This window comes from Zingiber officinale, chromosome 2A (genome assembly GCF_018446385.1).
Source record: "Zingiber officinale cultivar Zhangliang chromosome 2A, Zo_v1.1, whole genome shotgun sequence".
Classification (NCBI taxonomy): Eukaryota; Viridiplantae; Streptophyta; class Magnoliopsida; order Zingiberales; family Zingiberaceae; genus Zingiber; species Zingiber officinale.
The window spans coordinates 48,260,139-48,332,227 of record NC_055988.1 but is presented as its reverse complement, the minus strand read 5'-3'; the positions used below and the strand labels follow the sequence as shown (position 1 = coordinate 48,332,227).

The 72,089-nt window shown below is 38.8% G+C and overlaps 1 protein-coding gene, 1 long non-coding RNA gene and 1 other non-coding gene across 4 annotated transcripts; all 3 read left to right on the top strand.

Annotated features, from left to right (window-relative positions):
• Window positions 1-29,575: 29,575 nt before the first annotated feature.
• On the top strand, window positions 29,576-29,681 carry LOC122044693. Its single transcript, XR_006129713.1, has one exon. It is a non-coding gene; the product is annotated as a small nucleolar RNA R71 (small nucleolar RNA).
• A 7,684-nt stretch (window positions 29,682-37,365) lies between these two features.
• LOC122041096 (sex determination protein tasselseed-2-like) lies at window positions 37,366-39,186 on the top strand. 2 transcript variants are annotated; one of them, XM_042600674.1, is made up of 3 exons: window positions 37,366-37,686; window positions 37,783-37,875; window positions 38,258-39,186. In XM_042600674.1, the coding sequence occupies exons 1-3, from the start codon at window positions 37,667-37,669 to the stop codon at window positions 39,066-39,068; spliced, it is 924 nt and encodes a 307-aa protein (XP_042456608.1). In that variant the 5' UTR covers window positions 37,366-37,666; the 3' UTR covers window positions 39,069-39,186. The 2 variants fall into 2 exon arrangements, with proteins under 2 accessions (XP_042456608.1, XP_042456609.1); XM_042600675.1 differs by having other exon boundaries at window positions 37,473-37,686; window positions 37,783-38,015; window positions 38,113-39,186.
• A 21,305-nt stretch (window positions 39,187-60,491) lies between these two features.
• LOC122039626 lies at window positions 60,492-61,899 on the top strand. Its single transcript, XR_006128279.1, has 2 exons — window positions 60,492-60,641; window positions 61,687-61,899. It is a non-coding gene; the product is annotated as an uncharacterized LOC122039626 (long non-coding RNA).
• Window positions 61,900-72,089: the final 10,190 nt, after the last annotated feature.

The window sequence follows — 72,089 nt, the reverse complement described above, 5'->3', positions numbered from 1 at the left end:
GCATTGGTCAAGTCAAAGTCAAGTCAAAACTTGACTCTTCATCTTCCTACTTAAGTCAAGTTAAACTTGACCACTTCTCTCCCTTGGTTGATCTAATCTAACCATTGGTTCAAGTCAATTTTAATTTAATGAATCTCTATTCATTGAATTAAGTTAATTAAATGAGTCTAAGTCCAAATTAGACTCACTTAACACATGAACCAAATTGAGTCCAACTCAATTAGCCTACTTTGGATTACTCTTAATACAATTTGGTTCATCATATGAACGTAATCATATAGGTTCATCTAATGAACCTAATCTCCATCTAATTGCCCTTAGTGTGTGACCCTATAGGTTCTTGTAACGTTGGTAATGCCCCTAAACCCATTTAGGAGCATAAGTAATGAGTGGTATCTAGCAACACATCATTACTACCCAAGTTACAAGAATGTTGAGATCCAACATCACCTTGTGACTACTAATTGTGACTCCTCACAAAATATGACAAGTGTCCTTCTATCCTAGACATCTAGATTGATCAATGTGAGGCATAGACCGTGTCATCCTCTAATCAATCTAAATCTTGAACTCCAAGTAGACTCACTCAATCAAATGAGCTCAATATCCTATATTGACTCATTTGGGCATGGCCATGCACTTCGTGGTCTCACTCTATCAAGAATATCGATGTCGCTCCCGTCATATAGGAGGGATAGATCCCATCTACATCACTCACATCTCTCTGCATAATTCGTTACATACCCAGTAATCGCCTTTATAGTCCACCCAGTTACGGGTGACGTTTGACGAAATCAAAGTACATAACTCCTTATATAGGGATCCATGGTGACTTCAGGTCTAAGGACTAGTAGTCATACTAATAGCCACATGAGAAAGTATATGACACTCATATAACGATCCATGATACTTTCTCATGGCGGGTCATTCAGTATACATTCTCCAATGCATACCCATGTGTCAACTTGATATCTCTATATCCATGACTTGTGAGATCAAGTCATCGAGTTGACCTACATGTTAGTCTTATTACATTAACATTGTCCCTGAATGTTAATACTCGACTAGGAATAATTAAGAGTAGTGTTCCCTATATCATCTCACTATCGGTTCAACTAACCGATTGTTATAGGTGAGAACCGTCTACTCAAGAACGTAATTATACTTAGTTTATTTGGCACCAATACAAGTAAGTATAATAACCAAAAATCAAATTCCTTTATTTATATAGAATATGATACAACAAGTCCAAAATACAATCATCAAATGATTGGCTCTAGGGCTCTAGCTAACAATCTCCCACTAGCACTAGTGCCAATCAGTGTAGGCTCTAAGCCACAATGACCTAGTGTGACCATCATGCTTCCTCTGTGCCAAAGTCTTGGTCAAGGGATCTGCGATATTAGCCTCTGTAGGTACTCTGCAAATCTTCACATCTCCTCTCTCGATGATCTCTCGAATGAGATGGAAGCGCCGTAGTATGTGTTTGGTCCGCTGGTGTGAGCGAGGTTCCTTCGCCTGTGCTATAGCTCCATTGTTGTCACAATAGAGCTTAATGAGGTCAGCAATGCTAGGAACCACCCAAAGTTCAGTGATGAACTTGCGGATCCAAACTGCCTCCTTTGCTGCCTCTGATGCAGCAATGTAGAATCAGCTACTGTATCCTGCTTCGAACTCTTCCAGCTGACAGCACCACCATTAATGCAAAATACGAACCCCAACTGCGATCTATAGTCATCCTGATCGGTCTGGAAGCTAGCATCACTGTAACCCTTTACAGATAGCTCATCATCGCCTCCATATATCAATAAATATTCTTGAGTCCTTCTTAAGTACTTATGAATATTCTTGACCGCTATCCAGTGACTTTCACCTGGATCTGACTGGTATCTGCTCGTCATGCTCAAAGCATACGAGACATTTGGTCGAGTACATAGCATGGCGTACATGATCGATCCTATGGCTGAGGCATAAGGGATCTGATCCATGCAGTCTCTCTCCTCTCTAGAAGAGGGACCTTGAGTCTTCGAAAGACTCACGCCATGTGACATCGGTAGAAATCCCTTTTTGGAGTTCTGCATGGCAAACCGTAGGAGTACCTTGTCAATGTATGTACTCTGACTTAGGCCAAGCAATCTCTTAGATCTATCTCTATAGATCTGTATCCCTAGAATGCGGGATGCCTCACCTAAGTCCTTCATTGAGAAGCAACTCCCTAGTCAGGTCTTGACAGACTGAAGCATAGGGATGTCCTTCCCAATGAGTAGTATGTCATCCACATACAATATGAGGAAGACAACTATATCCCCTACAACCTTCTTGTAGACACAAGGCTCATCTTCATTCTTGATGAAACCAAACTATTTGATTGCATCATCGAATCGAAGATTCCAGCTCCGAGAAGCTTGCCTTAGTCCATAAACGGACCTATGCAGCTTGCATACTCTGCTAGTATGCTGTGGATCTACAAAACCCTCAGGTTGTGTCATGTACACATCCTCGAGCAGGTTTCCATTCAGAAATGTAGTTTTGACATCCATTTGTCATATCTCATAGTCATGGTAGGCTGCAATAGCAAGCATGATCCGAATGGACTTAAACATTGCTACTGGAGAAAAGGTTTCATCATAGTCAATACCATGAATCTGCTTGAAACATTTAGCTACCAAGCGACCCTTATAGATAAGTCCATTCATGTCAGTCTTTCTCTTAAAGACCCACTTACACCCAATGGGTTTTACCCCTTCAGGTGGATCAACCAAAGTACATACTTGGTTGGTGTACATGGATTCCATTTCAGATCTCATGGCTTCTAGCCATTTCTCAGAATCTGGTCTCATCACAGCTTCCTGGTAGGTGGTAGGCTCATCCTCTATGAGTATAACGTCATCATGGTCAGACAAGAGAAATGAGTATCTCTCAGGCTGACGACGTACCCTATCAGACCTGCGAAGAGGTATATCTACTTGAACTAGTTGTTGTTCCTCAACTCCTTGTGGAACAACATCATCCACAACACTTTGTGGTTCCAGTTCAATTTCCATCAAGGCATCAGTGCTATTGTTCACATCTTGAACTTCTTCAAGATCGAACGCGCTCCCACTAGTCTTTCTAGAAACAAAGCCCCTTGCTAGAACGACCCCAGTCTTTACCACAACTACCTTGTGCTGACTGGGAATGTAGAAGTAATATCCCTTAGTTTCCTTCGGATATCCAATGAAAAAGCACTTGTCGGATTTGGGTCCTAATTTGTCTGAGACTTGACGTCGAACGTAAGCCTCACAACCCCAAATCCTCATGAAAGACACCTGGGCATCTCTCCCAGTCCATATCCTATATTGTGTCTTTATCATGGCCTTGGATGGAACTCGGTTGAGTATAAAAGCTGCCGTGTCTAAAGCATAGCCCCAAAGGTATGTCGGAAGATCTGCGTGACTCATCATAGATCGTACCATATCTAATAAGGTACGATTCCTCCTTTCGGATACACCATTCCACTGTGGTGTTCCAGGAGGAGTGAGTTGGGATAGAATCCCACACTCAGCTAGATAGTCACAGAACTCATGGCTAAGGTATTCTCCGCCTCGATCGGATCGAAGTATCTTAATACTCTTGCCAAGTTGGTTCTGTACTTCATTCTTGAATTCTTTGAACTTTTCAAAGGATTCAAACTTATGTGTCATCAAGTACACATAACTGTTAGGACCTTCGGATGGCTAGAGAGGGGGGTGTGAATAGCCTCCTTTAAAACTTAAAGAATTTTCTTGCAAGAGTTTGTTAGCACAGCGGAAATAAGTAAAATGAAAACTGATGCAAGGAAAAGAAACAAACCACCACTAACAAAACGATGTACGAGGTTCGGGGATAACTTGCCCCTACTCCTCGGCATGTCCGTAAGGTGGACGATCCCTTGATCTTTTGGTAGATCACACCCCGGACAAAATCCGGCTAAGTATCTCTCCTTCTCGGTGGAGTAACCTCTCCACAAAGTCACAGAAATGATTTGAAACGAAGCACAAGACTTACAGAGTTTTTGTGCCTAAAAGAATGAACAAATGAAACTTACAGCCACGAAGCAAAATGCAAAGACAGAAGGATTCCACAGCCAAGAGCTCAGCAACACAGCACACTTGCTTTGGTCGACAGAGAGTTTTTCCAGAACCTTTCGTTACCAAAACCTCTCTTCTTCCTTCTTCTTATCCCTCTGCTTTCTCACTGTCTTCAGCCAGAGCCGAATCGCTGTCACCTGTATCGTTTCACTGCAACCAACTCAGGCGTCGCCAATCACTCTTCCTCCTCATCTGGTTCTCTGAACTCACACCAATACCATCCATGGTCTTCTCTGGTGTCTCTGAGCTCGAACCAATAAGCAAGAGTCAAGCTGTAGCCACTGATCGCAGCTAGTGAATGTTGATGCTCCAAATGCACCATTTGCAGCGAAACACAGTGGAAAGATCACTTGGTCTTATTCTTCTGATGGAGCTTAATTTGAAATTAACCATTGGCACGACACCTGCAACCTGTAACTAAAAAAGATCTCACAGCAGATGATTTGATCAGTGAATCAGAAATCGCAGAGAAACAACAGAAGACAAACGACATCGTTGTGGATCGGTCATTAGTCCGATCCATAGCCTTCCGGACCGATCAGGACACATCCTGATCGGTCTGGGATTATTCTGATCGGTCTGTGGACCGATCAGCCTATAGGTGGATCGGTCCACAGACCGATCCCCTATAGTTTTCCAGAAATCATCGCTTCCTTCTGATCGGTCTGTAGACCGATCAGATAACCCACAGAATGCTTCTGTGTGGTTACTGATCGGTCACGAGACCGATCAGATCACTCGAGTACCACTGGATCGGTTTGTCGACCGATCCAGTCAACCAAAGTATCACTGGATCGGTCAACAGACCGATCCAATGTCTCTGTGTTAGTTTTAGAGCTTCCCAGCCCTAAACCCTAACGTCTTCCTGGTCCAGAGAACGAGCTACCGAGCTCTCTCTGACCTAGTCTGGAGAACGAGCTGCCGAGCCCTCTCCTACTTCCACGTTCGGTCCAGAGACCGAGCTACTGAGCCCTCTCTGACCTAGTCCGGAGAATGAGCTGCCGAGCCCTCTCCGACTTCCACGTCTGGTCCAGAGACCGAGCTACCGAGCCCTCTCTGACCTAGTCCAGAGAACGAGCTGTCGAGCCCTCTCCGACTTCGTCCGGTCCAGAGAACGAGCTACCGAGCCCTCTCCTACTTTGCGTGCCAAGTATCCGTACTTGGACTTTTCCTCTCCACATGATCAACCTTGATCATTAATCAGTCTGAGTTTAATTAACATCTGATACAAACTTAAATCAGTGTCAACATCAAAACAACAGTCAGGTCAGACTGTACTAACAATCTCCCCCTTTTTGTTGTTTGACAACACGATTTAAGTTTAGATCAGAAATGTTCATATTTTCCTAATTTTAGGGGAATCAAGATCCTCCCCCTACGACAGATACAACACCATGTAAGGATAGGGGAATCATGATCCTCCCCCTAAAGCCAAACTTTCATTTATCTCAAACTTTCATTTATCTCTAAACTTAGTTATCTTCTCCCCCTTTGTCAAACACCGAAAAGGTGCAAATTAGGTAAGAACATGTTAAAGGACTCCCCCTGAACCCATACTGTCTTTTTCCCAATCTCCTAGAATGCCCTCTAAGTGTATTATAAGACAGTAATAAAGAAATAAGAAACATACAAGACATGGCATATGAACAGCAAATTAATAGCAAATAAGAAGTGAAACGTAAAGAAAAACAAGAAAATGAGCAGCATAAATATCAGCAAGTATCCAGGTCAGACATACGTACCCAACAAACAACATCCAAAACACAGATAATCAAAATGACATCATAGAACAATGTGTATCAATCAGCCTCCTCATCATGAGGAGGATCAGCATCGTCAACGGGAGGAGTGGGTCCCTGAGGTAGCATGCCGCTGCTCGATGGATAGCCCGGGAAGTACTGCGGAGGTGGGTATCTGGTCATCCAATCCATAATCGCCTGATGTGTCGCCAGCTGCTGACTGCATAAATCATCGTAGCGCTGGTCAATCCGGACGTGCAGCCCGTGGAGCTCAACAACCAGCAGCTCATCGTGTCGATCAAAGCGACTCTCCAGCTCGGCGATCAGCCAGCACAGATCAGGATCTGCCTCTCCATCGTCAGCAGCAGCAGCAGGAGGAGCAGCAACAGGAGCAGCCGCAACCTGTCGTGGAGGTCCCCATGGTAACTCACCTAGAGCTCTCCCATCCTTCCACCAAACATCCCCATTTTGTCCTATGATGCCAGACTTGAAAAATACCCGCTTCCCAAGTCTGCAGTCCTGCCTGACCATCTTGACTATTCTACCCTTGGAGACATCAATCTGAAGGGTTTCGAGCAAATCTATAATTATATTCCCATAAGGCATATAAACAGTGAAGCTATTTGGCTCGCTATAGGAGATGATCAAAGAATAGATGCTAGACATGATGTCAAAGTCGAGACGCCGACGCAGTCCATAAAGCATCAGGCAATGATATGGTCGGATTTCAGACAAGGGTTTAGATGTGATAGGTAGAAGGCAGTTTGTAACAATCTTAAAGAGGATGTAATCTTGGGCAGATAATCTCAAAGCTGCAAAAGTAGGAAAAGCAACATCTAATTCATCTAGCCCACCTGGTCTCGGATGTCTGAAGAAGTACTCATAAATAGAGTCAGATGTGACATCAAAAGGTGAAGGTAAGGGGTCTGGTAAGTCAGGATATATCGAAAAGACATTTCCGGAACATCTCTGGCAACCTAGATAGTCAAAGAAGGCTGAGAAACTGAAATCAAGAGTCCGCTTAGCAACTTTTGTTTTATAACTTACATCATTAGTTTGATGAAGATTGTTATAAAACTCATATACTAAGTCATAATTGATATCTCGTTCTAAATAGACAAGTGTATCAAGTTTGTAGTAGGCAATGATTTCTGACACAGTTGGACAAAATTCGTCCATGAATTTTCGATCCACAGACCTACAAGGGAGTAATTTAAAGGTTCTTTGTCTAAAGGCTTCCTCAAATTGGTGGTTTGGAAATCTCCCGGAGACAGATGGTTGAGGTCAGGAGGGAGCCTTAGACTTCGACTTCTCAGGTGACTTAGACTTAGAGGTTCCTTCACCCACTAGTTTCTTCCTAAGGGTTAACAATGTGATACAATGGGGCAAGTAAGTGAGCACCGGAGCCACCAACACAAAAAGCACAGATACGGTGAGAAATGAAACCGAAATGCCAAGGTGAGTAGTTCTAGGGAAGTATGGAGTTACCTTGGTGCCATTGAAGTGTCTTTTGGCTAGGGCTTTGGCTAGGGCTTCGGCGGGCAAAGAGAAGAGAAGAGTGGAGGTGTAGGAAAGAGTCGGCTAGGGCTTTCGCGTAAAAAGGGGAAAAGAAAGGATCGGGAAGATTTAAGGGAGATGGGTGTACAGGTGTTGAAATGATCGGACGGCTGTCCGATCAGGAGACATCAGGAGCCTCCTGATCGGTCCCTGGACCGATCCAGGAACCTCCTGATCGGTCTGTAGACCGATCAGGAGACGATCAGTAGCCGCTGATCGGTCCCTGGACCAATCAGAGAACCTTCTGATCGGTCTGTAGACCGATCAGAAGGCAATCAGTAGCCCTCTGCGTACCAGACTGACCTGATCGGTCCCTGGCCCGATCAAGGAACTCCTGATCGGTCTGTAGACCGATCAGAAGACGATCAGTAGGATTCCTGCATCCAAAATGAACCTGATCAGTCCCTGGACCGATCCAGGAACCTCCTGATCGATCTGTAGACCGATCAGTGTCTGATACTGAAATTTCTCCAGTAATTTCAGTAACTGAGGTGTTCGATAGTTCGTATAAGTTACTCCAGTGAAACTTCCAAATCCAATACCTAGACTCTGAAGAATCTACAAGCATAACTATTCCCTAAAGATTATGGTCTGAAATTGTTCATAGCCCGAAAGTTTCAGACATTTAGAAAAACAGACAACTCAAGGCTTGAAAATCGAAATTTTCGACCTTGTTATGTTCAGTTTCAAGTTTGTCAAAATATAACCAAATTGCTTTCATTCTTTCAAGGACTTGTCCTAGTTTCAGTCAAAATTATGAAAAGTATCGTTCAAAGGTATCAAACAGTCCATCAACCAAAGTTACATAATTTCTAGGTAAAAGTCCAACAAAGTTTCCTTGGTTGGAATATATGAGTAAGATCTAGGAACCAAATACACATGAATTATGTAATGGTCTTCCCCATACTCAATTTATGTCTCTTCAACCTAATTATTCAAGGGATGCATGATACATTTTGAATAATTCGGCTGATCCTAGGATCTCACCCCATTTCTAGCAAACAAAAATAATTTGTTAAACCTTATAGTTTGTGTGAGATGTTCCCAAGTTGCCCAAATTAATTACCCAATTTCTCTTGTTGTTTTAATTGTCCTAATTGATCATAATGGGGTCCTAATGGCCTATTGAGCCAAACACATTCCCAATTCTCTCCTCAAATGACTAAATTCATTTTCCGGAAGAGGTTTGGTAAAAATATCGGCTAGGTTTGACTTTGACTCAACATATGTGAGTGCAATGTCTCCCCTAGCTACGTGGTCTCTAATGAAGTGATGACGCACTTCAATATGTTTGGTCCTTGAATGATGGACTAGATTTTTCGTTAGGTTTATTGTGCTGATGTTGTCACACAACACTTGCACTCCATTATACGAAAGTCCATAATCTTCTAGAGTGTGGATCATCCACAACAATTGTGATACACTCTCTCCCATGGCAATGTATTCAGCCTCGGTTGTGGAGAGAGCAACGCAATGTTGCTTCCGACTTGACCAACTAACTAATGATGAACCTAAAAATTGGCAACCCCCACTAGTGCTTTTCCGATCCAATTTGCACCCAGCATAATCGGAGTCAGTATAACCAATCAAATCAAAAGACTCAGTACGAGCGTACCAGAGACCTACACTAATTGTGCCCTTAAGATATATCAGAATCCTCTTAACTGCAATTAAATGAGATTCCTTGGCATATACTTGATATCTAGTGCACATGCCCACAGCAAAAAGTATGTCCGGTCGACTAGCTGTGAGATATAGAAGGCTACCAATCATGCTTCTATATTGCGTTAGATCAACTGGTTTTCGATTCTCATCATTATCAAGGCGAGTGTTCATCGCTATTGGAGTGGATACTTCCTTAGAGTCACTCATTTTGAATTTCTTGAGCATCTCTTGAGTGTACTTCGTTTGATGGACATAAATGCCATCTCGAGTTTGTTTAATTTCAAGTCCAAGGAAGAATGTCAATTCTCCCACCAGACTTTTCTCAAACTCACTTTCCATGTGAGTGATAAATTCATTCAAATAGCCCTTATTATTTGAGTCACAAATTATGTCATCGACATACACCTGGGCTACAAATATGTTTTCACCATCTCTACGCAGAAATAGTGTTGGGTCTATTTGACCTCTTACAAAACCCTTTTCTAGTAAGTAAGTTGACAACCTTTTGTACCAAGCTCTAGGTGCTTGTTTAAGCCCATAAAGAGCTTTCTTGAGCTTGTACACGTGGTTTGGAGCTTCGGTATTCACAAACCCCGGTGGTTGTTTAACATAGACCTCTTCTTTAATGGAACCATTTAAGAAGGCCGATTTAACGTCCATTTGATAGAGCTTGAAGCCTCTATGTGCAGCAAAAGCTAGCATTAAATGAATGGACTCTAATCGGGCCACGGGAGCATAGGTCTTATCATAATCGAGGCCTTCGACTTGACTATAGCCCTTGGCTACAAGTCTTGCCTTGTTTCTTACCACTTCTCCCTTTTGGTTTAACTTATTTTTGAAGACCCATTTGGTTCCAATAATGGTGGTCTTCTTAGGTCTAGGAACTAAGTCCCACACTTGGCTCCTTTCAAATTGACCTAACTCATCTTGCATAGCTATGATCCAATCAGGATCGTGCAATGCCTCATCAACTAATTTTGGTTCGATTTCTGAGATCAAAGCGACCTCATTAGACTCATTCCTAAAGAATGATCTAGTCCTAACCCCTTGTTGAATGTCTCCCACAATCTGGTCATGGGGATGACTAGAGGCTATCCTAGATTGCCTTGGTGTTGGCAGTGCCTCATGAGTGGTCTCACTAGACACAGGCAAGGGCTCAGTATCAGGTAAAGGATCAGACTAAGCCCTCTCTTGCCTTTGCTCATCATCATCGGAGTCAATTTCGACTCTTTCTATGTTTTGATCATTTAAACTTAGATTTCTAAGTTCAAATTGAATTTCTCCTACATCCATTGATTGATCATTTGATTTAGGAATTTCTTCAAATGCTACATCCGAGGACTCTTCAATCAATTTAGTCCTATTGTTGTAGACTCGATAGGCTTTGCTGGTGAGAGAGTACCCGACTAGTATCCCTTCGTCAGCCTTAGCCGTGAACTTTCCAAGATGATCCTTGGTGTTCAAGATAAACACCTTACAACCAAACACCCTAAGATGTTTAATTGTAGGGGGTTTCCCAAACCAGAGTTCATGGGGAGTCTTTCCTAAAAACCTATGTATCAAGACTCGGTTTTGCACATAGCAAGCGGTATTTACAGCTTCAGCCCATAAGTAGCTCAGTAGTGAGTACTCATTGAGCATGCTTCGTGCAGCCTCTTGCAAGACTCAGTTCTTTCTCTCCACAACCCCATTTTGTTGTGGGGTCCTTGGAGTAGAGAACTCATTCCTATATCCTTTTTCTTGACAAAATTCTAAAAATCTATGGTTTTGAAATTCTCCACCATGATCACTCCTAATTGTTTTAATTGTTGTTGATTTTTCATTTTCTGTTCTTCTACAAAAAGAAACAAAAACATCTATGGTTTGATCCTTATTTTTTAAAAAGAAAGTTCATGTATATCTAGTAAAATCATCAATGATCACTAAGCAGTATCTACTTCCATTCAATGAAATAACATTACTGCAATCAAACAAATCCATATGCAATAAATCTAAAGCAGTAGATGTACTTACAGCGCTTTTACCTTTATGAGACGCTTTTATTTGCTTATCCTTTTGACATGCATCACATAATTTTGTCTTTTGGTACTTGATGCTTGGTAGGTCTCTCACTAATCCTTTGTTGGCCAGCTTTCGAATATTCTTCATGTTCACATGGGCCAACTTCCTATGCCACAGCCATGATTCTTCTTCTTTTGACATGAAACACTTAGCAGAGGCATTAGTAGCACTTTTAAAAGATACTTGATAAATATTGTCTACCCTTGTGCCTACTAGTACCGTGTCAAGTGTGTCAATGTGTTTGACCAGACATTGACTTGAATGAAACTCAATTGTGTAACCCGTATCACACAATTGGCTGACACTTAGGAGATTAAAGGTCATCCCCTTGACTAGAAGGACAGTTTTGATTTGGAGACATTCGGATATATGAATATCTCCAACTCCTATCACCTTAAGACTACCATTATTACCAAAGGACACATTACCTCTATTTTTGTTTTGAAGGGTAGTAAAGAGTGACTTGTCCCCGGTCATGTGCTTGGAGCATCCACTATCAACAAACCAAGTTGATAGATGCTCCCCCTTGACAAATGCCTACAAGACACGAAAGATAGATGTTTTAGGTACCCAAATCTTGGGACCTAATGTATCTACAATGAAAGACCTAGGAACCCATGCCTTGGTCACACCCTTCTTAGTCTCATGAACCCTAGAAGCATGTGATCTATGAAATTGGGTTCTAGACACTAAGGAAATGAAACTAGACTCCTTAGGTTGATATCCTAACCCGGCCTTGTTGTAGACCGCCCTTTGGGCATTTAGAATCATATCTAAGGTCTTAGAGCTAGTTGAGAATTTCTCAAGCATTTTCTTGAGTTTCTCAACTTCACTCTTTAGGGCTTTGTTTTCATCCTCAAGAAGCTCTTGATGTAGGTCATCAACCTCATCTTCCCTAAGAGTCTTCTAGTGTTCTACTTCATCTTTTAATGATTTAATTTCAGTTTTTGATTTCTTAAGCAAAGTAGATAAATGTGCAATAGTTTTATAGCATTTTTCTAAGTGAGGAGAAGTTACCTCTTCATCATCCGAAGATGATGAAGCCGTGGTTGATGTATCACTTCCGGAGTCCGATTCCTCCCTTGCCATGAGCGCTAATTGGCGAGTGCTTTTCTCCTTCTTTTCTTCCTCCGATGAGCTTGAGGAGGATTCATCCCAAGTAGCTTTGAGAGCTTTCTTCTTCTTGGCCCTTTCCTCCTTCTTTTTTAGTTTTGGACACTCGCTCCGATAGTGTCCTTTCTTGCTACACTCATAACATGTAACATTAGTCTTATCAACATTTTGATCAATAGACTTACCTTTCCCTTTGTATCTCTGGCTCCTTCTCATGATTCTTCTCACAAAGTTTGTCATCTCACTTGATGATGATCCACCTTCATCATCGGACTCGGAGGAGGATGAGGATGTAAGAATTTCTTTCTCCTTCTTCTTTTCTTTCTTCCTTCTTCCATCCTTGCTCTTTTCTCCTACAGCTAATGCAATACCTTTCTCTTCTTGACCCTTGTTAGCAAGTTCATGAAGTTCCATTTCACAAAAGAATTCATCTAATTTAACAATTGAAAGGTCCTTGGAGACCTTGTAGGCATCTACCATAGATGACCACAAGGCATTCCTCGGAAAGGCTTTGAGAGCGTACCTTACGAGATCGCGATTCTCTATGCGTTCATCTACGGAATGAAGACCATTGATGATCTCTTTGAACCTTCCATGTAGTTCACTTACCGTTTCGTTCTCCTTCATGGTGAGTTTTGCAGTTGGTTTAGGAACAAGTCTCTCTTGGCGATCCGAGAGTCTCGGGTTCCTTCTTGGAGCTCGATGAGCTTGTTCCACAAATCTTTTGCACTCACAAAAGGACCTACCTTGACAAGTTGATCTTTAGCTATCCCGCATTGTAGAGTGACCACCGCCTTGGCATCGGCTTGTCCTTTGCGAGTTTGCTCGGCGGACCACCTTGACGATTCTAGTTCCTTACCTTCTTCGTCCTTCGGAGGTGTGAACCCTTCCTTGACTGAGAACCACATGGAGATGTCGATCTTGAGGTAGTACTCCATACGGCTCTTCCAATATTGGAAGTTCGCTCCGTCGAAGTAGGGTGGACGATTGGTGCTAAAACCTTCCTTCATAGCCATCTTCTTGCTCTTTAGGGTGTTAATCCGGATGAAGAGTGCCTTGCTCTGATACCACTTGTTAGGACCTTCGGATGGCTAGAGAGGGGGGTGTGAATAGCCTCCTTTAAAACTTAAAGAATTTTCTTGCAAGAGTTTGTTAGCACAGCGGAAATAAGTAAAATGAAAACTGATGCAAGGAAAAGAAACAAACCGCCATTAACAAAACGATGTACGAGGTTCGGGGATAACTTGCCCCTACTCCTCGGCATGTCCGTAAGGTGGACGATCCCTTGATCTTTCGGTAGATCACACCCCGGACAAAATCCGGCTAAGTATCTCTCCTTCTCGGTGGAGTAACCTCTCCACAAAGTCACAGAAATGATTTGAAACGAAGCACAAGACTTACAGAGTTTTTGTGGCTAAAAGAATGAACAAATGAAACTTATAGCCATGAAGCAAAATGCAAAGACAGAAGGATTCCACAACCAAGAGATCAGCAACACAGCACACTTGCTTTGGTCGACAGAGAGTTTTTCCAGAACCTTTCGTTACCAAAACCTCTCTTCTTCCTTCTTCTTATCCCTCTGCTTTCTCACTGTCTTCAGCCAGAGCCGAATCGCTGTCACCTGTATCGTATCACTGCAACCAACTCAGGCGTCGCTAATCACTCTTCCTCCTCATCTGGTTCTCTGAACTCACACCAATACCATCCATGGTCTTCTTTGGTGTCTCTGAGCTCGAACCAATAAGCAAGAGTCAAGCTGTAGCCACTGATCGCAGCCAGTGAACGTTGAGGCTCCAAATGCACCATTTGCAGCGAAACACAGTGGAAAGATCACTTGGTCTTATTCTTCTGATGGAGCTTAATTTGAAATTAACCATTGGCACGACACCTGCAACCTGTAACTAAAAAAGATCTCATAGCAGATGATTTGTGTTGGGGTTGCAAGGTTGCAAACATAGTCCCATATTGGAAACACATGGGAAAGATCATGGGTTTATAAGAGAAAGATATCTCCATTGGCATGAGGCCTTTTGGGGAGAGCCCAAGAGCAAAACAATGAGGGCTTAGGCCCAAAGTGGACAATATCATGTCATTGTGGAGATATCTAAATTCTTTTCGATCCTACAATTGGTATCAGAGCCCGGACTGCCAGAAGGTTTAATCGCCGACTGTGCACAAGAGCTATGGTCTGATTGAACCATGTGAGTACAATATTGACCTCGAACAAAGAAAGTGGGTGCTCCTATATTTGGATCAAGAGGACCAGACACCAGGCAAGAAGTCCTAGTAGGTCGAGTGGACCGAGGGGCAGGAAGTCCTAGTTGCGGCTAGGCAAGGAAGTCCTAGTAGGTCGAGTGGACCGAGGGGCAGGAAGTCCTAGTTGCGGTTAGGCAAGGAAGTCCTAGTAGGTCGGGTGGACCGAGGGGCAGGAAGACCCGGTGGGTCGAGGATCGGACGTGGGAAGCCTATGGTCCTTTGTTTGAGGGGGGGATTGTTGGGGTTGCAAGGTTGCAAACATAGTCCCATATTGGAAACACATGGGAAAGATCATGAGTTTATAAGAGAAAGATATCTCCATTGGCATGAGGCCTTTTGGGGAGAGCCCAAGAGCAAAACCATGAGGGCTTAGGCACAAAGTGGACAATATCATGTCATTGTGGAGATATCTAAATTCTTTTCGATCCTACAATTTGATCAGTGAATCAGAAATCGCAGAGAAACAGCAGAAGACAAACGACATCGTTGTGGATCGGTCATCAGTCCGATCCATAGCCTTCCGGACCGATCAGGACACATCCTGATCGGTCTGGGATGATTCTGATCGGTCTGTGGACCGATCAGCCTATAGGTGGATCGGTCCACAGACCGATCCCCTATAGTTTTCCAGAAATCATCGCTTCCTTCTGATCGGTTTGTAGACCGATAAGATAACCCACAGAATGCTTCTGTGTGGTTACTGATCGGTCACGAGACCGATCAGATCACTCGAGTATCACTGGATCGGTCTGTCGACCGATCCAGTCAACCAAAGTATCACTGGATCGGTCAACAGACCGTTCCAATGTCTCTGTGTTAGTTTTAGAGCTTCCCAGCCCTAAACCCTAACGTCTTCCTGGTCCAGAGAATGAGCTACCGAGCCCTCTCTGACCTAGTCCAGAGAACGAGCTGCCAAGCCCTCTCCGACTTCCACGTCCGGTCCAGAGACCGAGCTACCGAGCCCTCTCTGACCTAGTCCGGAGAACGAGCTGCCGAGCCCTCTCCGACTTCCACGTCCGGTCCAGAGACCGAGCTACCGAGCCCTCTCTGACCTAGTCCGGAGAACGAGCTGTCGAGCCCTCTCCGACTTCGTCCGGTCCAGAGAACGAGCTACCGAGCCCTCTCCGACTTTGTGTGCCAAGTATCCGTACTTGGACTTTTCCTCTCCACATGATCAACCTTGATCATTAATCAGTCTGAGTTTAATTAACATCTGATACAAACTTAAATCAGTGTCAACATCGAAACAACAGTCAGTTCAGACTGTACTAACAATAACCATATCTACTGAAGTCATCAGTAAATGTGATGAAGTACCTATAACCACCTCTAGCAGCGACATTGAAAGGGCCACATACATCACTATGTATAAGTCCTAACAAATCAGTCGCTCTCTCGCTGTGCCCACTAAAGGGAGTCTTGGTCATCTTGCCTCGTAGGCATCACTCGCATATCTCATATGATTCAAAATCAAATGAGTCCAGCAAACCATCCTTATGGAGCTGGGATAAGCGCTTGTCATTTATATGACCTAAGCGACAGTGCCATAGGTAGGTTTGGTTTATGTCGTTTGACTTGAACCTCTTGGTATTTATGTTATAGATAGGGCTCTCAAGGTCTAGAATATAGAGTCCATTTATCAGAGGTGCACTACAATAGAACATATCGTTTAAAAAGACGGAACAACATTTGTTCTTTATTGTAAACGAGAAACCTTTCTTGTCCAAACAAGAAACTGATATAATGTTCTTAGTTAATGAAGGCATATAACAACAATCGACTAACTCTAGTACAAGCCCAAAGGACAGAGATAGAAAGTAAGTCCCTACAGCAACAGCAGCAACCCGTGATCCATTGCCTACTCGTAGGTCCACCTCGCCCTTTGTCAATGCCCTACTATTTCTCAGCGCCTGCACATCAGTAGAAGCACATCCAGTATCTAATACCCATGATGTAGAAATAGATAGATTAACTTCTATAACATATATACCTGAAGTGGAAGTCTCACTTCGCTTTTTCTTAAGATCCTCCAAGTATACCTTGCAGTTCCTCTTCCAGTGCCTGGTCTGACCACAGTGGAAGCAGGTAGCATCCTTGGCGACCCCTCCTTTAGGCTTCAGTGCCTTGCCTTTGCCCTTGGCTTGGGACTTTCCCTTGCCTTTAGGCTTGCCCTTGCCCATATGTTTCTGAACCATCAGAACAGTGTTGGGCTTAGCCTTCTTAAGGTTCAGCTCAGCAGTTCTTAACATGCTAAGCAGCTCGAGCAGTGGCTTGTCAATCTCGTTCATATTGTAGTTTAGAACAAATTGACTGTAGCTATCCGGCAAGGATTGCAAGATCAGGTCAGTGGCCAGCTCTTGGCCAAGTGGGAACCCCAACCTTTGTAGGTTCTCTATATACCCAATCATTTTGAGTACATATGGGCCTACAGGAGCCCCGTCTGACATCTTGCACTGAAACAGTGCCCTTGAGATCTCAAATCTCTCATGCCTCGCTTGACCTTGATACAGTTGACGAAGATGTTCAACCATATCGTAAGCGCCCATTAACTTGTGTTGCTTCTGAAGCTCAGAATTCATGGTCACGAGCATTAGACAAGACACATCTAATGCGTCATCTTGATGCTTCTTGAAAGCATCTCGGTCAGCTCGCGGGGCAGTGGCAGGAGGAGCCACCAAAATGGGCTGCTCCAGAACGTACAGTTTACGTTCTTGGGTGAGAACTATTCTCAGGTTCTTGTACCAGTCCAGGAAGTTTGCTCCGTTGAGCTTGTCCTTCTCGAGGACAGATCGCAGGGAGAAGGTGTTCGTATTCAACGTCATGGTAATCTACAACAGAAATAAAAGCAGAAATAAATATCATATTCTTAATCATTTAATTAGGTCTTTAACTAAATGATGCTCCCACTGAATTCTATAATTCATGTGGGACAAGATCCACATCATACTAACCCTTGAGTTAGCTTTGGCTAATACGCCCAAGACTTAGTATGATCGGTAGGTAACGATTACCAATTACATCTCTATGCAACTCTTGTTTATAGGATCAATATCCGCATTTATATCAAAACTCGAGTTAGCTTTGGCTAATATGCCCGAGAGTTAATATATATGTGATTTTGACCTATCTTTCCAATCGTTGGAAGAATGTCTATAGTTATACTCGATCCAACTGAGTTAACTAGGAATACTCAATCTAATTGAATTGTACTCACCCATGTGTTGATAGGCGGGACCAAGATTGTCCCTCCGTACCCTACCAAGATAGTATGTGTTGCTCTGCTTTGGCAGATTCAACAACAACATGCGATCGAGGTAGTGGTAGGTATCATGGCATGGTAGGCATTACGAGTTGACGTGTTTTAGATCTAATCTAAACGATGATGCGTATCAAATACTTGATTTAGATCTAATCTAATCGTGGGGTGCATCATGTGCACGATATAGATCTAATCTAATCGCTAGGCACTAATTAACTACTTAATTAAACATGCATCACATACATATAAGCAATTAATTAAATTATTTTGTGATTGTGTCATGGCCCTACTACGATCTTCTCAAGCCAATGAGAAGATCGGATGGTCAACCTAAGGTCAACAGCTTCTCAAGCTTCTTCGTTTGACCACCTTGTGTTGCTCGCGCCCTCCTCGTAACTCCGTCTCGTGTGGACCTTCCACCGCTTCAAAATTTACATTACAATTTTGAAACTCGAGTTACATTCGAGTCTAAATCTAATTTACAACCAGAATATAAGAGAAAGGCACGACGCACAGGTCATGAAAATAAAATAAAAAATAAATAAATACAGCACGCACATCACATAACGACACGCAGGTCGTATTATGAATTACAACACATTTCCAAATCCAATTTGGGTTGTTTGGGCCATGACTATCACAAAATTAATATATAATTCTAAATTATATATTTTTTCATAATTTTCTGTAATTTTCATAATTTTTACAATTTTATGAGTAAATTTTTCCTGGCGGTCTCGTTTAGCGTTTTCGGGCACAATCACGGAACGAATCCCCTTGCGGGGCCAGGGGCAACGCCCCTACCCACGATCTAACCATTGCGAGGGTTCCTTTACGATCTAACAGCGCCTAAGCCCGCTGTCCCAAAAAATTTTGGGGCGAAACATTGCCGTTTCAGAAATTTCTTCTCGGTAGTCGAAGCCTACAAGCGTCTAAACACTTGTGCTTCGCTTCTACGAGAAAAATACCCATTAAAACTATAAAAACATGAATTTACAGAAAGTTTACAGATCTATATTTTTCATAAAAATACGAATCTAAACTCGTACTCGCTTCGCACGTGGCTCTGATACCATTGTTGGGTTTTTCGGGCCGCGAAAACCACGTTTTCGAGTCGCGGAAATCCTGAATCACCCATGCCACTGGATCTCGTGCGAAGGATAGATTTCAAAATTTAAATATGAGTACGAGATTCTACTTAGATCTACTCCTAGACCTACATGAAGAAAGATTTATACCTTCGATGCGAAGCCCTTCGCAATCCCGCTTGTCCTCGGTTCGTCGGATCTCGAAAGTGTCAAAGTAGACACTTCTCTATGAGTATCCACACAAGCAAGAGATGGAGAAAAATCTCTAAGGATGTGCTAGCAACCTTAGAGATAAGTAGGGAGGAAAGGGAGAGCAAGAAGAAAACTCAAGAGGAAGAAGAAGATGGAGTTACAACCACTTGAATGAAAAATCAATTTTTTCATTCCACCTAAAAGTGGCCGGCCACTTCAAGGCATGTAACCCCCATGGAATATCAAGAGTCAAGTCTCTTGATCTCCTCCATGAGGTGGCATTTGGTCAAGTCAAACTTGACCAAATGAAGAAGCCTTGATGATGTGGCATTGGTCAAGTCGAAGTCAAGTCAAAACTTGACTCTTCATCTTCCTACTTAAGTCAAGTCAAACTTGACCACTTCTCTCCCTTGGTTGATCTAATCTAACCATTGGTTCAAGTCAATTTTAATTTAATGAATCTCTATTCATTGAATTAAGTTAATTAAATGAGTCTAAGTCCAAATTAGACTCACTTAACACATGAACCAAATTGAGTCCAACTCAATTAGCCTACTTTGGATTACTCTTAATCCAATTTGGTTCATCATATGAACGTAATCATTTAGGTTCATCTAATGAACCTAATCTCCATCTAATTGCCCTTAGTGTGTGACCCTATAGGTTCTTGTAACGTTGGCAATGCCCCTAAACCCATTTAGGAGCATAAGTAATGAGCGGTATCTAGCAACACATCATTACTACCTAAGTTACAAGAATGTTGAGATCCAACATCACCTTGTGACTACTAATTGTGACTCCTCACAAAATATGACAAGTGTCCTTCTATCCTAGACATCTAGATTGATCAATGTGAGACATAGACCGTGTCATCCTCTAATCAATCTAAATCTTGAACTCCAAGTAGACTTACTCAATCAAAAGAGCTCAATATCCTATATTGACTCATTTGGGCATGGCCATGCACTTCGTGGTCTCACTCTATCAAGAATATCGATGTCGCTCCCGTCATATAGGAGGGATAGATCCCATCTACATCACTCACATCTCTCTGCATAATTCGTTACATACCCAGTAATCGCCTTTATAGTCCTCCCAGTTACGGGTGACGTTTGACGAAACCAAAGTACATAACTCCTTATGTAGGGATCCATGGTGACTTCAGGTCTAAGAACTAGTAGTCATACTAATAGCCACATGAGAAAGTATATGACACTCATATAACGATCCATGATACTTTCTCATGGCGGGTCATTCAGTATACATTCTCCAATGCATACTCATGTGTCAACTTGATATCTCTATATCCATGACTTGTGAGATCAAGTCATCGAGTTGACCTACATGCTAGTCTTATTGCATTAACATTGTCCCTGAATGTTAATACTCGACTAGGAATGATTAAGAGTAGTGTTCCCTATATCATCTCACTATCGGTTCAACTAACCGATTGATATAGGTGAGAACCGTCTACTCAAGGACGTAAATATACTTAGTTTATTTGGCACCAATACAAGTAAGTATAATAACCAAAAACCAAATGCCTTTATTTATATAGAATATGATACAACAAGTCCAAAATACAATCATCAAATAATTGGCTCTAGGGCTCTAGCTAACAGTAGTTAGGACCAGTAAGTCTATTCTGTTATAGTATGATGGACAGTGGGTTGAAAGTCATCCTAAGAATCACAAATAACTTTTGGTCAGAACTCTAAATTTAGAATAATATTGATTCCTCAAATAATACTATTTTAAATTAACCAACACCTCAAAACACCACGAATATTGTATGCCACGATAGTGTGGACGTATACAAATTCAGCATTTGTAAAAGGAGGGTTTAATCCATTAATTTTATTATCTTGTCAACCTAACTTTTTGATAAATAAAACTAATAGTTGGTATCCTTTGGTCACACGAATAATAGCAGTGATTCCGATGGGGAGGATACTATTAGACGTGCCTAAGTGTATACCACTACTTGACACTAAGTCCATTAATAAGATTGTGCCCCTTCCGATGGGGAAGATCACACGCTCTTATTTAACTTCATATAGTCATCCAAAATGGAAGTTTGTTCTAGTGATCCACAAACAAGCTCATCCGATATGGAGGAAGGCACTCAGAGCCAACGCGCAAGCTTGTTTGCATCACTTACAAACCAGTAATGGATACCGTGGAATTTATTTAAAATCCCTCTCCCACTTAGTTATTTATAAATGAGGAATTTTAACTATGCTAGCCTACTAAACATGTATACTAACATGCACACACAGCACAATATAAAAGCAATAAATAGGAAATCTAATTTTCAACTATTATGGCTTTTATCTATGGTTGTCCTCCGTGTGTTGTCATCCCAAGCTGCTGCCATATTTGGCCACCGCCACCGGGTCTTGCTGTCGCATCCATCTTGCTCCTTGTTCCGTTGTGCCTCTGGTCCTCAAAAGGTTCCATGCCTTGCAAGATTCGATCCGCGACACAAATAGAATTTTACATTTTTTGATCCTATATTCCTCGAAGGAATGTACATGTAAACTAGATCAAAAATAAAATCCTAATAAACCTAAATACAGCTCCTGCTGTATTTTATAATACAATCATGCACACACATATAAATGCCCTTGACATGTCCAAGGGTCCAATCACACACATAATAACTAAAAGACATAATAGTTGGATCTTGCATCCACAAAGTTAGCACATTCTACTATTAACCTGCCTAAATTATGTATGACATGTGCATAATTAAACTAATACCAAATACACAGAGGCAAAACCCTAGCTCTGATACCAATTGTTGGTTGCTATTCGGAAAACCTAATGGTTCCACTGTACAAAAATTTTGTACAAAGGCCTGAACCTTTTCCTAGCTACCATGTGTTCTTTTAAATTAAACTTAGATCGCCTGCGAAACTTAACACGTTTGATCCAAAGTTTAATCTATTTATTCTTTTAGGTTTAGACTCGGATCTCCTGCGGAACTTAATATGTTCGATCCAAATCACCAAAGTTATTAATTTCATTAAATATTAGTTTCCAAAATTGGCTTTCAGGACTGCATGGCGAGGCACATGGCCTTCTTAGATATGGGAACAACCACCACCGCCTAGACAAAGCCTTTTAAGGAAAGTTAATATTTAATTTCCTTAAATAACTTTAGGCCAACCGAAAAGAACAATCAAATCACAAGGAAAAGAAAAAATAAAAGAACACAACATCGAAAACAAATTCGAAATACTAGAATCGTATGCCTCTTGTATTTGGTATTATTTCCAAAAATAACTAGTATGATGCGGAAAGGAAAAATACTAGTTATACCTTTTAGAAAGACCTCTTGATCTTCTGCCGTATTCCTCTTCTAACCTCGGATGTTGTGTGGGCAACGATCTTCCAAGATGAGGACCACCTAGCACCTTCTTCTTCTTCCTTCTTCTTCTTCTTCTCCAAGTAGTATCCGGACACCACAAAGAGGAAGAGAGGGAGAGAGGATGGCTGGCCACAACACCAAGGAAAAAGAGGGAGAGAATAATAGAGGTTGTCTCTCATGAAGGCACCCCAACCCCCTCTTTTATATTCCTTAGCTTTGGTAAATAAGAAAATATAATTACAATAAAATTTCCTTAACTTTCCTTGACAATAATTAATTAAGAAAAATTAAATAAAATTTCCTAATCAATTATATCATGGCTGGCCACCTCAATAAGAGCAAACAAGGCAATTTCAATCAACAATTAAAATTCCTTATTTGTCTTCGGAAATTTTAAAAAATAAAATTTCCCTTTAAAATCCCTTCATGGTTGATAAAAAGAAATTTCTATAATTTTAATTTTTCTACATGTGAATAATTTATAAAGAAGAAAAATAAAATATCTTTCCAATCTACAAATAAGGAAAGAAATCTAATCTCTTTCTTTAATCTTTTGTAGATCCTCTTAAAAGAGATATTTTAGTTTTTAATCTCTCCAATAAATTATATCTTTCACATAAGAAAATTTTAAAATTAAAATTCTTTTTAATTTAATGGGGGCCGGCTACCTAAGCTTGGGTTCAAGCTAGGGTCGCCCACCCATGAACCAAGGCTTGGCCGGCCCTAGCTTGATCCACAAGCTAGTTTGGTCGGCTCCTATATCATGGGTATGAAGGTGGGTATAGGTGGGTATAGTACTCTATAAATAAGAGGCTACGATAGGGACCGAGAGGAGGAATTGGTTTTGGTCTCCCGTTAAAATTAAGCATCCCGTGTTCGCCCCGAACATACAACTTAATTTTATCAATAATAATTCATTCCACTAGAGAACTATTATTGAACTACCACACCAATCCTAAATTACATTTTTGGGCTCCTTATTATTATGAGTGTGTTAGTCTCCCTGTGTTTAAGATGTCGAATGTCCACTAATTAAGTGAGTTACTGACAACTCATTTAATTAATATATTAATCCAAGAATAGTACCACTCAACCTTATTATCATGTCGGACTGAGTCCACTTGTAGGGTTTAACATGACAATCCTTATGAGCTCATCTTGGGGACATTATCAACCTAGATTTCTAGGACACAGTTTCCTTCTATAATCAATAACACACACTATAAGTGATATCATTTCCCAACTTATCGGGCTTATTGATTTATCAAACTAAATTTCACCCATTGATAAATTAAAGAAATAAATATCAAATATATATGCTTGTTATTATATTAGGATTAAGAGCACACACTTCCATAATAACTAATTCCTAATTACACTATGACCTTCCAATGGTTTGTTCCTTTCCATTTTGGTCGTGAGCTACTGTTTATAATTTATAAGGTACTGATAACATCATCTTCTATATGTAGCACCACATACTATGTTATCTACAATATAAATTAATTGAACAACTACAACTAAATGTAGACAATATGACCAAATGTGATTCTTTATTCAAAATAAATGTTTACAAAAGCTTAGGCTTTCAGTATACACTCTAACACATGCAAGGATCCGTCTCTGTTTGGCCGCACAGGCATGCAAGAGTTGCATGGTCGTGCACTGCTCTTCTTCTGTTTAGCTACACGGCCGTGCAAGGTTACATGGTCGTGTTCTTTGCCTTGTTCCGGTACATCTACAATCGTTGTTTTTGCTCTGAAAGTTATTTTTGTCAACACAAAACCAAACAAAGAGTATATATCCGAACAAAAGAGTATTTATGATGAGTACATGATAAAAGAGACGATCATGCAAAGAATATATACGTATAAAGCAAGTGAATGTGCATTAAAACATGCATAAACCATCATAATATTTACACACATCGCACCCCCATACTTGAACCTTTGCTTGTCCTCAAGTAAAACGCTGCAAACTATGTTCATGAGCTCCTACAGTGTTTCATAATCCCTAGTGCATTCGCCTAACTCTATCAACTTGTTTCATTGATAAGCACGATTGTGGAGTAACCTGAGTATGACCTAATCATAAGTTCTTTGTGCTCGGTGCAATAAGTAACTCAAACTCTTCAAATTTCAATTCTCTGTCTTAGTTAAGTCGACATACAATTGAGTTCCTAATGTTCCCGATGATAGGCACTTACCTGCCACACACTTGGTTCGTTTTCCTTAAATTACACAAAGTCTCAAAGGATACTACTAGGAATCAAGAGAAACATAACATTCATTTCCCCAGTAACCTAACTCGGTCTCAAAGGGGTGAATTGCTAGTTTCCACTCACGACAACTATTTTTTATCCCTTATTCAATTTTTTTTTTGGTACTAAAGAGGTGTAGCACTAATCACAAATGCGAGATTCATATGTTGGGATTTAGATTTTTCCAAATGAGCTTCCATGATTCAAGGTCATCTAGTAATGAAAATGTAAATAAGGAATCACCATGGGAATAAAAGTACTAAATAATTTGGATGAATCATAACTATTTCAAAAATATTTCTACTATTCAAGCTTAAGTACTTAAGTGTAGTGAAAATAAGATCCTTAAGGTTAGGCCATGACTTATACCAAACTCCATACAATACTTAGCTTATTTCATGCTACTCAAGATAGAAAAAGGAGATACACCAAACATACTAACACTATCTTGACAACACATGAACTAAGAAAATGCTAGTCATTTTGCTATTGGACAAGTAGCAGAAAAAGTAGAAGATTTAATGTTCTCAAATATGCCTCAAAACCTTTTTTATATTTTTTTAAGTAAAAAAGTGCAAATAAGATGCAAATAGAAATATGAAACTAATAAAATGTGAATAAACAAAGCAGACTAATAAAATATATAGAAAGAAAAGAAAAACTCGACTCGACTCAGGTTGTGCAGACACAACACCCCCCCACCCCCCAGACTTAGAATTTTCATCATCCTGATGAAATCAATACGGTGCCAGGGGTGGGGAATAAGGGGGTCCCCGATGTGTGCCGGAGGGAAATCTAGGCATACCAGGAAGATGGCCAAGGTGTTGATGATATTGATAAAGGGCATCTACTTGTTGTCTAGTAATATCCATATTATCCATAAAATTCCTCATTCTTTCCTAGTCAACCTCATAGTCCTGAACGAACCCTGACACTTGACTATGGAAATCCCTAGTAAACTGAAAATGATCTTGTACCTCCCTAAACTGGACATCAAATAACTTGAAACGACCCTCCAACAATCATTGTTGGGTATTTTGCTTCTTATGAAGGAAGTCTAAGGAGACACGGAAGTCAGAAAAATCAAATCTAGAATGTCCCGTACTATAGGCAAAAGAGTGTCTAGGAGGTTCCGGATATCCGGAAGGTTGCGGGAATCCTGATAATGAGGGCTCCTGGTGGCACTCAGTTTCTTCTATAATGGAGGGAATAATTTCGAGGATTAAGTCAGTAATCACCCAGTTCGTGGGGTTGCAAACTGAAGTGCGCTCGGGGTAAGGAAGGGGTAATGGAAAACCATTGTTCCTAGGGAAGGCAAACCCATTATCATCCTAACAAATCATCTTCATTGCAAGACAAGAATCAATGTCGATCTTGTCATTACCATGAATGACCTCTAATCCATCAAGCTCACAACCCAGATTGAATGTTATTTGGGTGATCAATCCACCAAACACTATCATCCTCGAAGATGCTTTAGCTGCTCTCAACAAATTTTGTAAGAAATGAGATCCGGAATCAAAATCCACTTTATCCAACATCGCCCAAAGAGAATAGAGCTCTACCTTTCTAACCACCCCATCACTCTCTCCTCGACCAAAGATCATTTTGCTCATCACTCGGTGAAGGTATCTAAAGGTCAGGTTTTGCATGCGGGATGCCTTAGTTCTAGAGGGTTCGTAAGATTCCTTTGATCCGGTTATTGACGTCCAAAATTCATTCCATTTAATCTCATCATCAAATCTATGGGCACCACCAATAGGTAAACTAAAATAATTATTAAAATCACTAAAAGTCCACCAAACTTCTTTATTCATCATCCTAAAAGTTATGACCCCTACGTAGTCATCCTCAGATAAAAACTTAACATCAATTAAGCTCAAAAATTCAAGGACTAGACGGGGGTAAGTTGGTGAATGAGCGTACAAAATATCATTTCAGTCTAAAGAACTAATCATCCAATCTACGTCATCTATAATTCCTAGCATATCCAAAGTAGTGGGATCCATATATCTAGTGCATATAATTTTTCTAGCGACAAGGATATCATATCTAGCTTTATGTTCATGATTTCTAAAAATAATATTAAACTAATTTTCATTACCTTCGTCGCGCGCCACCCTTTTTCCTTTGCCTTTTGAAGAATAAACTTTCCCTTTGCCTTTGTTGCCTCCCCGCGCATCTCCTTCGCCAGATCCACCACTTCCTCAACGAAGTTTCTTCAAGATTTGTGACATGATGTGCAAGGATTTGAGGAATTTCTTGTGGAGATGGATCTTGAGGATGGGAGCGGAGGAGAAGGAAGGAAAATAGGGGAGTTGCTTCTCTCTTTCCGGATTTGTGGCTTGAAAAAATGTTAGATCTAGATATAGATCTAAGTAAAGATGAACTCTAGGGGTAAGGATTAGGGTTGATGAGGTGTAGTGGGGAGGAGAAAACTTTTGGGAGAGAAGGAGATGGGAATTAGGGATTTTTAGAGGGGTGGGAGGCGCACACGGGTAGGGGCACGGCCATGTCTTATAGACATGGCCGGGTAGGTAGGTTTTTCTGCATGGTCGTGCCAATTGGCATGGCCCCCTCTCTTCTCCCCTCGGCCAAAGTCGCACGGTCGTGTCGGTTGGCACAGCCCGTGTCTTCTTCTTCTCTGCATTGATCGCACGACCGTGCCAATTGGCACGGATATTGTTTCTTTCTCCGCTGGTCTTCTTGCACGGTCGTGCCAATTGGCATGACCGGTGTCTTTCTCTTCTCTGCACAGGCCACACGGCCATGCAAGGTTGCACGGCCAATGCCCTTTGTCCCTCTGTCGGCTTCGGACGGCCGTGTGGGCTCACACGACCGACTCCCTTAAGCGCATGGTGACTCACCTTTCGCCATTTTGGTTCCTCTGACGTCTCCACACCCATGAAATGCTCATGACCAGCTCGTAGAGGCTATGCACGTCCTGAAAATGAATACCCAAAAATAAAGAAATAATAAAAGTACTCGACTTGAACTTACTAGAGAAATAAAACGATAAACGAAATGATGAACTAAAATGAAAAACCCTTGGGTTGCCTCCCAAGAAGTGCTTGTTTTAGGTATTTAGCTCGACCCCGTTTTAGTTAGTGTGGACTAAACCCATGGAAGCACGACTCTCCTCCTAGGGTTAATGCTCAAGTCAGCACCTTTAGTTTCACTCGTGCAGGACAAATGTACTTCTTATTGCTCGCTGGAGGGGACCTCTCTTGGAAACTGCATTCCTCAACTTTGTGTATGTTCATCTTGCTAGCATTTCCCTGAGAAGAGGGGTCGCAGTTAGAAGAATCAGATAAATCAAATTCTAACCTTTCTTTGTCGATCTCCAAGGATAACTTATGACTTTTCACATCAATGAGAGCTCCAGCGGTGGCAAGGAATGGTCTCCCAAGGATGATTGGTATCTTGGGATCCTCCTCCATATCCAGGACAATAAAATCTATAGGAATGATGCATCTGCCTACTTTTACTTGCACGTCTTCCACTATTCTCATTGGGTGTCTACATGAATGGTCAGCTAATTGTAATGTCATAGTAGTTAGTTTAATGTTCTGGAGTCCTAGGTTCTTGCATAACGAGTATGGAAGTAGGTTGACGCTGGCTCCCAAGTTGCAAAAAGCTTTCTATATGAGTTCAGAACCAATTTTACAAGGTATGGAAAAACTCCCTAGATCCTGAAATTTCGGTGGAATATTTACCATAAGTAGAGTGTTGCAGTTTTCTGTTAATGCTATGGTCTCGAAGTCGCCCTTCTACCTCCTGTTAGATAAAATATCCTTTAAAAATTTTACGAACTTCGACATTTGGTGCAGTGCATCAATCAATGGTACTTCTACACAAATTTCCTTAATCTTCTTCAGGAATCGGTTGAACTCTTCATCCTTTTGGGATGTTATCAGTTTTTGAGGTTAAGGAATTATCTGATTTTGTGGGGGAATTTGAAGAGTTCCTTTAACTTTCTTGGTGATCTCCTCTCTATCCCTATTTTGGATCTGATTAGGCACTAGGGGAGAGGGCTCTTCCTCTGAGTCAAGTCCTTTCTGAGTAGTGGTTTGGGGGTCTCCCAAAGTTCGTCCGCTCCTCAGCTCGATGCAGTTGCAGTGCTCCACTGGGTTGATATCGAGCTTTCTTAGAAATGTTCCCTGTGCTCTTGAGAAAGACTGGGCTATCTAGGCTATCTAGCTGTCTTGCATCTTCTGATGTTTTTCAGAATTTCCCAGTCTTTGAGTTAATTGCTTGATCTCATTCTTCATCTCTTTTTGCTTTGAGAGAGCTTCTTCTAGCATTTTTTCGATTCTGGACAGTTGTGAAGGTTGTTGTTGTTGATAAGTCTGTTGTCCAGATGGGTAGCTCTGTTGCCCAGGTTGATAGCTTTGTTTCGCTGGTTCTTGGTCCTGATTATTCCAGTACGAAAAATTTGGGTGGTTCCTCCATCCAGGGTTGTATGTGTTGGAGTACAAATTGTTTTGCTTTTGGTTGTAACTGACTATTGCATCGCATGTTTATCTGTGCTTGTATTGGCCCTAAGGGGCAAGTATCTTGAGCGTGATCTGTACTTCCGCAAGTTTCACAAACACATACTATTGCATTGGTCGTGTTGTTCCCCATGGCCTCAAGCTTCTTGGTCAGAGCGTCTAGTTTTGCAGACATGAGTGTGACTGCATCTACGTCGAATTTTCATAACACCTTTATTGGATTTCCTGAGAAAGAACCACTAGATATTTCAGTTTCCCACTAATGGTGGTTCTGTGCCACATTCTCTATGATCTCTTCAACTTCATCAAGGCTCTTGTTCATTACTGCTCCTCCTGCTGTAGAATCAAGGGATACCTTCATATGATAGTTGATTCCATTTTAGAATATGTGTAGAATCAACCATTTCTCAAGGCCATGATGGGGGCACTGTCTCAGTATACTTTTGAACCTATCCCAGGCTTCAAATAATAATTCTGACTCTATCTGTTTGAAGCTTGCGATCAAATTCCTCATGTGGACAGTTTTGCTTGGCGAGTAGAATTTTTCCAGAAATTTCTGCTCACACTGCTCCCAAGACGTTATGTTGTTTGCTGGAAGAGAATTTAGCCACTGCTTGGCTCTGTCTTTCAGGGAGAATCCAAAAATATGTAACCGTACTGATTTTAGAGGAACCCCATTCACTTTCATAGTACCACAAATCTCATAGAAAATCTCTAAGTGATGGTTTGGATCATCATGCGGTCCTCCTCCAAATTAATTTTGCTAAACCATGTGGATTACTGCAGGCTTGATTTCAAAATTGTTAGCTTCGATTGGTGGTCGAGTAATGCTAGACCAAACCCCTCATGCATAAGGTGTTGCGTAATCCTTCAACAGTTTGTCAGCCATTTCTGAAGATTCTTGTGCGGCTTGAAATGGTTTTTGTAAGTTTCTTCTTCTCAAGAAAGTCCTATCAATCTCTGGATCGAACGATAGAAGTTGTCCTGAAAGATTAGCTCTTCGCATGCAAAAACAAGATATGGAATATAGTAAAGAAGAGAGTTGAAATAATATTATTTTTTTTAGTTGTTTTTAAAAAAATGCAGAAAATAAAGAAAAATAAAAATAAATCTATTTATCTCTAAAATGTAGAATATTAGAAAAAGGAAAGATATAGGAAAAAAAACAAAGTCTAGTCTAATCTAATATGATTTTTGCTAATGTTATAAACGCAGCCCCCGGCAACGGCACTAAAAACTTGTTACGATTCCGCAAGTGCACGGATTCATCGTCAGTAATAAAGATTATCGATCCCACGAGAACTGGTTATAAGCACTAGCAATGATTCACTTAGGATTAGCTAAACTACCGAAGGTTGTAAGTTTTCTAAAGAAAAGAGATTGGGAAACGGAAACAAGAATTAGTGAAGAGAGAATAATTAACTTGGTTTATGAAGAGTTCTAGGAGTTCGGTTTCATTATGGTGGTATTAATGTATCACATTCTATCCTTTACACATTGTCCATCGACATGCATTTGCCGGAAGCTAAAGCAACCATTCTTAAGCACTAAATAAACAAGATCCCTGTGAAATTATGTTACGATTAACCCCTGTCATTAGGGCGCCTCGGTAGATCACAAGAACGCAACTCTAATTGGTGTCATTAAGGATAAACATAAGGGCTTGGTCTGGTCTCTTACTTCCTTATGGAGAAGTTACCTCCATTTTCAAGGAAGTACTCTAGATGTCCATGAACGGGTTACCCCTGTCACTAGGGCCCCTCAGGTATATGATCTAAGATACTCTCTCTACGAGGTTAGCAATTCCTACACAATCAATCAATATGATATGGAAATCAAGCAGCAAGTCTCATGCATAGTAGTTGAAACAAAGCAAGCAAAATCATCCAATGCATAGAGGCATAAATATGGGTCTTACATCAAAACCAATCCACAACTACTCCCTAATCCTAGAACAAGGAATCTACTCCATAGATGCCGAAGAAAAACCCGAAGACATAATATAATTAAGCATACAATCCTCAAACAAGAAGAGAGAAAGAGAAAAGATACTTATCCAACGACGACGAGTGATCTTCGGATCTAATCCTTTGCTTCTGGAGTTAATGTGGTGATGAAGGGTCGCTGGACGAAGGTCCTGGATGGCGTGGAACGACACTAAGGTGATTCTCTCTTTGGCGGCTCATCCCCCCCCCCCTCCCCGAGGAGAAGGGTTAGAACCCTTTTAGAGGCTAGGGCATGGCTACAGCGGAACGGTCGTGTGGATGTGGCACGGCCATGCCTTCTTTTGCCTCTGGTCGCGCTCCACGACCGTGCAGATGTGCCGCAGCCATGCCTTCTTTTGTCTCTGGTCATGCTGTACGGTCATGCAAATTGGCACGGCCGTGTGGATCTGGGGCTCGGCTCCTGGGACACGGTCGTGCGGGATTGCACGACCGTGGATTGCTTGGCTGTGGTTGTGGGGGGCACGGCCATATAGGATTGCACGACCATGCAAGGATCCGTCTCTATTTGGCCGCACGACTTGCACGGCCATGCACTGCTCTTCTTCTGTTTGGTCACACGGTCATGCGAGGTTGCACGACCGTGTTCTCTGCCTCGTTCCGGTGCATCGACAATCGCTATTTTTTCTTCGAAAGTTGTCCCTGTCAACACAAAACCAAACAAAGAGCATATATCTGAACAAAAGAGTATTTATGATGAGTACATGATAAAAGAGACGATCATGCAAAGAACATATACGTATAAAGCAAGTGAATGTGCGTTAAAACATGCATAAATGATGATAATATTTACGCACATCAAGGATATGCTGTTGTTTTGTGGACTAACGTAGCTTGCAGGACGAACAAAGAGCTTAAATCCCGGGATGAACAGTGTTCAGGGCGCCTCCATGGAGCTTGGAGGTGCCTCAGATGCTTTGGAAGAAGGAGCGCGCGAAGTCAAGCTGGAGGCGCCCTCAAGGAGTGCTGAGGCACCTCGGATGGGCTTGAAGGCGCCCTCCATAGCATTGGAGGCGCCTTCAAGAGGATGAGTGGCAACTTCTTCGGCCCTTATCTTTGCTGTGGAATCGGCGAAGTTGAGGGCGCCCTCAAGGAGGTTGAAGGCACCCTCAATGGGTTTTATAAGGAGGTCTCGACCAACAATTTAAACAATCACTTTCTGAGCATCTTTCAACTGTTTACTGCTAACAAGACGATCTGACTGAACCATAACAAGACCCTGGTGACCCGAAGTTGCGAATTTCAAATTCCTATTGTTGGTATAATTTTAGTTCAGTTAAATTGTAATATTCCTCTTGTAATATTTGCTTGATTATAATTGTTGCCCAAAGTAAACGCTCAACGAGCGTGGGCCTTGGAGTAGGAGTCGCCACAGGCTCCGAACCAAGTAAATCGTTGGTGTTTGCGATTGTTCTTGTTTACTTTATTTCTGCTGCGTTACTCGTTGATTTTTCGATACGAAAAGTAAAAGTCATGAGCGCTATTCACCCCCCCCTCTAGTGCATCTCGATCCAACAGTATATCCCTACATATAATATGCTTGCAGATCTTTTTACTAAGCTGATTGACTAAAGTGGCATTTCAAGGATATAGGAAGTATTTGTGCCTTCGTAAAATGTAACATGTTATAAAATGTCATGATCTATTCAATGTATATGTTGTTACATTTTGGATTAAAGTCTTGATATATGCATTGACAAGTTAAGATTGGTCCACTCACATGGACAATAAGTATAGATAGAGGTAAGATCATTACTTATGAGACAACTTATGTAACTATGAATAGAGACATACCTATAAGTTAAGGTCATCTTGATAATTGTGTCAAGATGAGATTATTTATGTAATAATCAAAATAAATAAACCCACCATTTATTAAATCTACTTAAGACCATATTGGAATTCATATGTTAAATTTAGGATTAGACTTTAGGTATGTCTAGATCAAAATATGTACGATATTAAATTTTGAGAAAAATATGTGCTCTTTCTAATAAAGAAAAAAATTATAGTATGTGATTCATACCACGTGTGATATGGCAACAATAAGAGTAGTAGGAGAATGGATCCCTACTTCTCTTCTATGTGTGACCCTTGAGATCCTAAGTTAATCTTAATCTTACCCTAAGTGAATACTTAGTTGTCTACTTGAAGTTCTGATCAGCGTCTACTACTTTAGCATGTTTCCTATTAGCTATGGGTGATTCGGTCTATAGAGCATAACTAGAAAAAAGACTAATTAAAATGAATAGATTCTAACTAAAAAAAGAATAATAAATAGATTTACATCTTTTGATGTTATTCACAGGTCAACCCATTTCAATTGTGTGTAGAAATGTTTGTGAATATTTAAATATAGAACATGTTCTTAACATAATAGTCATTATAAGATATTAGATATATTCATATTGATATAAATAAAAATAATTTAATCTGGGATAAAGGTAAGTTATTGATATCTCTTATTCGTTCTATAGAGTAGTTATGTAAGATGTAACAATCTTCTTAGCAATAATTGGTCAGTGTGCTTATTATCGCACGGACCATTTTCTCTAAAGTATGGATTGGATATTCTTATTTGGTCTTTGTGACTAATTAGTGTTTTGTTCTGGTCTTTGTGACTTGATTATAATATAGTTTATGTGACTTACATGGTCTTTGTAACTAGTTAACATTTATGGATTGACTTGGATGAGTGAGAGATGTAAGAGTTACGAAGATGAAAGGGTGCCTCCTTACCTTCATCTTCCTCCATTATTAGTGACCCTTCATCTTCCTCCTTTATGAGAGACATTATTGTCACTTTCCTTTATATAAGAGGCATCTAAGGAATCGAAAGGTAGAGGTGGTGAGCAAATAATTGACAAAGAAGAACATACCTCTATTGGATTTGGTTTGTAAATCTTGAAAAGCTTTCCGATTTGTTTGTGATAATTCTTCCGACAATAAGCGAAGATCAAGATCTACTGTAAGATACCACTGAGTTTTTTACAGATTTCATATTTCTATATTTCATGTTTTAGAATCAACAGTGCTACTTGCTAACTTCTATAAAGTCAGTCATTAAATCATGTTCATTTAAAATATAGCGAGTGTCATGGAGTCCCTTTAATTTATTTTGCTTATTGAAATATTATTTTAACAAAGTTATCACTTCCCAATAAGCAAAATCAATAATGACACTGTTGTACACATTGTAACAACTACCTGTTAGTTTCTACACAATCAATTATGATCAAATAATATATTGATTTGAAATATAATGGGAGTCATGGAGAATTAGTTTGTTTTGCTCATTGAAATATTATTTTAACTAGATTGTCACTCTCTAATAAGCAGAATTAACATAAGATAATGACATTGTTGTATAAGCTAGTACCAGCTGCTAACTTCTACACAATCAATCATGATTAGAAAATATTCATTTGAAATGTAGTATGTGTTATGTAGTTCCCTTAGTTTGTTTTGCTTATTGAAATATTATTTTAACTAGATTATCACTTCCAATATGTAAAATCAATCTAAGATAATAATAGTATGGTAAAAGTTAGTAGATAACTGCTATAATGTGTAGCAATTTATTACTAATTTTTCTACAATCAATCATGTCAAATAATGTACATTTGAAAAGTAATAACGTCTTAGAGCTCCCTTAGTTTGTTTTATTGTTCAGGATTTATTGAAATACTATTTTAATCATATTATCATTCTTCAACAAGCAAAATAAAGAGATAATGATATTATTATAGCGGCTAGCAATCAATTGTTATATTTGGTAGCAGTTAGTAATAGCTACATATTGTAGCAACTATCTACTAGCTACATAATTTAAATCTTAAAATTCGGTCTAAGGATATTTTGAATAGTTTTTTTTTTTTGGGTAATAATGTAATGAGTACACCCTCTAATAAATAACAAAGTGATTTAAGATTTGAATACAATTTATTATTGGATATTTTTCCTCTAGTGAAAAGCAGACTTAAGAACACTGAGTATCTGGATGAATCTTCATGATTAATTTTTAATTTATTTTGATACAGATAGAAATTTTTTATAAGACCAAACTCATCATTCCAGAATTAATCAAATAGTTGGATTGAAAAAAATAAATAAATAGTTGATTTTAAATAAGATGTTTAATCAATTTCAATTGAAAAAAGGAACGTCCATCTTAGAATTTATATGGACGCCTTTTTATTTATTTTTACCTTAATTAACTACATCTGCTTGCTTCAATGTCGCCTTCCTTCCTTACTATCTGCTCACATGATAAATTTATAGAAATAAGTAACAGTCGAATCTCAGTAAAAATCGAAAAATTAATGTTTAATTTTAATTATCTGATCTATTCCTCCTTAGTGATGTGGAACAGTCGCACGATACCGTCAGGATAACATTTAACCGGTTTGCACAGTAGCTTTCTCCCTTACCTCTGAACTAACGTGTAAAACAAGCATCAAGCACACTTTTGAAAGCGTTATGTCAGGGTTGGGCTGCCAGCTTCCTTATTCATTTCTGACTGTGAGGACTTGTTTTTTTGAAAATTTATTTACAAGGAATAAATAAACAAAGAGAATTGCATTTAATTGATTCCTTGTGTTCATTATAAATTGGCCCATTCTTACCCTCTCTTAAATTTGTTCAGGTTATATTTAATTTGTATAGCTGTCAAATTTATATTAAATGATAGAAAATTTTTAAAAACTTATTTAAGATGATATAAATATATATGTTTATATGATCAATAAATATTTTCAATTAAATAATATAAAATTATAATGAATACATAAATTAATTAAGAGAAAAGATTAATTTATAATGATAAAATAAAATTTATTTAAATATAAATAAGGATATAATTCTGATATTTAATTGGGATAAAGATTTATATTGGGACAAAGATGTATAGTAGAGTAGGGAGGAAGATATATAGATTTAATTATTATTGTACCTATGTCAAAAATCAAAAGAATATATTTTTTATTGAAATCAAAAAAGTTTTTTTTTATTTTTTTGTTAGTAAAATAATATTTCATCCCATTTCAATATATTTTTATTTATGAAAATATTCTTATAACAGTAATCTCATAACTTATATAATATGGTTGAAACTAAAAATAGATTAAGATTGAAGAAGATAGTATTATTCCAATAAAATTGTCTTAGTCTAAAATCAAGTAATTTTTTTTATTAATGAAGAAGATATTATTATTCCCATAAAATTGTCTTAGTTTAAAATCAAGTAGTTTTTTTTTTATTAATAAGAGTATCCGGTTAATATATGAATGTGTTATAATACTTAAATTGTATTACAATTAATGTGGGTATTATGACACCATTATATTAACAACCTTCAAATTTCCAAACGTTGTTAATAAGTATATTTTATAATAATAAAATTAAGAAAAAAAAATAAAAGTTGAGTATAAAGCTTAAAAATGAATGAATGGATATTGAAACTCATCAATAATAATGTTAAAGTTAAAATGAAGGTTAATAAATGTTAATAAAAGAGACGTGTTAATTTAAGGAGTTTTTGGTATATATATTAACGTAGTCAAACTAATGTGAGTGTCTTAAGAGCATTCATAATAAAAATAAATATTTATGATATAATATCCATATTATCAATCAAATATCTTAGATTTTATAATTAAATATTCTATAAACTGTGGGCTCTATCTATCAAATATCTCTCTCCAAATAAATAGAAATCACCAAGCCAAGATGCTCCACCTATAATTCTAAAATCTCAATCTAGTTTTACCTGATGATTCCTAATATTTCAATTTCCATCTTGTTGAAATTTCAACGATGGAGATTTATTATTTGAAGATATACGAAGAAGTACTCAATAGTCCGGTTAGGATGCTCTAATCCACAATATGTTTATGAAAACATGAGCTTTTTGTCATGATTAATTTTCACGAGATGCCTAGTTAATTAAAAAGTGATAGATTTTTTAGAGTATCTATAATAGAAATATTTGAAGGGGATATTTCTCAAAATATTTCTTAATCTCAAATATTGCTATTAGAAGGGGACATTGGAGAGGGGATTCTAAATCACCGTGCATAGAGGTATGTTCCACAATGTTCCGTGGTTTCTGTCTTTATTTTTTAAATAAAAAAATTAAAAATATAAATATTAATTTGTGATATTTAAGATATTTGAGAGTGAGATGTTTACTAAATATTTGGTTGGTAGGATATTTATTATGAGATTTAAGTTATTTAAAGAGTGGGATATTTAATTTTGATGATGAAAAAATGGATATCATTAAATGTCTTAACTCCTCATATCGTCTAGTTATAAATTTACCATGGAGACGGATGTGAGAAACGTCTTAGATGTAATAACCTTCTGCTACAACCTACAAACGAGCTCGTCGTCTTTATATACCCAAAGCAGAAGAGAACTTGCGACCAGAGCAACCCCTCAAAGCAAAGTTCCTCTGCCGGCGCCGCCCTCTGCTAGCTCTTTCCCTCAGCCACAACCATGCTTCGCATTCTTTCCAGGTTCTAATCGACACGCACCTCTCAATAATCCTTCAGCGTTATTTAGGTCGGTGACAAGAGACTGGGTTTTGATGACTGCGTGGTTTAAGCATTCAGGAGATTGGCGACGGTCGGAAGGGAGCAATACTACTCATCTCCAAAGCCGGTCAAGTTTTCCTCGCTGGCCGCACCACCGCAAGGCGGCAGCAGGTGAGTGGTCTTCTTCCAAGTTTTTCATTAGCTGGTGTCGGCTGGCGGCCCGCGTCGTCGTCTTCGTCTGTAGCTACGCCATTGATTGCTAGCTAGCTAGCTATTTTGATTAAACGATCCCATCGGCCATCGCCATCTCGGTTAGAAACAGAATGAATTACGATGCTTAATTACATCGATTCTGATCTTACGATGCTTAATCGCGTTGAGTTTATTTGTCATCTGATGCTTAAACAGAGGGTTGCTATTTGGTGAATAATTGAGCTTTGCTGTTAAACGATCAATGTCATACAGCGGCGGTTTGTTTTGTTGCTGGCATTTGACCGACGTACCAGTTTTAGCTGCTGAGCTGTCGATTGATGCATGTGCGTGGTTGTTTCAGGCTACAGGGGAAGGTGGCCTTGGTGACAGGAGGAGCGAGCGGGCTGGGGAAGGCCACGGCCCGTGAATTCCTCCGAGAAGGCGCCGCCGCGGTGGTCATCGCCGACGTGGACGCTCGATCGGGCCAGGAGGCTGCCCAGGAGCTGGGACCGCAGGCAGACTTCGTGGAGTGCGACGTCACGGACGAGCCGCAGGTGGCCGCCGCCATCGACCTAGCGGTGGCCCGCCATGGCCGGCTCCACGTGATGCACAACAGCGCCGGGATCACAGGCCCGCTCGCGAGCCCCGACGTGTCGGCCCTCGACCTCGCCGCCTTCGACGCGGTGATGGCCGCCAACGTGCGCGGGACCCTAGCGGGGGTGAAGCACGCGGCCCGCGCGATGGCTCCCGAGGGCTCCGGCTCCATCATCTGCGTGTCGAGCGTGAGCGGAATCATGGGCGGCCTGGGCACCCACTCCTACACCATCTCCAAGTTCGCCGTAGCAGGAATCGTGAGATCCATGGCAGGGGAGCTCAGCCGCCGTGGGGTGCGTCTGAACTGCATCTCTCCGTTCGCGATCCCGACGCCGATGGTGCTGGAGCAGTTCGCTCAGATATACGGCAACGGCGGCGCGGGGACGGAGAGACTTCAGGCTATAGTGGAGGGGCTCGGCGAGCTGGTGGGGGCCAAATGCGAGGAGATCGACGTGGCCAAGGCAGCGGTGTACTTGGCCTCCGACGAGTCCAAGTTCGTGTCGGGCCACAACCTCGTGGTGGACGGCGGATTCACTAGCTACAAGCAATTAAATATGCCCATGCCAGATCGCATTTGATGCTTACTCTCTCTCTCTCTCTCTCACACACACACCCTGTAGCTTGCTCGCCTTCCATGGTTCCATTCCCCTGTCTGTGTCTTCCTCCTAACAAACAATGCACGACGATAACAATCAATGGTCTGTTTGCTGCCTTGCAAATGCTAGCTGTATCCAATTGAATTGGGGGCACTGAGGTCTGGTCTATCCACCTGGAGTGGACAGGAACAGGTGCTGATTAAGGCGGACATTTTCCTAGGCACACTTTGGGTTTCAAAATTTTATGAAGGTCATATTGTAGTTTCATATTTTTCATTGGACATGGTCTGAAAATACCTTTCTAAAAAAATATCATACAACAAGAGATACAGGGGTATAAAAATTAAAAATAGCGAGGGAATGAGAGTGGTGATTTTAGATAATTTAATTCAGATATACTTTGGTTAAATCCAAACTAAATCAATCCCAATCCGATTTTAAATTACCTTCACATAAGATTTATATAGATAATAATAATAATAATAATAATAATAATAATAATAATAATAATAATTAAGGTGAGCTATAGTCAGGACTGGGCCTAATGTGACTTCGTCTCTAACAACCTTGTCCTTAGCATGAACACACACCTTTCACTCCTCAAATGAAATTTCTAGCTTCATCCATATGTACATGTCTAGAAAATCGCAACCCACAAGCCGCACACATCCAAGAGGCCACAATGGAGCGGCTACACATAATCAAAAAGTCATGTGACCAAGCGGTTGCCTAGCCAGACCACTAAGCAGCTAAACGGCCAGGAGGTTGCATGCGGTTGGGCGATCACACATGGCTAGGAGGTCGTGGCTAGGCAACTACCGCAGCTATGTGGTTGCTCAATCAGGCTGCTAGGTAGTTCCATGAGACTGAGCTAAACTGAGCAATCATCTTAGTTCATAAATAACACTAAAATTAATAGTCTTGGTGTTGATTTTTAAAAAGTAGTACTACGCTACTAGCTGTGCACATTACATGCAATTAAAGAAAAGAGAAATTGTTACCTGCAAATAAGATTTGAGAAGATTAAAAAATTTTAATTAAAGTCACGTTAAGTAACCCTATCGAATGCGATGTGAGGATATCAAAATTATTTTTTTAAAATGTCTTTCAAGAAATATGAAAGCATGTATCTTTTGAAACATTCTGAAACTCGAAAATGCCGGATTAGGGTCCTGCCTGCCTTGGAATTAATGCAGCATGTGCCGATGTTGCATTGCATGGTTGGGCTCGAACGCATCGGAATGTTGTGGAGGCGGTAGCAAGTCCGCGCATGCCGCGAGGAAAACCGGGTGGTGGTCGTAGCATGAAGAGCACCTAACTCATTAATGGAGTTGAACTTGCCGCTGCGAATTGATTGAAAGGAATGTCCTGCCAAGCTGATGGCCCAATGGACGTATGAAAGGAACACAATGTTTTTTTTTTCTTCTCGATGATTTGCTTTTGATCGTTCCGGGAACGTCATAGATCCAGAATTTTCGGTTATTATCTGATGCGTTATCGGATATGTTAACCCTGCAGCCCGTGCAAAGGTCATTTGAAGGAACGGAAAGAGTGGATAGAAATTTCAGGTTACCAAGATTATGCTATCAGCTTTAGGCTAATATATATATATATATATATATACATATATATATATATATATATATATATATATATATATTTTTTTTTTTTGATCGGGCCGTTTGAATTTAATCCTGGCATCTGGAGTTAATTTTTTTAAATTAATATTTTTTTAAAAACATCTGGTAAACATCTAAAATTTTTTATCTTGAATATTATAACTTAAGAGAGAAGCTTAAACTTTAAAGAGAAAATCTTATTAGCTTAAATCTTTTATAACTCAGTCCCTAACTCCTAAAATATAACATCTAAAATTTTTAATCTTGAATACTATAACCGGAAGCCTGAACCCTAGAGGAAAAATCTTAATGACTCAAATCCATTATAACTCAACTCTTAAATTTTAAAATCTTGAATCTTAAATACATATAATATATCCCAAAATAAGATTAAAAATAAATTACTATAATGAATCCAAACGCCTAATCCAGTATCTATATGAGTACCTGGACCAATTCTAAGCATCTCGAGTCGAGTCCAGACGAATCCGTAGCATATATAGATATATGGTGAAAAATCTGTAATACATTTGAAATATACATCACATCATAATAAGATGCAAAATGATCCATAATCCATCCAATGAAATAATTATTTCATATAAAATGACAAAAACATACTTGAGACAGATCCATAAATTAAAATTTAGATGAAACATGAAACTTTCGTCAATGTGGGGTTATAGGAGAAGGGTTTTGTATGTAGTCTTATCATGCTTTACACGAGATTATTTTCGAGACACAAACTCATAACCTCTAGGTCACGCAACAGTAACTTTATCATTATGCCAAGACTCCCTTTGTATTATTATAAAAAATAATAAATTATGTATATAATAAAAAAATATTACATTACATTATCCTCTTCAACAAAAGCACTACAAGGATACTACAAGGATGAAACAAAAAGAGAATGAAACTCTTATCTCCTTTTCTAATGATCTCGACTAGACCCGACGACGAGACAAGGTTGAATAAGAGATGTTCATGTTAAAGAGGAAGAAGGACTAGGATTGCTATTAGTCGGCTAGAAAATAACAAAAGGAAGGGAAGAAAGAGGGTTGTTACTCTTGAGCAATTGTCTTGGGAGGTATATTCAAGTCATGTCAGTTGCCCGCTGTGGGTTTGACGAGTGCACCGAAGAAGTCAGTCGCATGACCATGCTACAGGGCACAACCATGCCACCAAATACGATCGAGTTGTGCTCGAGTTAGAGGGCATATGCATGGGCAGGTTGTGCTTCTCGCAGAGGCACTGAATTGATGCAAGATATTTGGTATTACTTGGTATTTTTGATCCAAAATACAATATATGACTTGGGTTGTATATATAAGAACATTGTAACCCTAAAACATATAGAGAATTTTATAGGATCGTTGCACGCTAGAGGGGGGGGTGTGAATAGCGATCGTGACTTTCACGTTCATTTTAAACCAATCGAAAATAGATAAAGATAGCATAATAAAGATAGAAAGAAAACATGACAATGCTAACACTTTGATTTACTTAGTTCGGAGTCTGTGACGATTCCTACTCCAAGGCCTGTACATGAGAGTGCTTTCGATGGGTAAATACTATCAATTTGAATAAGTTACAAATGCGAATAAGTAATTAAGTACAAGTAACTTGACAATTAAACTATCCTGACAACTTTAGAAACAGATCTTGAATGTAGTAATCATCGGAGCAGCTTTCAGGCATCAAAGAGGCATTTTTGAGTAGCACGTAGAAGTGGAAGTTGTTCGAAAGGTTATTTTTTAGCCTCTAGTCGAAGCCCCTTTATATAGCACATTCCAGGCGCTTGGACCACACCAAGTGCCTGAACCGTGACATAGGCCCATCCAATCAGCGCTGCAGCTTGGTGACCAGATAAACTTCGACATTTCGGGTGCCTAGAGCAGCTCCGAGCGCCTGGACCGCGAAGGCACTTGCCTAGGCGCCTTGCCCAGGCGAAAGCTTCCTGGGTGCTTGGACCACCAATTTCTAACATTTCAATTTCTTGTAAAATAAGGTTAGTCTAGACAATAATATATAATGAAATGTAAGTTTTAATAGTCTTTAGACTGTCCAGTTTTGACTTTGAGTTTCGTTGAAACTCTAGGTCAGACCAATGCCTACTGTTCCCTTTTCGGGGAATGCGTTCTCACATACTCCTCTCAGAAGAAATTACCTTTTGCCAGATCGGTCCTCCAGACCCCTCTAAACATTTGCTCAACATCCGAGACTTCATGTCTTCATACTGAACGTTTGATCCACGACCCGTCCAGTCTTCCACCTGGTGTCCAAGATCCCCATGATTTTCACCTAGAGTTCTCGACTTTAGGATTTCACCCAAAGTCCTCAACCCACCAAGACTTACCCAGTCCCCCGGACCAAGACTTTCTGACCTAATTGTAGCTAAGATTTTCCATAACCTAGGGTTACCTCCCCCTAGGACCTAGGTGTTGGTTGCTACTCGGAAAACCTAGAGATTCCACTCTACAAAAATTTTGTACAAAGGTCTGAACCTTTTCCTAGCTACCATGTGTTCTTTTAAATTAAATTTTGGATCGCCTGCGGAACTTAACACGTTTGATCCAAAACTTAATCTATTTGTTCTTTTAGGTTCTGACTTAGATCTCCTGCGGAACTTAACACGTTTGATCCAAATCACCTAAGTTATTAAATCTATTAAATATTAATTTCCAAAATTGGTTCCCAGTACTGACGTGGTGAGGCACATGACCTTCTTGGATATGGGAGCAACCACCACCGACTAGACAAAACCTTTTAAGGAAAGCTAATATTTAATTTCCTAAAATAACTTTAGGTCAACCGAAAAGAACAATCAAAACACAAGGAAAAGAAAAACAAAAGAACACTATATCGAAAACAAATTCGAAACACTAGAATCGTATGCCTCTTGTATTTAGTATTATTTCCAAAAATAACTAGTATGATGCAGAAAGAAAAATTACTAATTATACCTTTTAGAAAGACCTCTTGATCTTCTACCGTATTCCTCTTCTAACCTCGGACGTTGTGTGGGCAACGATCTTCCGAGATGAGAACCACCTAGGCACCTTCTTTCTTCTTCCTTCAAGTTTCGGCCAAGCACAAGAACTTCCAAAGGATGAAGAATTTTCCACCAACCAAGCTCCAAGGGATGCATGCTTTCTCTCCTTCTTCTCCTTCCTTGATTCGGCCACATCTTCCAAGCTCCAAGAGATGATAGATTTCGGCCACAACAAGAGGAGAGAAGAGAAAGGGAAGGGCCGGCCACCACACCAAGGAAAAGAGGGAGAAAAATAGAATAGAGTCCTTCACCTTGAAGCCTCCTCTACCCCCTCTTTTATAATCCTTGGTCTTGGCAAATAAGGAAAAATTAATAAAAACTTCCTTAATTCTTTTGCCATTGAAAAGGAAAATTTATTTAATTAAAAATAATTTTTCTTTTCAATTTGTAATGGCCGGCCACCACATAAATTTTCCAAGCAAATAAAATTTTAAACAAAAATTAAAACTTCCTTATTTGCTTCCGGAAATTTATAAAAATTTGTCCAATAATTTTTATCCCTTCATGATTGGTTTATAAAAAGGAAATTTAATAAATTAAAATCTTTCTTTTAAACATGTGGATAAAAAGAAAGTTATCTCTATAAATTAAAATCTCTTTTAATCTACAAATAAGGAAAGATATCAAATCTTTTCTTAATCTTTTGTAGAAACTTATAAAAGAGAATATTTAATTTTAAACTCTCTTTTAAATCATGAACATGGTTAAAAAGGGAAGTTTTCTTAAAATTTAAAATCCTCCTTTAATCAACAAATAAGGAAAGATTTCAAATTTTAAACTCTCTTTTAAACATGTAGATGATTTACAAATAAGGAAAGTTTTTAACAAAAATTAAAACCATCCTTTTAAACTACAAATAAGGAAAGAGATTAATCTCTTCTCTTAATCTTTTGTAGAAAGCTATAAAAGGAAATTTTAATTTTAAACTCTCTTCATGATATCCACATAAGAAATAATTTTAATAAAAATCCTTTTTAATATTCTAGTGGCCGGCCACCTAAGCTTGGGACCCAAGCTTTGGCCGGCCACCTACATGGCTCATCCACTTGGTCTTGGCCGGCCCTAGCTTGGGTTCCAAGCTAGCTTGGCCGACCCCATTGGATGGGTAAGAAGGTGGGTATGCGGTGGGTATAAATCTCTATATACTAGAGGCTACGATAGGGACCGAGAGGAGGAATTGGTTTTGGTCTCCCGATAAAATTAAGCATCCCGTGCTTGCCCCGAACACACAACTTAATTTTATCAATAATAATTCATTCCACTAGAGAACTATTATTGAACTACCGCACCAATCCCAAATTACATTTTGGGCTCCTTCTTATCATGAGTGTGTTAGTCTCCCTGTGTTTAAGATAACAAATGTCCACTAATTAAGTAAGTTACTGACAACTCACTTAATTAATATCTAGCTCCAAGAGTAGTACCACTCAACTTCATCGTCATGTCGGACTAAGTCCACCTGCAGGGTTTAACATGACAATCCTTATGAGCTCCTCTTGGGGACATTCTCAACCTAGATTACTAGGACACAGTTTCCTTCTATAATCAACAACACACACTATAAGTGATATCATTTCCCAACTTATCGGGCTTATTGATTCATCGAACTAAATCTCACCCATTGATAAATTAAAGAAATAAATATCAAATATATGTGCTTGTTATTATATTAGGATTAAGAACACATACTTCCATAATAACTGAGGTCTTTGTTCCTTTATAAAGTCTGTATAAAAGAAACGACCTCTAATGGTCCTACTTAATACACTCTTAGTGTACTAGTGTAATTATATAGTTAAGATAAACTAACACCTAATTACACTACGACCTTCCAATGATTTGTTCCTTTCCATCATGGTCGTGAGCTACTGTTTATAATTTATAAGGTACTGATAACATGATCTTCTGTGTGTGACACCACACACCATGTTATCTACAATATAAATTAATTGAACAACTACATTTATCACAAATGTAGACATTTGACCAATGTGATTCTTATTTCTAGATAAATGTTTTATACCAAAAGCTAGGCTTTTAGTATACATCCTAACAATCTCCCACTTATACTAAAAGACTAAGCTGCCATATCTGCTGCCATACATCTGATTCCCATGCCTTTCAAAAATCTCTTGCCTTAAGGACCTTAGGTTATCATCTGATGCAATCTAGGCGACAACAACTTCTCCTCGTTTATACGATTTCTCGTATTGGGTGGTACTTCCGCTCTATTGTGTTTACTTGCCTTATAGACTTATGATTTCTTCGAGTTTGCTACTGCACCAACATTATTACAATAAATTATAATAATCTTTGGACAAACCAGAAATCATATCTAAGTCTATCTTGAGGTTATTGAGTCATTCAGCTTTTATGGCTACCTCAGAGGCTTGCCATGCCATATACTAAGCTTCTGTGGTGGAGTCCAAAAAAACACCTATGCTTATCACTCTTCCATAGTTATGACTTTACCTCCTAAAGTAAACACAAAACCCCGAGGTTGACTTATTATTATCCCTATCCGATTGGAAGTCAAAATCCATGCAACCCACAGGGACCAAATTAACTGCCTTGTAAGCTAGCATATAATCTCTAGTGCCTCTAAGGTACTTTTAATATATGCTTTGCTGCAATCCAATGTCCTTGTCTAGAGTTACTTTGATATCTGCTAACTATGCCCTTGGCAAAACAGATTTCTGATCTCGTGCATAGCATACATTAGGTTGTCTAACTGCCGAAGCATAAAGAACTGCCTACATGTCCTCAATCTCCTTTGATGTCATCGGAGACATCTCTTTAGATAAAGACACTCCATGCTTAAAAGGTAAGAAACCTTTCTAGGAGTTTTGCATGCTAAAATCGAGCAAGGATTTTTCCGATGTATTAAGCTTGGGATAAGTAATATATATTTTTTCTTGCGATCCCTTATTACTTTGATCTCAAAAATATATACATTCTCCCAAGTCCTTTATATCGAATTATTTGGACAATCATTCCCTTACTTCTGACAACATTTTGATATTGTTTCCAACTACCAAAAATGTTATCTACGTATAGTACAAGAAACACCACTACGTTTCCATCACACCTTTTGTATACACAAGACTTATCTGTTTACTCAATAAATCCATAGGTCTGGATTACTTTGATAAACTGGATGTTCCAAGACCTTGAAGCTTTGCCTCAGTCCATAGACTGATTGAGCTTGCACACAAGATGCTCTTAGCCCTTTACAATGAACCCTTCTGGATGCTTTATATGGATGCTTTCTTCAAGACTTTCATTAAGGAATGTTGTCTTGACATCCACTTGCCAAATAGATAAAAGAATCCGGATAGACTTAAGTATGGTTACCAGTGAAAAAGTTTCCTTTTTCATCTAGCCTTGCTTTTGAAAGTTTCTACCTTCCTGTCTATCCCTCTTTTCCTATCATAGACCTTTTTACACCCAAAGGCTTTTACACCATTTGGTGTTTCAACAAGCTTCCAGATTTTATTAGAATACATATATTCTAATTCTGTTATTTATTACTTTTTGCCAAGATGTTGCATCTTTATCTTGGAGTGCTTCGTCATATGTCCGGAGATCAGGTTCATGTCCTCCAGGGATCGAGTCCAAAAACTCTCCAAAAACATGAATCCTTTTAGGTTGCCTAACAACCCTCTCACTACGACAAGGCACTTTCTGCAATTGTGTATCATTTGTGATACGTGTTGCAGTTTCCTTGTGGTATCTCATCTTGTACAGTTGGTACTAGATTAGACATGTCTTTTATTATTTTCTTAAGAATAAATTTTCTTATGGGCACGTGGTTTATTACATAGTCCTTTTCTAAAAATCGGTCATTGATGCTAACAATGACCTTCTGATTTTTTAAGACTATAAACCTACTTTCATTTCTCTAGGATAACCCATAAACAAGTGAATTCCTGTCCAACTTATCATTGTCTCTCTTCTGCATATGTGCTGGACTACCCGAATCCGAATATGCTTCGAAATAGGCTTACGCCTATTCAGCAATTCTATATGAGTAGAGAGTTCTGTCTTTGGAAGGTACTATATTCACTTCCGTTTCCAGAGTATATCCTTAAAATGACTTTGGTAATATTCTAAATAACTCATCAATCTACTTATTTCCATAAGAGTCCTATACCTTCCTTTATCTACACCATTCTGTTGGGGTGTACTAGGTGCAGTTAGTTGGGATTGAATCCCTACTTCTGATAAGTGACTCCTAAATTCTCCCAAGAGGTACTTGCCACTACGATCTTACCATAGTGACTTTTACTTTAACATTTCTCCGCATCAGCCTTGTACTCTTTGAACTAATCAAAGTACTTAGTCTTGCGGTACATTAAGTAAATTTATTTATATCTTGAACAGTTGTCTATAAAATAGACGAAATATTCAATACTACCTCTTGTCTGGATAGTCATAGGATCACATAAATCAGAATGAACCAATTTCAACATATCTTTGACTCTATACCCCTTAGACTTAAAAGCTTCTTGGTTATTTTTCCTTCCAAGTAAGACTCGTAGGTTGGAAAGATTTCCACTACTAATGAACCCAAAAGTTCATCAGCTACCAATGAATCCTACTCAAGTTAATATAACCTAGCCTTAGATGCCAAAGATATAATTGGTTCATTTCCGAAGGTTACTTTCTCTTAAAGTTAGAAGATGTGTTACTAATTTCCATTTGTTGCATCATGAGAGTTATTGGATTTATAAATTGCCAACCAACGTACCAGAACAGATAACTTCCCTCTTTTTCTTAATAACAACTTTGTTGTTAAAAGAGACAGAATATCAAGTTCTTTGAATAGTTTAGAAACTGAAAACTAGTTCTTTCTAAACTTGGTGCGTAAAGACAATTACTCAAAAATTCATGTTTTATTCTTATCAAAAGATAAACATCTCCCACTGCAACAGCTACCATTTTTACAGTAGTGCCCATGTGGACGGTGTTTTAATTTTCATTTAGTTGTCGGGTTTCCTGGAACCCTGCAATGAATTGCGGACATGATTAATGACATCTGTATCTACACTCCAGGTTCTGGTAGATAACACCATGTTTCAACTAATGAATTAAATACACCTATATTGTTCTTAATTCTAAGAAGACAGTCTACCTTAATGTCCAAGTCCTATTTCCAATCATTACAATTGGGACTACTAAGTCTTTTCTATAGTATGACTACTAGGGGATTGACAAACATTTTAAATCCTAAGAATCATAAAAATATTTGGTCAAGATCAACTCCTTAAAATCCCCATGAATTTTGTATGCCACGATAGTGTGAACGTATACAAAATCGAAGAGGAGATTTTATTCATTAATTTTATTATCTCGTCAACTTTACTTTATGACAAATAAAATTAATAGTTGATCTGTCTTTGATCAAATATTTGGTCAAAACTTTTTGAATTTAAAATAACATTCATTCCTCAAACAATATTATTTAAATTCACCAACACCTCAAACACCGTGAATTTTGCATGCCACGATAGTATGGACGTATACAAAATTAAACATTTGTAAGAGGAGGGGTTTACCCATTAATTACCTTGTCAATAAATCTTTATGACAAATAAAATTATCTCAAACACCGTGAATTTTGTATGCCACGATAGTGTGGACGTATACAAAATCAAACATTCGTAAGAGGGGTTTTTAATTTTATTATCTTGTCAACCTATTTATTTGACAAATTAATAGTTGGTTTTCTTCGGTCACACAAATAATAGCAGTGACTCCGATGGGGAGGATACTATTAGACGTGCTTAAGTGTATACCATTACTTGACACTAAGTCCATTAATAAGATTATGCCCCTTCCGATGGGGAAGATCACACGCTCTTAATTAATTTCCTATAGTCATCCAAAATGGAAGTTTAATCTAGTGATCTGTAAACAAGCTCATCCGATATGGAGGAAGGCACTCAGAGCCAATGCGCAAACTTGTTACATCACTTATAAACCAGTAATGGAGACCGTGGAATTTATTTAAAATAAATCCCTCTCCCACTTAGTTATTTAAAGTGAGGAATTTTGACTATGCTAGTCTACCTAACATGCATACTAACAAGCACACACAATCACAACATAAAAAGCAATAAATAGAAAAACTAATTTTCAACAATTATGACTTTTATCTATTGTTGTCCTCCGTGTGTCGCCAACCCTAGCTGCTGCCATCTTTGGCCACCGCCACCGGGTCTAGTTGTCGCATCCATCTTGCTCCTTGTTTCGCTGCGCCTCTAGTCCTCAAAAAGGTTCCACGCCTTGCAAGATTCGATCCGCGACATAAATAGAATTTTACATTTTTCTATCCTATATTCCTCGAAGGAATGTACATGTAACTAGATCAAAATAAAATCCTAATAAAACTAAATACAGCTCCTGCTGTATTTTATAATACAATCATGCACACACAATAAATGCCCTTGACATGTCCAAGGGTCCAATCACACACATAATAACTATAAGCCATAATAGTTAGATCCTGCATCCACAAAGTTAGCACATCCTACTATTATCCTGCCTAAATTATGTATGACATGTGCATAATTAAACTAATACCAAATATACAGAGGCAAAACCTAGCTCTGATACCAATTGTTGGTTGCTACTCGGAAAACCTAGAGGTTCCACTGTACAAAAATTTTGTACAAAGGTCTGAACCTTTTCCTAGCTACCATGTGTTCTTTTAAATTAAATTTTGGATCACCTGCGGAACTTAACACGTTTGATCCAAAACTTAATCTATTTGTTCTTTTAGGTTCTGACTTGGATCTCCTGCGGAACTTAACACGTTTGATCCAAATCACCTAAGTTATTAATTCCATTAAATATTAATTTCCAAAATTGGTTCCCAGTACTGACGTGGCGAGGCACATGACCTTCTTGGATATGGGAGCAACCACCACCGACTAGACAAAACCTTTTAAGGAAAGCTAATATTTAATTTCCTAAAATAACTTTAGGTCAACCGAAAAGAACAATCAAATCACAAGGAAAAGAAAAACAAAAGAACACTATATCGAAAACAAATTCGAAACACTAGAATCGTATGCCTCTTGTATTTAGTATGATTTCCAAAAATAACTAGTATGATGCGGAAAGAAAAATTACTAGTTATACCTTTTAGAAAGACCTCTTGATCTTCTACCGTATTCCTCTTCTAACCTCGGACGTTGTGTGGGCAACGATCTTCCGAGATGAGAACCACCTAGGCACCTTCTTTCTTCTTCCTTCAAGTTTCGGTCAAGCACAAGAACTTCCAAAGGATGAAGAATTTTCCACCAACCAAGCTCCAAGGGATGCATGCTTTCTCTCCTTCTTCTCCTTCCTTGATTCGGTCACATCCTCCAAGCTCCAAGAGATGATAGATTTCGACCACAACAAGAGGAGAGAAGAGAAAGGGAAGGGCCGGCCACCACACCAAGGAAAAGAGGGAGAAAAATAGAATAGAGTCCTTCACCTTGAAGCCTCCTCTACCCCCTCTTTTATAATCCTTGGTCTTGGCAAATAAGGAAAAATTAATAAAAACTTCCTTAATTCTTTTGCCATTGAAAAGGAAAATTTATTTAATTAAAAATAATTTTTCTTTTCAATTTGTAATGGCCGGCCACCACATAAATTTTCTAAGAAAATAAAATTTTAAACAAAAATTAAAACTTCCTTATTTGCTTCCGGAAATTTATAAAAATTTGTCCAATAATTTTTATCCCTTCATGATTGGTTTATAAAAAGAAAATTTAATAAATTAAAATCTTTCTTTTAAACATGTGGATAAAAAGAAAGTTATCTCTATAAATTAAAATCTCTTTTAATCTACAAATAAGGAAAGATATCAAATCTTTTCTTAATCTTTTGTAGAAACTTATAAAAGAGAATATTTAATTTTAAACTCTCTTTTAAATCATGAACATGGTTAAAAAGGGAAGTTTTATTAAAATTTAAAATCCTCCTTTAATCAACAAATAAGGAAAGATTTCAAATTTTAAACTCTCTTTTAAACATGTAGATAATTTACAAATAAGGAAAGTTTTTACCAAAAATTAAAACCATCCTTTTAAACTACAAATAAGGAAAGAGATTAATCTCTTCTCTTAATCTTTTGTAGAAAGCTATAAAAGGAAATTTTTAATTTTTAAACTCTCTTTTAAAATCATGATATCCACATAAGAAATAATTTTAATAAAAATTCTCTTTAATATTCTAGTGGTCGGCCACCTAAGCTTGGGACCCAAGCTTTGGCCGGCCACCTACATGGCTCATCCACTTGGTCTTGGCCGGCCCTAGCTTGGGTTCCAAGTTAGCTTGGCCGGCCCCATTGGATGGGTAAGAATGTGGGTATGTGGTGGGTATAAATCTCTATATACTAGAGGCTACGATAGGGACCGAGAGGAGGAATTGGTTTTGGTCTCCCGATAAAATTAAGCATCCCGTGCTCGCCCCGAACACACAACTTAATTTTATCAATAATAATTCATTCCACTAGAGAACTATTATTGAACTACCGCACCAATCCCAAATTACATTTTGGGCTCCTTCTTATCATGAGTGTGTTAGTCTCCCTGTGTTTAAGATAACAAATGTCCACTAATTAAGTAAGTTACTGACAACTCACTTAATTAATATCTAGCTCCAAGAGTAGTACCACTCAACTTCATCGTCATGTCGGACTAAGTCCACCTGCAGGGTTTAACATGACAATCCTTATGAGCTCCTCTTGGGGACATTCTCAACCTAAATTACTAGGACACAGTTTCCTTCTATAATCAACAACACACACTATAAGTGATATCATTTCCCAACTTATCGGGTTTATTGATTCATCGAACTAAATCTCACCCATTGATAAATTAAAGAAATAAATATCAAATATATGTGCTTGTTATTATATTAGGAGTAAGAGCACACACTTCCATAATAACTGAGGTCTTTGTTCCTTTATAAAGTCAGTATAAAAGAAACGACCTCTAATGGTCCTACTCAATACACTCTTAGTGTACTAGTGTAATTATATAGTTAAGATAAACAAACATCTAATTACACTATGACCTTTCAATGGTTTGTTCCTTTCCATCATGGTTGTGAGCTACTGTTTATAATTTATAAGGTACTGATAACATGATCTTCTGTGTGTGACACCACACACCATGTTATCTACAATATAAATTAATTGAACAACTACATTTATCACAAATGTAGACATTTGACCAATGTGATTCTTATTTCTAGATAAATGTTTTATACCAAAAGCTAGGCTTTTAGTATACATCCTAACACTAGGGTTACCTTCCCCTAGGGTTTCCACCCATCTAAAATGCACTAGGACTTTTGCCTAAGAACACTTAGGACTTTCCTACAAGTTCAGTCACACTTGTTATATCACAAGACATCTTAACTTTTGAAACTTTTGCCATAATCAAAACTTAAGTTTGATCGTCTAGTGCTCCCTGTACCGACAAATTCTAATTGAATCCTTCTTTGATCATTTTGTGGACTAGACATATCGTGGAGTTGCAACCGACTGGACTGCACCTTGTTACACACTCACACTCATCCTCTCCAGAGTTACCCTTGAAGTCCTCTTCCTCGGCGTTCATCCCTCTAATGCACCCGAGCTCGCGGCTCCTCTCCGTGCCATCCTTCACGTTGCCTTGAAGTCCGCTTCCCTCGGCTGCACTCCGTTGCTCCTCGTCCGACGATCCCTTGGATGTCTTCCACACCATTCTTCACCGACTCAAGGATCCGAGCCCTAGGATGAGCTTCCCAAGCTTAGCTGCACCAAGCTTCTCATGTGTGTTTCACCAAGTCCTGCAAGACTCAAACACACATATCGCACACATATGAAAGTCTAACTTAAACTCTTTAACACACACATCAAAACCATGATCATACTGATCAAGCATAGGTCGATTGCACCAACAATCTCCCCCTTTTTGATGTGTGGCAATATGTTTAAGTTAGGCATAAATAACAACATGAAAATTAAGAGCAATATGTAAACATGAAGCATAATACCCAAGCTCCCCCTTAACATATGCTCTCAACCTTAATTTTCAAGTTTGCACACAAGTAGGTTTCTAACTTAACCCTTCCTATTTCTCCCCCTTTGACACCATCAAAAATTGTACCAAACATGTACGCATACCAAGGTATCAATGTGGACTTAAAATTAACTCAAACTAGCTCTTGAAGATGCTGAATAAGAGCCACCAGTCGACTGCTAACTGTCGTAGTCGACTGGCACAAACCCAAATCGATTTTCATCATTCTGAGGCCAACTTCAGAAATGCATAAAAAATTCCAGAAAATTCAAAAAAAAATCATGAAATTTTGAACACATATTTCTTATAATGTTCTTTAACAAGGAAAAATATGTTTTCATTAAAATTCATCATATTTTTGAAGTTTTGATAAAAACTCAAACACTTTGAAAAACATTCAAGTTTGTATCAAATTAAACCATAATTTTGAATTCATATGTTTTAAAATAACAATCCACTGTAAATAAAATATAGAATTATTTTCAAAATATTTGAAATATCCAACTATGATCTATGGGCAAGATGTTCATTAATTAAATATTTGCTTTCCCTATAGTTGGCCTATGATCACTAAAAATTGATACATTTCATAACTCATCAAAATGTCATAAGCATAAGTGAATTATTTGTATCATCCTATCATCTCACATTTATGGTTAGAAAATAATGAAAATCATTATGAGATAAAGGTATGTTAGTTAGAGCCCTAGAGTCAATCATATGATGATTGTTGTATGGACTCATTGTATCATATTCTTATGTATATAAAGACATTTGTTTTGGTTATTATACTTGTATTGGTGCCAAATGACTAAGTATAATAGCGTCCTTGAGTAGAAGGTTCTTATCTATATCAATCGATTGGTTGAATCGATAGAGAGATGGTATAGAGAACACTACTCTTAATCAATTCTAGTCAAGTATTAACATTCAGGGACAATGTTAATGCGACGAGACTAGCATGTAGGTTAACTCGATGACTTGATCTCACAAGTCATGGATATGGAGATATCAAGTTGACACATGGGCATATATTGGAGAATGTATACTGAATGACCTGCCATGAGAAAGTATCATGGATCGTTATATGAGTGTCGTATACTTTCTCATGTGGCTATTAGTATGACTATTAGTCCTTGGACCTGAAGTCATCATGGTTCCCTACATAAGGAGTTACATACTTTGGCTTTGTCAAACGTCACCCGTAACTGGGTGGACTATAAAGGCGATTACTGGGTATGTAACAAATTATGCGGAGGGATGTGAGTGATATAGATGGGATCTATCCCTCCTATATAACGGGAGTGACATCGTTATTCTTGATAGAGTGAGACCACTAAGTGCATGGCCATGCCCAAATGAGTCAATATGAGATATTGAGCTCATTTGATTAAAGTGAGTCTACTTGGAGTTCAAGATTTAGATTGATCAGAGGATGACATCGTCTATACCTCGCATTGATCAATCTAGGTGTCAAGGATAGAAGGACATTTTCGTATATTGTGAGAGTCACAATTAGTAGTCACAAAGGTGATGTTGGATCTCAATATTCTTGTAACTTGGGTGGTAATGATGTGTTGTTAGATACCGCTCATTACTTATGCTTCTAAATGAGTTTAGGAACATTGCCAACGTTACAAGAACCTATAGGGTCACATACAAAGGGAAATTAGATAGAGATTCGGTTCATATGATGAACCAAGAGGATTAGGTTCATGTGATGAACCAAATTGGATTAAGAGTAATCCAAATTAGATTAATTGAGTAAGACTCGATTGAGTTAGACTTGAGTTAGACTCAAGTGAGGCTAGACTTGAGTTAGACTCAAGTGAGGCTTAATGATGATATTCATTGAATTTTGAATTCAATGATAAATGGAATTCAAAATTTGAATTTATTCATTGAATTTTGAATTCAATGATAAATGGAATTCAATTTGAATTTTAGATTCAAATTTCGAATGAGTTTCAAAATGACCATTTAATGAAGAATATGTTGGATCGAGAAGCGCTAGAGGGGTGTGGGGGTGAATAGCTCTCGTGGCTATTTCGTTCGATTCATAAAACTATCGGAGTTAAAACACGCAGCGGAATAAAGAAACAAACACAGAGACACAGGGGAATTTACTTCATTCAGAGCCTAGATCGACTCCTACTCGAAGGCCCGCGATCCTTGATCGCTTTCCGTGAGCAACAACTAATAGCTCGAATAAAATTACAAGTGAAGTACAATAATTAATAAGAAATAATTAAATTATACCGACGATAATATGAAAAACTAAAGATTCGATGCTCCGGGTCGTCGGGGGGTCGTCGCACCACTTCGGGATCGTGTTGTTAGCAGCTAGTCGCAGAAGGATTACTTGGTGTGAGTTATTCTGAGCTGCTGGTCGAAACCCTCATTTATACTGTGTTCAAGGCGCCTTCAAACCCTCTCAAGGCACCTCTAGCCCGCCGAGTCGCACACGTGGATCAGCACAGACCTGGTCGAACTCTATCTGGTTCAAGGCGCCTTCAGCCTCTCAAAGGCGCCTTCAACCTTCAGTCCAAGGTGCCTTGAGCTTCATTCAAGGCGCCTCTAGTCTGCTGCGCTGGTTTTTCTTGGCTCGCACCCGAGGCGCCTCCAAGCTCCATGGAGGCGCCTCGGACACTGTTCATCCGAGGTTAACTTGTGCTCCTTCGGTCCTGCAAAAGTGTTAGTCCCAAACACATACCCTGCAAAATAAAGTTAGCACAAAACAACAGTAAATATGATAACAGAATATTATGACAGTCTCCGGATTGCCCGGGTCTGACTTCGGATTTCCTACCGGAAACCCTACGTCGACCCGATGCCTACTGTTCCCTCTACGGGGAACGCGTCCTCACCTACTCCACTCAGGAGATTTACTTGTTGCCAGCGCGATCCTCCAGATCGACTAGACTTTTGCTTGGTGCTCGATGCTTCCGGACTTTCTGCTGGACTTCCGCTTCCCGGCTGGTCCAGTCTTTCACCTGGTTCGTGACACCAGGACTTTCCACCTAGGGTTACCCCCCCCTCCCCCTAGGACTTTTGCCTGAAGCACTCGACCCACCAAGACTTTCCTCATAGGGTTACCACCCCCTATTATTAGTTAGAGCCTTAGAGCCAATCATTTGATGATTGTATGGACTCATGTATATCATATTCTTGTATATATATTAAGGCATTTGGTTTTGGTTATTATGCTTATTTGTATTAGTGCCAGATAAAATAAGTATAGTAACGTCCTTGAGTAGAAGGTTCCTACCTATATCAATCGATTGGTTGAATCGATAGTGAGATGATATAGGGAACACTACTCTAAATCATTCCTAGTCGAGTATTAACATTCAGGGACAATGTTAATACAATAAGACTAGCATGTAGGTCAGATCGATGACTTGATCTCACAAGTCATGGATATAGACACTACAAGAAAATTAGCTTATTGTGACATTATCTTAACGACATTTATTTATTAGTATCATAATAAATACCTTATAGTGACATTTATAAAAAAAACCAAAAAAAAAATTAATAACAAATTAGACCCTTTCTTATGACATTTTAAATAAGTGTCATTATTAATATACAAATAATTAGTTTATTTTATAAGTATATGTTATGTTAACGTATATTACTTAAAGCCTGTGCCGATTTTTTCTTAAACCTTCTCCATCGTTTTCCTCCTGCGCCGAACTTTTCTCTCACGCCGCTAGGTTTTCGCACAGATCGCCTCTGTTACGCGCACACGACCAGATCAAGTCGATCGAGCTCTCCTTCGATCGATCTCCTCTCCCTACGCCGCACGTCGCAAATTGCCAATCACACAACCCTCTTTATCCTGCGTCGGACTTCTTCCTCACACCGCACACGGCCAGGTTTTGCTTTTCGCACACCACCTCATTGTCCTTAGATTTCCTCTTTTCCCTACGCCACACCTCTCGATCACGACGCACAATATTTCTAGTTTTTACAGGCAGCCGGATTTCTTTCTCACGCCGCAAGCCGCCGCAATCACAATCTGCTGCATTTTCCAGGAACACGCCGAATCCATCCTTCATCTTCTTAGGTTTGTTTATATGTGCTAATCCTCTTTTGTTTCTAGGTTTTGCAGATTTTTTTTTGGTTTTGTTTTGCTTAATGTTACTTTTATGGTTAAGTAGAGTAAAGATCTGAATCTTTCAGTTCTCACTTTTGATCAAGCAACAAAGAAAGACCAATTTTTTGTTAATGGATGATTTGCACGATGGTCAATAATTCTTATATGATTATGGTCTTCAACCACCACTTGCATAGTTAATACTTATTTTTAGTCAAAAGATGCAAGAATGAACTGCATACCATTAAACAATTGACATAGAAAGAACAAAGTGAAAGACCAACCTGTTCGTCCCTCGGTGGCAGATGAAGTGCATTACTTTAGGATGGATTATGTTTCTTACTACTTCCTTTGTGCATTCTGCTGTTCTGGTAAACATGTTCAATGACTTGGCCTCGTATTTTTCATTTGTTTTAGGAGAATTCTAAATCCACCATCATAATGTTATTATCTTTTGAATTTGGTTCTAACTAACCTGCATTCGTGCATATAAACATCTTGATTTAATTGTATTTTGTTTTTCTCTAATGCATTGATTTGTGTTGGTTTTGACCTTTTTCCTACTATCTCTATGAATGGTATCTTCCTGTGTCTATGACAATAATTTCTTTTGTTATATTTCGGATATCTTTGTTACCCAATCGGAAGTCAAATTTATGTTTTTTGTTTGAATCTGTTTGCTATATTTAGATCATTATTCTGTTCTCTTGTTCTTGGCTATTGAGCATTATGGATATCAAGGACAAATTATATGAATCCTTTGATAAAATCATTAATTGATTTATTACTAATCCTTTCTTGTTTCTCCCTCTCTTTCTAACAATTAGGATAAGAATTCTTTGATAGAGTTTTAGGTTTTCTATATCTTTTTTTTTTTTGTTTTATTGTGCTTATACCATTAAATAGCAAAATATCACTTTATTAATAATGTGCTTGAGTAATATCAGTGATCAAGTTGGCTTAATATGTTTTAATTTTGATTCATTTGGTTGTGGTAATTATATTAGGAAATGTATTATATTTTTTAAAATTTATGGTTCTTCAATTTTACTTCATCTTGAATTCTTCCTATTGAGCATCACAAGATATACTATTCCCTAACAATATACCTTGCTTTATAAAATATTTCTAGAGCACATTTTGAAATAAAGATTATACTATCTAGATATGCATTTCACTTGTATTACCTCTATCATGATAAAATTATTTCAATTTATATATAATGTTAAACTTATTTGAATATTTTTTCTTTTTAGAATTGTTATGGATAAGAGTTGGATGGTTTTACCGAGACAAACTAAGGAGTATAGAAATGGAGTTGAGTGTTTCTTACAATTTGCATTTTCTAATGCTAACATAAATGGAATGATTTTATGCCCTTGTGTGCGGTGTAAGATTGGTATATTTGTTTCAAGAGAGGTTGCTTATGATCATTTGACGGTTGATGGATTTATCAAAGGATATACTCACTGGGTAGCTCATGGAGAAATAATTTATCTAAATATTTTTGGTAGGAAAAGTATGATCTTCCTCCGGGGACAGAAAATTGGACACTACGCTCAATAGCAAAAAAATGGAGAAACTGGAAGTCAGAACTTAAAAAGAAGTACTATAATCCTGAATTATCAATTCAAGTCCTTTTAGAACAGAGAGATGAAAGAGCTCATGCTGAACAGTATATGGGACTAATTACTTTTTGGAACAAAGAAAAATCAAAGGTAGACAATATCTTTTTATTTAGAATATAATTTGATTCTAATCGTATGTAGATTTTTATTTTGATATATTAGGAAATGTGCGAAAAAAATAAAGCTGCCAGAAAGCACAAGATAATGCATCAAACCACTGGAAGGACATCTTTTGCTCAAGTGCAACACAAATTGGTAATTCTTCTTATTCACATTATAATTCTATACGAGTTTATTATCCCCAAACTTAAAATGATTTAGAGAATAATTTACTATATATGCTTTTGTTTGTATATTATGAGTGTTCGACCTTAGTAGCAAGGTAGTTTATGATAGTTTGAAGTCATAAAGTACCTACATGCACTTCAGACTTTGAAACTCATATATAATGTCTCTGAATGGTAGAAAAGCATCTGATCAGCTACGGATGTCTGCCCGTGCATTTACTGCTGCTGCTGAAACTTATATATAATTTTTGTTTTTTTTAGCTGCTGCTTCTCCCATCTAATAAGTTTGACATGTTTGAAACTCACATTTGACTTGTAGTATGTCTGCCCGTGCTCCCATCTGCCTAGATGCCATCTGCCCGTGCTTTTTTTTTTGTCCATTCATTTGACTTGTAGTATGTCTGCCCGTGCTCCCATCTGCCTAGATGCCATCTGCCCGTGCATTTTTTTTTGTGCATTTTTTTTTGCTTTATTAGATTCTGTTGATTAGTTAAGATAATATAATATTTCTGCATATTGATATTCTGCATATTTCTGCATATTTGATGTTTTTTTGCTCCCATATTTTTGCATTTGATGTTCTGTGGAAAACATATTTCTGTTGATTAGCTTTATTATATTTTGTTGAGTAGTGTTATTGAAGTAACTGAAGGTGGAAAACATGCCATTTAAATTGGGATGAACTTGAATATTTGCAGGAAAAAGAAAAGGGTCACCCTCCATCACGAGTTGAATTATTCCAGACTTGCTTTACTCATGCCAATGGAAGTCCTTCAAGTAATATTGTAGCAGAAAGATTGGTAAGCTATTTTATACTCTTCAACTATGTTGTAGCAAAAAAATAATTTATTTTAATTATCATTATATATTTAATATGTATCAACATGTTATGTTTTGATAAAGGCCGCAATGAATGAATTAACAAATCAATTTCCTGAAGATTCCAATGATCCAGTGAATCAGAATGATATATTTGCTCAAATCATGGGACCAGATAGACCTGGTCGAGTACGTATGCTTGGTGATGGTGTTAGTCCATCTGATTTGTGGGGAGAAGTTCCTAGTCGTGGCACATGCAATCGACTAGTGATGGAACAACAGACAAAATTAGAAAAAATGGATGAGCAAATTAAAAAGCAAGGCCAACATATTGCAATGTTAGAAGCTAAAATTTCTGATCAATCAAACCAGAGTCATTTTTCAAATTGCAATAGTAATCAACACACATCACCAAATAGTAATCCACAAATGTCTGTTCCTCATCATCCATCTTTACGAGTAAGTTTTATTTAATTTCATTTTTATTATGCATTTCACACATCTTCAAACTCTTTAAAGTTTTAACTCTTTTACACTTTTATATAGATTGGATGCTCTGTTTTGATCAAAATTTTATTTGATTCAACGAAAATTGTGGCAAAAGGAGTGGTCCATAGCATGGATCCAAATACTATAGTAGGGAGACAAGCACTAGGACCAAATTGGTGTGAAGTAAGAATATAAGTTGTCCTGGAACCAGAAGAGAGTTTAATTAGACCTTATGATCTTTTACAAAAGTTTGAGGATGCACTTGGAGGAATGATATCTTGGCCTTATCGTCTGGTATATTTTCTATTTTTCATTGAAATATTATTAATTTTTTATATTTATCATGTAATTATAATTTTAAATAAATATGAAATGCATTTGCAGTTAACAGTAAACGAAGATTACTATTAGGAGATCTTGAAATGATACTTTACATTTTCTCGTTTGGTATGATATTTAATTTTTATCATTATTTTTATTAACTTTTGTCTTCATTGTTTTATTTCACTAATACAGATTTATTCATTGTATTTATAGGTGATAGGTACTTGGATTTTTGTGAAGCTATACGACGGTTGAAGATGGTCTGCCTAGTTAGTTTTTATTTTATAAAACTCTGTTCTAAAACTTAATATTTTGAGTGCAGTGTGTTGTTAGTTTTGGATGTAAAGAACTTGTCGTTAGTTTGCATTTGTAACTTTGACTCAAATATTTGTTGGATGAATTTAGATTATCTATTTGCACTTTAAATAATATTTTATAATTTTTTTCTATTCTAAATGGTGGATGGATTGTGATGATGTGCAAATATTGAATTCATGTTATATATTCTATATAAATATTAATGATCATTTTAAATATATTTATAAATTATTATAATGACATTTGCTATTGTCATAATAGATTAGTTAAGGTGACATTTAAAATGAATCTATAAATTATCTATACTGACATTTTTTATTGTCCTTATAAAAAATATAAATACCATAATAAATGAGTTTTGGTGACATTTAGATTTATCATTGTTATGCTGATAACACGACATATATAAATGTCCATAAAAAAGACTTTTCTTGACATTTTAAAGTGTCGTTATGTCTTTAAATTAGGACACTTTTTATGTTAGCATTGATATTGTATAACAACATTATAAAATGTCAGGAAATTGAGGAGGGTCTAAGACGACATCACTTTATAGGGCGTTTTTGATAGATGTCACCAAAACGTTAGTGTCACCATAAATATGTAATAAGGACATTTATGTGTGTCATGATAGGCTAATTTTCTTGTAGTGAGAGATATCAAGCTGACACATGGGTATGCATTAGAGAATGTATACTGAATGACCCGCCATGAGAAAGTATCATGGATCGTTATATGAGTGTCATATACTTTCTCATGTGGCTATTAGTATAACTACTAGTCCTTAGACCTGAAGTCACCATAGATCCCTACATAAGGAGTTATGTACTTTGGTTTCGTCAAACATCACCCGTAACTGGGTGGACTATAAAGGCGATTACTGGGTATATAACAAATTATGCAGAGGGATGTGAGTGATGTAGATGAGATCTATCCCTCCTATATGACGGGAGAGACATCGGTATTCTTGATAGAGTGAGACCACGAAGTGCATGGCCATGCCCAAATGAGTCAACATTAGATGTTGAGCTCATTTTATCGAGTGAGTCTACTTGGAGTTCAAGATTTAGATTGATTAGAGGATGACACGGTCTATGCCTCACATTGATCAATCTAGATGTCTAGGATAGAAGGACAATGTCACATATTGTGAGGAGTCACAATTAGTAGTCACAAGGTGATGTTGGATCTCGACATTTCTTGTAACTTGGGTAGTAATGATGTGTTGCTAGATACCGCTCATTACTTATGCTCCTAAATGGGTTTAGGGCATTGTCAACGTTACAAGAACCTATAGGGTCACACACTTAGGACATTTAGATGGAGATTTGGTTCATATGATGAACCAAGAGGATTAGATTCATTTGATGAATCAAATTGGATTAAGAGTAATCTAAATTGGGCTAATTGAGTTAGACTCAAGTTGATTCATGTATTTAATGAGTCTAATTTAGATTATGACTCATTAGATCAATTTAATTTAATGAATTAGATTCATTATATTAAGTTGGCTTGAATCAAATGGTTAGATTAGATCAACCATGAGAGAGATTGAGTCAAGTTTGACTTGACTAGAGAGGAATAGGAAGAGTCAAGTTTGACTTGACTCTTTGCCACATCATGAGTGAGGTGGCAAGATGTGGACCAATAGTGTTGTTCCACATCATCTTGTTTTGCCACCTCATGGAGGTTACAAGCCTCCATTGCATTTAATGTGGGTTGGCCACATTAAATGAGTGGAGGATCATTTGCCACATCATTGTGAGGTGGCAAGATGTGGACCAATGGTAATAGTCCACATCTTCATGATGTGCCACATCATAGGAGTTACACAACACCTCTTAATGGCTTCACATTAATTGTGATTAATGTGGAATGGGAGTTACACTCCATGGAGTGGCCGGCCACACAAAAGTGTTGTGAATGAAATTTGATTTTCATTAAAGGCATTACTTCTTCTTCTTCTTCCTCAAGAGAGCTCTCTCCCTTTCCTCCTCTTGCCGTGACCACACAAGGTGCTAGCACACCTTTTGTGTGTTTTCTCCACCTACGTGTTCGTGTGGATACTTCTAGAGGAGTATCTATTTTGATACTCTAGAGATCCGGCAATTCCTTGGACGAGCGGGAACGCGAAAGGGCACGCTTCGAAGGTATAACTCTCATCTAGTGTAGATCTAGAGTCTTTGAAACTCGTATTTTCGTTCGGTTTTTTTCCTTGCACGGATCTACGGCTTTGGGTGATTCGGGGTTTCCGCGACGCGAAAAGCGGTTTTCGCGGCCCGAAAAACCTAACAGTGGTATCAGATCCACGTGCAAGGCGAGTACAAGTTTGTTTTTTGGTTTTATGAAAACTAAAGTTTCTGTAATTTTCTGTAAAATTATGATTTTTGTGTTTTTATGAGTATTTTTCTCGAGTAATCGAAGCACAAGTGTTTAGTCGCTTGTAGGCTTCGGCTACCGGAAAGATTTTTCCAAAACGACTTCGTTTCGCCCCAAAATTTTTTGGGACAGCGGGCTTGGGTGCCATTAGATCGCTTAGGAGCAACTCGCGATGGTTAGATCGCGGGTAGGGGTACTGCCCCTAACCCCGCAAGGGGATTTGCTCCGCGATTGCACCCGAAATCGCTAAAAACGAACCCGCCGGGAAGAATTTTCCGAAACGGCAATGTCTCGGCCCAAATCGTTTTGGGACAGCGGGTTTAGGCGCTGTTGGATCGCAAAGGAACCCTCGCGGGTAGGGGCGCTGCCCCTGGCCCCGCAAGGGGATCCGTTCTGCGATTGCGCCCGAAACCGCTAAACGGGTCCGGCGGGAAATTTTACTCGTAAAAATTGTAAAAAATTAATTTTAAAATTACAGAAAATTAAGAAAATATATAATTTTGAATTATATATTAATTTTGTGATAGTCATGGCCCAAAAACCCAATGTGATTGGATTGTGTTGTAATTCATAATACGGCCTGCGTGCCGTTATGTGTTTGCGAGTGTTGTATTATATTCGCGACCTGCGCGTCGTGCCTTCTCATATATTCTTGTTGTAAATTAGATTTAGACTCGAATGTAACTCAAGTTTCAAATTGTAATGTACAAATTGGAGCGGTGGAGGGTCCACACGAGACGGAGTTCCGAGGCGGGCACGAGCAACACAAGGTGGTCAAAGGGAGGAGCTTGGAGAAGCTGTTGACCCTAGGTTGACCAATAGATCTTCTCATTGGCTTGAGAAGATCGTAGTAGGGTCATGACTAAATCACAAATAGATTAATTAATTGCTTGTGTATGTGATGCATATTTAATAAGTAGTTAATTAATTAGTGTCTTTCGATTAGATTAGATCTAAGTCGTGCACATGATGCACCCTTGCGATTAGATTAGATCTAAGTCATGCACAAGATGCATCCTTTTCGATTAGATTAGATCTTGATCGAACCAACTCTAAATGCCTAACCGTGCCGTGATACCTATCACTACCTCGATCACATGTATTGTTGAATCTGCCAAAGCAGAGCAATACATATTATCTTGGTAGGGTACGGAGGGACAATCTTGGTCCCGCCTATCAACGCATGGGTGAATACAAACTCAATTAGATTGAGTATTCCTAGTTGCTCGGTTAGATCGAGTCAACTATAGGTATTCCTCCAACAGTTGGAAAAGATAGGTCAAAATCACATCTATATTAACTCTCGGGCGTATTAGCCAAAGCTAACTCGAGTTTTAATATAAATGCGGATATTGATTTTATAAACAAGAGTTGCATAGAGATGTAATTGGTAATCGTTACCTACCGATCATACTAAGTCTTGGGCGTATTAGCCAAAGCTAACTCAAGGGTTAGTATGATGTGGATCTTGTCCCACAAGAATTATAGTATTCAGTGGGAGCATCATTTAGTTATAGGCCTAATTAAATGATTTTAAAAGAATATGATATTTATTTCTGCAAATTTTCTGTTGTAGATAACCATGACGTCGAATACGAATTCTTTCTCCCTGCGTTCTGTCCTTAAGAAGGACAAGCTCAACGGAGCAAATTTCCTGGACTGGTACAAGAACCTGAGAATAGTTCTCACTCAAGAACGTAAACTGTACATTCTGGAGCAGCCCATTCCGGAGGCTCCTCCTGCCACTGCCACGCGAGCAGACCGAGATGCTTACAAGAAGCATCAAGATGACGCATTAGATGTGTCCTGTCTTATGCTCGCAACCATGAACTCTGAGCTTCAGAAGCAACATGAGTTGATGAGCGCTTACGATATGGTTGAATATCTTTGTCACCTATATCAAGGACAAGCAAGGCACTGGAAGAGGAACTCCAAAGAATACCTGGAATATCTTAACAAGAAGAGAAATAAGATTTCTACTTCAGGTATAAATGTTATAGAAGTCAACCTCTCTATTTCTTCGTCGTGGGTATTAGATACCGGATGTGCTTCGCACATTTGTACTAATGTACAAGCGCTGAGAAATAGTAGTGCATTGACAAAGGGTGAGATAGACCTACGAGTAGGCAATGGAGCACGGGTTGCTGCTATTGCTGTAGGAACTTACCATCTATCTCTTCCCTCTGGGCTTGTACTAGAATTAGATGATTGTTGTTAAGTGCCTCCCTTGACTAAGAACATAATTTCAGTTTCTTGTTTGGACAAGAAAGGATTTTCATTTATAATAAAAAACAAATGTTGTTCTGTCTATTTAAACGATATGTTCTATTGTAGTGCACCTCTAATAAACGGACTCTATATTCTAGACCTTGAGAGCCCTATCTATAACATAAATACCAAGCAGTTCAAGTCAAATGATATAAACCAAACCTACCTCTGGCACTGTCGCTTAGGTCATATAAATGACAAGCGCTTATCCCAGCTCCATAAGGATGGTTTGCTGGACTCATTTGATTTTGAATCATATGAGATATGTGAGTCATGCCTGCGAGGCAAGATGACCAAGACTCTCTTTAGTGGGCACAGCGAGAGAGCGACTGATTTGTTAGGACTCATACATAGTGATGTATGTGGCCCTTTCAATGTCGCTGCTAGAGGCGGTTATAGATACTTCATCACATTTACTGATGATTTCAGTAGATATGGTTATGTGTACTTGATGACACATAAGTCTGAATCCTTTGAAAAGTTCAAAGAATTCAAGAATGAAGTACAGAACTAGCTTGGCAAGAGTATTAAGATACTTCGATCAGATCGAGGTGGAGAATACCTTTGCCATGAGTCTCGTGACTACCTAGCTGAGTGTGGGATTCTATCCCAACTCACTCCTCCTGGAACACCACAATGGAATGGCGTATCCGAAAGGAGGAATCGTACCCTATTAGATATGGTACGATCTATGATGAGTCAGACTGATCTTCCGACATACCTTTGAGGCTATGCTCTAGACACGGCAGCTTTTATACTCAACCGAGTTCCATCCAAGGCCGTGATAAAGACACCATATAGAATATGGACTGGGAGAGATGCCCAGGTGTCTTTTATGAGGATTTGGGGTTGTGAGGCTTACGTTCGATGTCAAGTCTCAGACAAGTTAGGACCCAAATCCGACAAGTGCTATTTTATTGGATATCCCAAGGAAACTAAGGGATATTACTTCTACATTCCCAGTCAGCACAAGGTAGTTGTGGCAAAGACTGGGGTCTTTCTAGAAAGGGACTTTGTTTCTAGAAAGACTAGTGGGAGTACGTTCGATCTTGAAGAAGTTCGAGATGCAAACAATAGCACTGAAGCCTCGATGGAAGTTGAACTAGAACCACAAAGTGTTGTGGATGATGTTGTTCCACAAGGAGTTGAGGAACAACAACCAGTTCAAGTAGACATACCTCTTCGCAGATCTGATAGGGTACGTCGTCAGCCTGAGAGATACTCGTTTCTCTTGTCTGACCATGATGACGTTACGCTCATAGAGGATGAGCCTACCACCTACCAGGAAGCTGTGATGAGACCAGATTCCGAGAAATGGCTAGAAGCCATGAGATCCGAAATGGATTCCATGTACACCAACCAAGTATGGACTTTGGTTGATCCACCTGAAGGGGTAAAACCCAATGGGTGTAAGTGGGTCTTTAAGAGAAAGACTGACATGGATGGACTTATTTATAAGGGTCGCTTGGTAGCTAAAGGTTTCAAGCAAATTCATGGTATTGACTATGATGAAACCTTTTATCCAGTAGCGATGTTTAAGTCCATTCGGATCATGCTTGCTATTGCAGCCTACCATGACTATGAGATATGGCAGATGGATGTCAAAACCGCGTTTCTGAATGGAAACCTACTCGAGGATGTGTACATGACACAACCTGAGGGTTTTGTAGATCCACAGCATACTAACAAGCTGCATAGGTCCATTTATGGACTAAAGCAAGCTTCTCGGAGCTGGAATCTTCGATTCGATGATGCGATCAAACAGTTTGGTTTCATCAAGAACGAAGATGAGCCTTGTGTCTACAAGAAGGTTGTAGGGGATATAGTTGTCTTCCTCATATTGTATGTGGATGACATATTACTCATTGGGAAGGACATCCCTATGCTTCAGTCTGTCAAGACCTGGCTAGGGAGTTGCTTCTCAATGAAGGACTTAGGTGAGGCATCCCGCATTCTAGGGATTCAGATCTATAGAGATAGATCTAAGAGATTGCTTGGCCTAAGTCAGAGTACATACATTGACAAGGTACTCCTTCGGTTTGCCATGCAGAACTCCAAGAAGGGATTTCTGCCGATGTCACATGGCGTGAGTCTTTCGAAAACTCAAGGTCCCTCTTCTAGAGAGGAGAGAGACCGCATGAATCAGATCCCTTATGCCTCAGCCATAGGATCGATCATGTACGCCATGCTATGTACTCGACCTGATGTCTCGTATGCTTTTAGCATGACGAGCAGATACCTGTCAGATCCAGGTGAAAGTCACTGGATAGCGGTCAATAATATTCTTAAGTACTTAAGAAGGACTAAAGAATATTTCTTGATATATGGAGGCAATGATGAGCTAACTGTAAAGGGTTACAGTGATGCCATCTTCCAGACCGATCAGGATGATTATCGATCACAGTCAGGGTTCGTATTTTGCATTAATGGTGGTGCTGTCAGCTGGAAGAGTTCGAAGCAGGATACAGTAGCTGATTCTATAACAGAAGCCGAGTATATTGCTGCATCAGAGGCAGCAATGCATCACTGAACTTGGGGTGGTTCCTAGCATCGCTGACCCAGTTGAGCTCTATTGTGACAACAATGGAGCTATAGCACAGGCGAAGGAACCTCGCTCACACCAGCGGACCAAGCATATACTACGGCGCTTCCATCTCATTCGAGAGATCATCGAGATAGGAGATGTGAAGATTTGCAGAGTACCTACAGAGGCTAACATCGCAGATCCCTTGACCAAGGCTTTGGCATAGAGAAAGCATGATGGTCACACTAGGTCATTAGGCCTTAGAGCCTATACTGATTGGCACTAGTGCTAGTGGGAGATTGTTAGTTAGAGCCCTAGAGCCAATCATTTGATGATTGTATGGACTCATGTATATCATATTTTTGTATATATATTAAGGTATTTGGTTTTGGTTATTATGCTTATTTGTATTAGTGCCAGATAAAATAAGTATAGTAACGTCCTTGAGTAGAAGGTTCTTACCTATATCAATCGATTGGTTGAATCGATAGTGAGATGATATAGGGAACACTACTCTAAATCATTCCTAGTCGAGTATTAACATTCAGGGACAATGTTAATACAATAAGACTAGCATGTAGGTCAGCTCGATGACTTGATCTCACAAGTCATGGATATAGAGATATCAAGCTGACACATGGGTATGCATTAGAGAATGTATACTGAATGACCCGCCATGAGAAAGTATCATGGATCATTATATGAGTGTCATATACTTTCTCATGTGGCTATTAGTATGACTACTAGTCCTTAGACCTGAAGTCACCATAGATCCCTACATAAGGAGTTATGTACTTTGGTTTCGTCAAACGTCACCCGTAACTGGGTGGACTATAAAGGCCATTACTGGGTATATAACAAATTATGCAGAGGGATGTGAGTGATGTAGATGGGATCTATCCCTCCTATATGACGGGAGAGACATCGGTATTCTTGATAGAGTGAGACCACGAAGTGCATGGCCATGCCCAAATGAGTCAACATTAGATGTTGAGCTCATTTGATCGAGTGAGTCTACTTGGAGTTCAAGATTTAGATTGATTAGAGGATGACACGGTCTATGCCTCACATTGATCAATCTAGATGTCTAGGATAGAAGGACAATGTGACATATTGTGAGGAGTCATAATTAGTAGTCACAAGGTGATGTTGGATCTCAACATTTCTTGTAACTTGGGTAGTAATGATGTGTTGCTAGATACCGTTCATTACTTATGCTCCTAAATGGGTTTAGGGCATTGCCAACGTTACAAGAACCTATAGGGTCACACACTTAGGACATTTAGATGGAGATTTGGTTCATATGATGAACCAAGAGGATTAGATTCATTTGATGAATCAAATTGGATTAAGAGTAATCTAAATTGGGCTAATTGAGTTAGACTCAAGTTGATTCATGTATTTAATGAGTCTAATTTAGATTATGACTCATTAGATCAATTTAATTTAATGAATTAGATTCATTATATTAAGTTGGCTTGAATCAAATGGTTAGATTAGATCAACCATGAGAGATATTGAGTCAAGTTTGACTTGACTAGAGAGGAAGAGGAAGAGTCAAGTTTGACTTGACTCTTTGCCACATCATGAGTGAGGTGGCAAGATGTGGACCAATAGTGTTGTTCCACATCATCTTGTTTTGCCACCTCATGGAGGTTACAAGCCTCCATTGCATTTAATGTGGGTTGGCCACATTAAATGAGTGGAGGTTACTCATTTGCCACATCATTGTGAGGTGGCAAGATATGGACCAATGGTAATGGTCCACATCTTCATAATGTGCCACATCATAGGAGTTACACAACACCTCTTAATGGCTTCACATTAATTGTGATTAATGTGGAATGGGAGTTACACTCCATGGAGTGGCCGGCCACACAAAAGTGTTGTGAATGAAATTTGATTTTCATTAAAGGCATTACTTCTTCTCCTTCTTCCTCAAGAGAGCTCTCTCCCTTTCCTCCTCTTGCCGTGACCACACAAGGTGCTAGCACACCTTTTGTGTGTTTTCTCCACCTACGTGCTCGTGTGGATACTTCTAGAGGAGTATCTATTTTGATACTCTAGAGATCCGGCAATTCCTTGGATGAGCGGGAACGCGAAAGGGCACGCTTCGAAGGTATAACTCTCATCTAGTGTATATCTAGAGTCTTTGAAACTCGTACTCGTATTTTCGTTCGATTTTTTTCCTTGCACGGATCTACGGCTTTGGGTGATTCGGGGTTTCCGTGACGCGAAAAGCGGTTTTCGCGGCCCGAAAAATCCAACACCTATGACCTAGGGTTACCACCCCTAGGGTTTTTAACTTGCCTAACCACAGTTAGGTCTTTTCCTGAAACACTTAACAGACTTGTTAGATCACAACACACCTTAACTTTGAATCATTTGCCATTATCAAAACTCATGTTTGATCGTCGGATGTATCCCGCACCAACAATCTCCCCCTTTTTTATTTTGGCAACCCAAATTCAAAGTTAAGTAAAACAAATGCATGAATATATTTAAAAGGTTTTAAGTGAGCAAGCTTAAGTATATAAATTCAAATAAAAGCATAACTTAAGCTAATACTTAAACTTTGTGACGCTCCCCCTTAATACAAGGCTTTTTTGAATTTTTACTTTTGAATTTCCTACTCTCCCCCTTTGCCATTTATCAAAAAATAAGCCAGTTTTAAGCAATTTTAAATTTTCTTATTGAAAAATAGATTAGGCTTGAAAGACTGGATAAAAGCTAAATTGACTTTGGAAAAATTTTCACCTAAGTTTAAAAGGCTAATATAGTAGACTGTTAAAGTACGATTTTAGCCACTTTTGAAACTTAGTTGTTTTTTGAAATATACTTAGCTAAATTTTAAAAATCTTAAAGGAAATTGAAGTCTCTTTTTGCTTAGCAAAAAAATATTTTGAAAGCAATGAGTAAAGATTTTGCAAAGCTATGATTTTTAATACTTTTAGGTAAGTAAAAATATCTTAGCAAGAATTTATAAAAAGTTGGATTTGAAAGGTTGGCTAAGTTTGAAAAAGTTTGAAAGTTTCTCTATGAATAACTTAACTAAGCTTTTTGCAAACATTGAATTTTGAAAATAAAGACACTTAACTTAATTTGAATAAAAACAATATTTATTGTT

Coding starts and splice junctions, on each gene's coding strand:
- LOC122041096 (XM_042600674.1), top strand. CDS start 37,667: ATGCTTCGCATTCTTTCCAG. Junction 37,687..37,782: donor ATGCTTCGCATTCTTTCCAG/GTTCTAATCGAC, acceptor TTAAGCATTCAG/GAGATTGGCGACGGTCGGAA. Junction 37,876..38,257: donor CCACCGCAAGGCGGCAGCAG/GTGAGTGGTCTT, acceptor TGGTTGTTTCAG/GCTACAGGGGAAGGTGGCCT.